The sequence below is a fragment of the Leiobunum rupestre genome, chromosome 6 (assembly GCF_980474605.1).
Source record: "Leiobunum rupestre chromosome 6, qqLeiRupe1.1.hap1, whole genome shotgun sequence".
Classification (NCBI taxonomy): domain Eukaryota; kingdom Metazoa; phylum Arthropoda; class Arachnida; order Opiliones; family Sclerosomatidae; genus Leiobunum; species Leiobunum rupestre.
The window spans coordinates 34626741-34697346 of record NC_143389.1 but is presented as its reverse complement, the minus strand read 5'-3'; the positions used below and the strand labels follow the sequence as shown (position 1 = coordinate 34697346).

Below are 70606 nucleotides of genomic sequence, written 5' to 3'. Positions count from 1 at the left end.
ACTTGTAAATAGTGTATATTTTTAAAGGGCAACGCAAGCTGTGGAAAAATAAAGAAAAAGTAAGGTGCTTTTTAACCCCCTACACCCCCCCCCCCCCCCACCTCAGTACTGGCGAGACCACGCAGAGTTTACCGTAAATTTCGCACTTTGCATACATATTCACACAGTTGCCAGCTCACTTGCGTGGCCTTTTAAGAGAGTCCCTGGACCCGGACCCCTCCACCGATCTATTTTTTCGACGAGTCCAGGACTCTTCCCTCTTTCTTCGCCCCCCCCTCGTTTAAATTTATATGTTCTTCTCTCTTTATTCCTCCATATTATATTTGAAAATAAATAAATAAAGAGACAGTCAGTAATCGAACTACAGCATCAAAGTTTACATATTTTCATATATAATCGTGATCGGGTATATTAAAATGCTCGTAAATATTATCACAATTGATTTAACCATTAAAGTCTTCATTCCAAACCCATAGAGCTTAATTTTCTTTCTACCTTTATTCATTTTAATAAAGCAAAATTTTGGTCTTCAATGGCACTGTTACAATTACTGTGCCTAATGGAATACAGAGCAAGACTATTAATTATGGACAAATAATTTTTTCATTGGTCATTGTCAATTTCTATAGGACTCACAGATAAGTAGATAGGAGAGCTAATATTTGGAGAGCTGAAATAGTGGCGGTCAGTATACACTATACAAATGCCTCAAAGAGAAAAATAATTCGACTTTTTATTTATTTATCGAAATTTTCCCTCTTTTTACACAGCTAACGATATAATTTGAGGGAGTCCCGACTGTCCCGTGGACTCTTTGCCCCCTTCTAAAGACATTTTTTTACGAGTCCTGTGATTTTTTCAGGGGTTTTTGACGCGTGGACTGCCGCTATTTACAAGTCTGTTCAAAAGTCGCTTGATGACTTATGCCTAAGGTGGTGCCTTGGGTATTACCCTAGCTGATTGTTATAAAAACTAACTCAACTATTTTTTGGAAGTCGAAAAATACTCACGGCGCAGCAGGCAGGGCGCGCAGCGCGCTTCGAGACCGAGAGATAATTTAGAAATAGATTAGTGAAAACTGTGAAAGCTCCAAAATCATGCAGCTGCGGACTGCCAGTCATTTAGCAGACGACTATAAAAAATAGCAACATACCTTAGGACCTACGTTCTCATTATTTGTATGGTTTTTTATAATAAGTAAATGCTTTAAATACTACCTCCATCGAATTTCCCTAAATTTTGCCAATTTTCAATTTTCAGTCTAATTTCCCTTTTCCCTTTTCACCGCTTTTGGGAGACTAAATTTCCCTAGATGTGTGAAATTTCCTTCAAGTTGGCATCACTGAGCAGCGTTGCCACATGTAAAAAAGGAATTTAAGGAAATTATTGAGTTTTTGGCAAAATTATTTATAATAATAAAGTTTATTAAACAGGAAAATAAAGCTTACACTTATTGCACCCTGCTTTAGTAGGGAATTGAGGTCGAGTTTTTAAAAGTTAATTTTAAAGATCAAAACACGAAAAATTTCCATGGTTGATGTGACAGTCGTCGCTTGAAAGCAAAAACCACGTAACATTTTGGCGAGCATTTTGAGAAATATCGATTTCAATATTTGAAATGGTAGGGGATAATTAAGGTACGTGAAGTTGGAAAAAAAATATATCGTCGCAAATAAATATGATTACAGTTTTCACTACTGGTATCAGAAATCATTGTACAATTTAAATTATTATTTAAAGCAAAAACAACGTAAGTCGAGTTTTGTGGGTTTTGCTTTCAAGGGACGTAATAACCTTTTTCGGCTGAACATGAGTTCAAAAAGTTGGCCTTTTTAGTTTACCTAGAGCCATCTAGTGTCCAACGCCAGAAGCCTATAAACTGATGGATTTTCATCTGCTAAGCAGGCGATAAAGGGATAAGTGTCTGCTTAGCAGACGAAAATGCAACAGTTTAACAGTTCCTGGCGTTGGACGCTAGATGGCTCTTGGTAATCTGAAAATGATAATAGGCGCTTCAATAAAACATCTTCAAGAATATTTCCAAGAAGTAATGTTTCCGAGAGCCCGGACCTGCAAGATACTGTTTATTTGGTGCTTGTTGAAATAATGGAAACTTTTCACCTGTAAATAGAACGTCGTGTTTTGGCTAAGACTTAATATGTAAAAAAAATCTACTTGTTGGTTAAAAGAAAACACTTGTTGTATACCGTACAGGTGAAACGTTTGCATTATTTCAACAAAGCACTATATAAACAGTATCTCGCAGGTCCTGGCTCTCGGAAACATTACTTCGATCATGACAATTTCCTTGAAAATGTTTTATTGAAGGGCCTATTATCGAAAATATGGTACGGTCTGTTCAATGAGGTAGAATAAATAGAGCTTGGAGAAGAGAAGTATTCTGGAGTGGAAAAGTCGGGCGCCACCTGCGGCTTTGTAAAATTCCCTTCATGCACTTTTTGGTCGGACATCATCAAGCCAGAATGATGGCAGATAAAGCTCACGTCCGACCAAAAACCGGGGTAGTCTGGGTAATTCTAACAGCAATAGGCGGGAAAGGACGTTCTTATTACCGCTATGGGATTTTCCACTCCAGAATACTTCCCTCCTCCAAAAATAGAGATCCAAATCCTCATTCCAGGACCTACCGTTTCGCGGGACAGTATTTGTTGAGTTGGAGCTAAGTAAATTAACTTAATCAAATCGTGTTGGCGCAATCTATCGTGTTATTTTAAAACTAAACCTTCACATATTTTGCCAAAGTGACTGCTTATAGAAACAGATGGCGCCAACACGATTGGATAAAGTTGAAACTTAAGCCGAATCCTCTGACTCAAATAAAACGTGTCCCACGAATCCCATATTTGTTTGGATCTCTATTAATTCTACCTCATTGGGTCCGTTAAAATTATTGCAAAAAGGCGTACCGTATGGCATACTTCTGAAATTATAGTACGTTCCAAGGGGTAAGACAGTCTCAGATAATCTGTACACCGAGTTCGTGCATTTAGCACTGTTAAAGCTACATATTTTCAAGAGTTCGCGAGTTCCATTTAGCACTATCAAAGGTACGGCAGTGTACACCGAGTTCGCAGAGTGTCTTACCCCTCGGTTTTACGTCTGGTAACGTTGCTTGAAAGGGTCCCCTCACAACGCCGAATTCTCCTTTCTCCGAATTCCCATATCACCGTATTCTCTTTTCTCCGAATTGATATAATTCCGAATTGCTTTTACTCCGAAAGTTCATATCTCCGAAGTCCCATTTCTCCGAAATGTATTTAGTGACCTCACATCTCCGAATTCTCGTTTCTCCGAATTCCCATTTCTCCGAATTCCCATATCACCGTATTCCCCTTTCTCCGAATTCCCATATCACCGAATTCCCTTTTCACCGAATTGACATATTCTTGCTTTTACTCCGAAAGCTCATATCACCGAAGTCCCATTTCTCCGAAATGTATTTAGTTACACTATGCAGAGTTAAACCTCCTACGTGTCACGCCCGCTTGTGGCTAAAGCAAGATTATTGAAATTAAATACTCTTGACTAAAGCTTTCCCTTTATTTTAATTTTTGGTCGTAATTAAATTAATTATTACAGTATAAGAAAATTGTTTGGTAGCATATTTTATTGTTACAATACAAATTCTATAATGTAGATGGCATTGTGTTTTCCGTCCTCTGTCAGAAGGGGACAGAAGAATGAATTTTTAATATAAAAACACATATTAAGCTTTCAATATCCATGTCAGCTACAGTACACAATTAAATAAAAGCAGGAGCCACGGAATTTGGGGCGCAGGTAGGGCCAAATGCACCCCCATTTTGCATGGTAATGTAGGGTTATTTATGCTTTAGTCGTAGGAGCCTAGGAGGAGCTAGTCATGGAGTACTTCCGCGGTTACTGAATAAAACAGCTTTCAAAAAAAAAAATCTTACAAAAAATGTCAACGTTTTGTAAGTAGAATATGTTACTTAAGACAATATAAATTGCGGTAGATAAATAATTTTAAATAAAAAACACCAATATCAAGACCCTAAAAACTACGACTTTTTAAAATCGCGCGGGCAGACTGCCGTGGCTCCTGACAATCGTACCTTTATAGTACAGGCAAACCGGAAGGTGGGAAACATGCATTGAAACAGGGTCAATAGATAAATTTCTTGAAATCCAAAATTCCACATACTATAATTAAATAATTTGTTAAAATTTCACTGTTTAAATAGTATGAAGTGCTCTTCTACGAATTATTGTCTATCACACGTTTAAAGAAAAGAAAAAAATCGCCATTTTGGTAAATGGCGACCTAAGTTATGAAAAAGTCGAGCGAAAAAAGCTACATTTTAACATAACGAGTAATACTTTAGAACGTATAGTATAGTTATCTACCATATTATTATTGAGAATTATATTAGCCTTAAAAAAACGTAACCTAATTTTAGTTTATAATTATAATTGCAATTTTATATTAATACATAATAACTATAAGTATGACACGTCCTATTCTCCCAATGCTACGTTAGTTAATGATAGTCTGTCTCGGCAATTACCATTCATCCTATGGACGAACAGATTTTTGCAAATTAAATCGGGACAAATTTTAAACATTACCCTGGTGTTTGAAGGAAGTGCTTTGGCTGGTACATAATACGTAGGTGTCATTTTTTCGACGAATTTGCAGTTTCTAATCCACCGATTACGCAATCACCCCGCGACAGATCATCATTAATATCATTAACCGACGTCGTTCAGTGATACTTATGATTATTATGTTAATTATGATATTATATTAAATCATATATTTTTTTCAGTTGAGTGGTAATCAGCTTATTTTAATAACAAGTTTTTAACAATAAAAATATTTTGGTACAAGCTAGAGCAGTACAAGTAGAATAATTACGTGGCGAATTGAACTAGCGACGAAATAGAACTTAATCGGCGATGATTAGGTTCCATGTCGCCACTAGTTCTTTCCCCACCTAAGTAATTATCCCAATATAAGAGTCTCTAATAAGGGTACAAACTGCACACTTACAAGGAGAATCCCCGATGTGTTAATTGCCGATTTTGTTCAAAGTCGGGCGTATATAATCAAAGATAATTTAAACTCGTACCCTAGATTCGAAATCACTCTCTCGCGCGTGTACGATAGCGTTTACCCACTTCCCGCTGGAACTCAGAAAAAATTCGCTCCATGGTTTGCGCCTTACCGCAACCGATGGAGCCCGATTTTTCTGAAGTCACGTGCCGGAAAAGGGTAAACGCTTCGTAACAAAACCGTCAATGGGAAAGCTCTTAGTATTCGAATCTAGGGTACGAGTGAAGAATTTCGGTTTATTTCTTCTCGTAACAATTTTAATTTTAGGAGAGCGTTTGATTTTAGCAATCGGACTGAAACAATCCACTAAACTATCGTTTGATCGAATTGGTGAAATAACTAGTGAAACAAAGTATATTTAAAACCGAGAAAAATAGCTTTATTTTTGAGGACTTTTATTTTTTACAAGGTGAACGCTTTGGCGTCCGAAAAGCCAAAGATACCCTTTAAACCCCGCTCGTCTGCTTTCCGCTCCCCACAAGAGATAACACTTAACACGTGTCTTGGGCCTTCTAGAAAAGGAGCATCCGCGAACAATGCGGGGGTCCCGGGTCTCATCTGGCAGCCATTACAAGGGCTTGTCGAACTTGAAAACGTGTACGAATACATCATTAACGACAGAAAGACAAGTTTAAAAATACAAAATACTTTTTAAGAAAACCTTTAATTTTTATCTTTTTGACATTTAGTTTTGAAACTTTTAATTCTTATTTTTACCATTCTACATAGTTTTAACAGTTTCTTAACAATGAGTTTAAATTATCTTTGATATAATGTAGACCTATCTGAGATATGAAATTTCCCAAAAGGAGACGTTGCACTTCCCTTTCGATTTGCTATGGAAGCTGAAAATGTTTTGACCACTTTAAACAAAAAATCTCCATTTTAAAAAGCATGGCATGTTTTCGGTTTTACCTACGAAAATTTAAAAAAAAAATTAGCTAAATTGGAACATTTTTGGGTAAATTTTAACATTATTGGGTTGTAAATATTTTTGGGTAAAATAAGGAAAAAATCTCATTTCTGTTTTAAGTGGTCAAAAACATTTTCGGTTGCCATGGCAAAACCAATGGATAGTGCCCCGTTTCATTTTGGTAAATTTCAATTTTCATATTGGTCTACATTAAGCCCGACTTTGAACAAAATCAGAAAAAACACCTCGGGTACTCTCCTTGTTAGTATCCGTACCATGGTTTATGAAAATTAAATCTGGGGATCTAAATGGCGGAACTAACTTTCGTAAGTTATTATATTGTTTTCAAGAAATTGCAGTCCATTTTCACTTGAAAGGGGGCGTTAGTAGTTTAGATTATTTATTACTGTGTTAAAGTATTTCAAGCAGAAATACAGAAAATGGGAAATAGAGTAGTATCAGTGTGACGTCTCCCATACTTTTCACACGTTCCTAAAATTCTATAACATTCTGAGATTATGTACGTTAGGTTAGGTAGAATCCGACTCCTTGAAAATAAGAGCTGGCCTGTAGTCGTTTATTCACTTCATTGCATCGAGTTTTAATTTTTTTAAACATTTCTGCTCATTTTGTTCTTTGAAATCGAATTTGGAATTTTTTGGATACAATTTAGCTTTACCGAAGCACGTCAACAAAAAATAAAAGCAGACGAGGAATCGGAACTTTTTGCAGGTAAGCTAGACGGCGAAATGAAATGCGCCCAACGGGGCCAAACCCGAGGCCAAACCGAAGGGCAGTTCACTCCTTCTTAGAGTGCAGAAGTAATCAAGGTTAAAAATTTAATTGGATTTAATTTAATACAGCCAAAGCTACATACATAAAATTTAATCGGATTAAATTCAATACAGCCAAAGCTACAGACATCAAATTTAATCAGATTTAATCAACCAAGAGTGCAGATTTAATCATGGGAGTGAAGTGCCCCTCGGGCCAAACCTAAAAACTACGAATTTTCAACGGAGCCTTTTTTCTAAATTATGACAAATTTTGGGGCTTTCCTAATCGAAGAGCGATGCTATTCATTTTACAGAAAGAGAACAATTTTAAAATACGCTAAAATCCCCTGATACTACATAAACACTCTTTGCTTTAAGGGCGTACCAAAATATTTTTATTATTAAAAATAAAATATACCATTTAATATATAATATCATAACTAACATAATAACCATTATTATGAAACTGAAAGACGTCGGTTAATGATATTAATGATGGTCTGTCGTGGGAGGATTCCTAACCGGAAATTCGTCTAAAGATTATTTTTACGGCTGTATATACGAGCCAAAGCACGTTTGGGCAAGGTTTGGGTCTCAAATTCGAACAAAACTACCTTCAGAAACAAAAATAAAGTTTAAAATGTGTTCCGATTTAACTCGCGGAGAGTTGTCAGTCCTTAGGATGTAAGTGACCTTCTTGGTTTCTTACACGAGACTCTTCCACCGCACGATGTTTTCTTCTTAATGCGAGATTTTAACGTACATGTTGACTGGTCGAATCCGTCCCTTTGTACAGCCCAGGAGCAAATTTTTTGCGATACTGTGTTTGGCCTTGGACTTCAACAGACGGTATAACAAATCCCACACGCGGAAATAACTTCCTTGACTTGGTTTTCATAAATGACGAACGTTTCCTCACTGAGATTCACACTAGAGACAGCCTACCAGGTTGTGATCACTTTGCGGTTGCTGGAAGCCTGAACTTACCTCGGTATTTTGTTCAGAGAATTCATCGAACTATTCTCAATTACAAAGATCGGTCTAAAAATGATCTTGCAGGCACTTTGTACTACGCTCCTTGGGACATTGTTTTTTCTTCAAGTGATATTGATCTTTAATTGTAATATGTGTAAACAATATCGATTTACCCGGTTTCAATGCATGTTTGACAGCTTCCGGTTTGCTGTATTACGCAAAGGGGCGGACTTAGAGTTCCTGGATCAGGGGGCCCCGAAAGATCCCACGTCAATACGCTAGTTCGAAAAAACATTAAGCTTATTTAAATTGAATAACAGTTTTACCCCATGCTTTTTCAAAATGAAAACAACCAATAATTTTGAAACTATATTGATTCTATTTTTCATATTTATAGTATAAACGAAATATGAAATACTCTTTCGACAAACACTAAAAAACGAATTCGAGTAAGTCGAAATACGGTACCGCGTAGCCTCTATTTCGTTTTACGGTGATCTATTGAGGTAAAACCGTACCAAAACGACTACCTTGTAACCTTACATAACCAATCTCTTATCCACTCTGTGACTACGTGTCAGGCGCTCAGCAGAGTGATAGTAGCCCCACCCTTTTCCCAGCATTAAACAAATTTGAATAGTCGAACTATAATTTGGATAATCATGGTCCAGTTGTTTCTTCCTTTAAGTGGGTGCTATGGCATTTCTTTTTTTGGTTTTAGTTACGTTGTGACTTGTCACGTATGGAAATCAGGAACGTATGTAATGAAGTGCTTCGTCTTAGACGAGGGGTAAGACACTCTGTGAACTCGGTGTACACTGCCGTACCTTTGACAGTGCTAAATGGAACTCGCGAACTCTTGAAAATATGTACCTTTAACAGTGCTAAATGCACGAACTCGGTGTACCGATTATATGAGACTGTCTTACCCCTCGGTCTTAGAGGGGTAGGGGGGAAAGTTAGGTTTTTGCCTAGTCAAATAGAAAAAGGTTCGATTTTGGGTTCAAACAGAGTTCAAATAGAGAGGAGCATGCAGTGGTATAGCCAGATGGGTGGGCCAAGGGGCAAGTCCACCTCCCCCGAAACGTATGGCTTTTTTTGATTCCCATTGTGTGCTCCCTCCGAAATCAAATCCTGGTTACGGTGCTGGGCTGGAATCAGGGAGAATGTCACTCAGAATTCAATTCCGCTATTTCGTTCTTGCGTATCGGAATTCTTTTTTGGCATTTGGCTTCCGCAAAATTCTTAATTTCTTATGTTAAATTTAATTTTTTTTTAATTTGGTTTTATCTATTTAAACCTTTCTTGTAGAGCTTTCAAATCTTTAATCTAATTTTTAATGGGATCTAACCACCACGTATATGCCTCTGTGGTTGCCCGCAGAGTTTTATTTTGCGAAATATTATTATTATTAAATCAACAAACCTTTCTAGCTTGAATATTTTTTAGATATAGACGCGTCATCAGTCATGATATTTTAAAACTACTGTGCAATAACACTTTAATTGGTATAAACTAGATAGTAACAAATTTGCAAATAGCATTTTTTTGAATGAAGGTCTATTAATTAATTAAGCAAAAACATATTAAATGGGTTTTACCTCTCCGAGGGTACTTTGTACCCTGGAGTTGTATTACAATCACCGTGTCTGTCTGTGGGTCTGTGGGTCTGTCCGGGCTTATTTATTTAATAATAATAATAATAATAATAATCAGCTAGGCTAATACCCAAGACACCACCTTAGTGGTCATCAAGCAACTTTTATAGTCATTAAATAGCATTTAACAATTGGATATTCGTTATTAAAAGCTTCAAAACCCGTCGCTCTTTTTATTTTCGCTCCCCACGGCTGATACGTACCCTGTACAACTCCCTTGTCTTGCCCTATATCAACTTTGGATCCGAAGTGTGGAGCCCGCCCCTTCAAGGGGACCGGGACAACCTTACAAAAGCCCACAACCGTTTTACTAAACTCACTAAGGGCCTTGAGTGCCTTCCTCCGGTTGCGCGGAATGAGGCCCTCAAGCTGGACTCCCCGCTTCTCAGACACACGATTAATGACCTGGTGTGTATCTGGAGCATGTGGTCGGGTCAGTCTGCTCTCCAGTTGTCCACCTTCTTCAAATTAGACACTCTTCGCAAGACCAGGGGTCATGCAGCGAAAATATTCAAACCACGGGCCCGGACCAAACAACGTCAATGGCACCTTGCTTTCCGTGCTATCCAAACTTGGAACTCCCTCCCCGCAGATGTACTTTCTGCTCAATCTCGTTGGACTTTCCGCAGCCGCACTCGGGAGTTTCTCCATTCTACCGTTTAATTTTTTTTTCTTGCTTTTCCACTTGTGGGTTATATACAAGCTATTCTAGCTTTGTAACTTGTATTTTTCTTAATAATAAATAAATAAATAAATGTTTTCGTGAAATGAAATTTAAGCAGATGAATTTTATATATAAGCAAGATTACTCCCTCTAGACCTCCTTTCGAGGAGCAGTAAAAAGTGTAACGTTTGAGCTCTGGAACAAGCGAACAAATTTCGGAACAGGGTAAATCTTACCCCGAGAACAGGCGAATAAAACATTTTAGGGTAAAAAGTTTACACTTTTTGTCCTGGGACAGGCGAAAAAACAACCACCTATTAAGTAAACCCCAGTTAGTTATTTCTGAACAGCCTCTATCTAAATTTAAAGTACACTTTTTTCGAATAAATATGCCTTCTAAGAATTTTCCCAAATATGCTTCGCAATACCATTTGTCAAATCACAGTTCTTTCTACAAATTTTATGTTCTTTAATTCTATCGGTAATTGAACGTTTGGTTTCTCCAATGTATACATTAGAACACGAGCAGGGAATTTCATAAATTACACCTCGTAAATTTTCTTCGGAAATTTTTGGTTTTAATTTTGAAAGTTGTTTTCCTAATGTGATAGTGGTTTTCGAAACTAGATTAATACCAAATGGTTTTAAAATACGTTTTAATTTTTCCGTCGTGTTCTTCATGTATGGGAGAACCAATGTTTTTAATTTTTCAGAATCAACTGGTTTTAAATTTTGAACTATATTTTGGTTAAGAATAGAAGTCACCAAACTTTTAGGATAGTCCGAGCTTGTTCATTGATTAGTTATAATTTGTTTATCTAAAATGGGATTATCAGATATTTTCACAATGTGGCTTTTTAGACCCTTTATCACTGATGTTTTCACCTGGTGAGGATGATTGGAATTGAAATTTAGAAACGTTTTTGGATGAGTTGGTTTTTGGTACATCGTGAAACATAAGCCATTTTGTTTTTTCTCAATATTAATATCTAAAAACGATAATCAACCAGAGTTTTCTAATTCTAAAGTAAATTTAATTTTCTAATGAATATTATTAATAGATTGGTGAAAAGCGTCGAAATTTTGTCTATTGCCTGACCACACAAAGAAAATATCGTCCATAAAACGTCTTCCAAATTATCAACAAATAAATTGGCAATGATCGGGGTTGATTATCGGGGTGATTATTAGATTGAGTTGATATGGGACACAGGGCCGTGCAGACAAGGGGAAAGTGGGGGGGGGGGCAAAATCCGCATTGTCCCGTTGAAAAGGGCCCATGAGGGACTGTTAGGGGGCCCGCAAGCTGAAGGTGCCCACGGGAAAAGTTCAAGGGGGGGGAGTGCAAATCGAAGCCCCACGAAAACTCGGCACGGCCCTGATGTGACAAGATTTAATCTTAAATTACAAATAATCATTAATTATAATTTTCAAGTATAGGTAATTTATCAGTTGAACTCGGGTGATGTTATTTCACCAGTACATATTTACATAAGTTTATAATATTTTACATAAGTCTGTCACTTACTTTTACTGAGAGCTAGATACGAGAGACTTTATAATGGACTTCGGTGACGTTTTGCGTCTGCTCCTTATCGTGTCTAGCCGGGCGATTTTCGTACCATGATGACGTCACTCTGTGATTAGCTCTTACGAGACGTTAGTAAAATATTTTCCAAAGTGATATACTTATTGAATAATATTATAGACGTATGATATTTATAATACCTGAGTTTCAAAAATATAACTAGATATAGCCATAGGTGCCATAACTACAATAAGTAGGACACTTTCTATTGCTTTAATTCTAATTTCCTTACAGAACCTTTTTGCGACAAAGATACTCTCTTGAAGTTACCGTCCTTGGTGAATAATTTTCTTTAAGAATATAAAAAAAAAAACGGAGAGCCCGTTCTGGAGTCGTGAGGAACTTTGCCTTTGTTTTGAAGCCCGCGTGCGAATCACGCGTGCCAAAAAACATATTTCATTTGGGCTCGTGCCGCCGAATTTTATTTTTTATTTTATCAATTAAGTGTAATATTCCGCCGATCTATCGGAAACCAGATATTTTGGCTTAGGCGGAAGTCTCGCGTGTTTTAGACACTAGGGGGCTCTGTGCTGATAAAACATCTGGATTGCGCAATAGCTATGAAGATCAGTTCCGTTGTAAATCTTGTTAATTGTCATACTTACTGTTATTATGTTACTTATGATATGGCCTATTGAATCTTTCCATTATTTCCGTTAATTATAGTCCTTTTTTCATCATTTATTTGAAATCAACACGCTTTCTCCTATTCACTTCCGCTGCTCCGCAAGAGAGCTTTACAACGAAAACAAACTTCACCATTGAGTTGAGAATAATAATTAGCATTTCCGTACCCAAAAAACTACTATTCGAAGTTATGGGATTTCGAAGTTATGGGAATTCGATGTTATGGGAATTCGATGTTATGGGAATTCTAAGTTATGGGAATTCAAAGTTATGGGAATTCGAAGTTATGGGAATTCAAAGTTATGGGAATTCAAAGTTATGGGAATTCAAAGTTATGGGAATTCGAAGTTATGGAAATTCGAAGTTATGGGAATGCGAAGTTATGGGAATGCGAAGTTATGGGAATGCGAAGTTATGGGAATTTTGTATTCGGGGTTTTGGTTCGAAGATATGAGAATTCTACGTAATGGGAATTCGGAGAAATGGGAATTCGGCGATATGGGAATATTAGAAATTTTGTATTCGGAGTTGTGATTTTCGAAATTATGAGTCGTTCCCCCTTGAACGTAACGCAGGCTCTTACTGAGTTCCCGGCGGAAGTCGGAAAAAATGGCCTCCATGGAGCTGGCAGGGCTACCGACACAGACTTGGAATTAGCGGGAGTCTTGGGGCCAATGGCTCTTAATAAAAATCAGTGGGCTCTTAAAAAAAAATCATTCGAGCGGGGGTTGCGGGCCACCGGGGCTCTCAATTTAATTAAAAAATATTTATTAAACATTTTACGTAAATTTCTGGAACATGATTTGTACGCCGTTTTTGAAACTCTGTTTTCCTACCCTATACGAGAGCGGGATCTAGCGTTACAAATCTGGATCCACTTTTGGTTTTTAAACGTCAAGATCTTGGGTTATCTCTTGAAATTCCTTATTTCCCACCCTGCTATGGAGCCCGATTTTTCCGAACTTCCGGCGCGAACTCAGTAAGAGCCTCAACAGAAAACGCGCTATCGAGAAACGCCGTGATTTCGAATCTAGGGTACGTAGTTATATATTATCTTTGGTCACGGCCACTGAGGTCGCTCGTGACGATAGGAGGAGTGACCAATGAATTTACGAAAATTAATTAGTGAGCGAAATTCGAATGTTAGAAAACAGTAACAACTCTTTTCGCCATAACCCTATTTTCAAAATTATGGACCAGTCAAAATCGGACGATACTATTAGGATTTTGTACGTATTTTCTTAGATAAATTTGTAATGGCTATTGAAATAACTGTATAATAATATAATATAGCGTTTTTCGGCCATATATTCCCATATTTTTGAGAAAAGAAAATATTTCCAATTATGATAATTTGCTGTCTGAATTATCAAATCAGTGTGGGACAGAAATCCAAAGGTGTTTTGTTCGCAGAAAGAATTATATAATTTTTTTATATTAATCAATATTTTTTAATTTTCAACAATATTTGAACCTCTAAGCCTTCATCACATGAAGGGAACGGAAGTATCTTCTTCAGAAGAATTAAAAAAGGACAAAGTGTACATTGTAGTTGAGAAAAATAAGTTAGTATATTGGCCACTTCCTATTACTAACAAGAAAAAAGTCTCACTTGGCAAAATGTTTCTAGTTCCCAGTTAAATGATCCAGGAACAGATTTTGCTCAAACCACTTCAGAATTAAGTACCACCACTGACTCGTAAAACTATTCTATTACATTGACTAACATTTAAATGCTTTGTTTATAATTAACAACTATTTTTCATTCAGTGACACAACTATTCATTCAGATAGCTTGACGCGAAACTATCACCGAAACCACTTAGTGAGTTTTCTATTAGCATAGAAGATTTATAAATTCTAATCCCAAAAATAAAAATTTTAGAGAAAAAGTTCTAAAAGTAAATCATTGGAAGGCGTTCTATATATCTAGTAAGATTAATTGCCACAATTTCATAATTTACATTGGGCTATACAGCATACATGACAATAGCCATTTCAGTGTTCATAACTTGTATACCTACAAAAACTCTCTACTTCCCTATGGATGCACATTAATGTATCGCGACCTCGAATCAATGGACACTCTGCTACAAACATTGGGTAAATCACTCAACACCCCTGGATCTTACATTACGAAGTATAAAAATTTAATATTGTAAAAAAATATTTTTTAAATATAAAATCACCCCCCTCTATTCAGTTTATATGATATTAACAAGAATGAAATCAAAAGCACAAGGCAACTAAAGAATGAGCACAAGTACATCGCAATGCCTCATATTATAAGCAATGAAGGATTTAATTTCTTGAGGAATTTAACACCTGCAAGTATTAAGCAAGTATTAAATACTTTAAAGCAGCTGTTCCCAAAAGGTCTTCCGCGGAACCCTGAGGTTCCATGGAATGTTTACAGGGGTTCCGAGAATTTGCAGCGCGGCCATCTTCGTTTGTGTCAAGAGTCTTTTAAGATAAGTAAAAAAATGAGTTGAGGTTCCGCCAGAATTAGGTGGATAATTTAGGGTTCCATAGCCAAAACAAATTAGGAACCGCTGCTTTAAAGTCACCCAATTTGGCCCAACTACACCAAATAACAAAGTATAGCATTGTTTTAGAAAATACAAGAAATCATCTGATAATTTCAGTTTGACCAAAATGGTAAGGCTGCAATGAAAATTTCACATTCATCTTTCACAAAAATTCCAATTAATGTAATATTACACGCAGCGGAAAAAATCAGAAGTATTTCAGACTTTGTCACCAAGTACCACTAGTAACAAGAATTTGCAAAAAACTAGTCACGGAAAATCAAATGAAGTTTCAGACACCGATTCCAAAAATAATCTTCTGGTTAATGAGGTTGTAGTCTTAGCATTTATTTTTTCAAATTGTATATTGTCAATTTAATTTCAGCTCCTGATGACAGATTATGAGACAGCATCAGATTCTAAACCCAGTTCTTCAAAAGACAGAGATTCTGAAAATACAGATAAACTAGAAACTCTTACCTCTATTAATGATGAGCGCATTTCAATAAAAAATTCTGACAAAGAACACGAACATGATGTCATCTCCTATTATACAGTTCACTGCAACAACAATATGAGACATATTGGTGTGGGCCATATATGCGAGTGTATAAATTCATACAAGTCCAACGGGGACAAAGGCGCTATATTCCCATGTAACAAGTAATGGTTATAACACAAAATTAATTTTAAAAACTAAAATTGATGGCTTAATCTAATTTCAGAACTAAAGCATCAACAGAGGACTGTCAAAGCTGTACAGTAAGGTTAAAAAATATTTACATTTTAAAAACAAGCAATTTTCTAAAATTTTTTTAGGAAGAAAATGCAACTCCACAGAAAATTAATGGTGATGATCTGACTTTCAGCATGGAGGAAATTAGGCCTAATTCTACAATAACTAAAATAGCTGAAGTATTAATGAATAGCAGGGAAGTTTCTGAACAGATGACTCTGAAGAAGACCAGCCATCACAGAAACCTACATGTATTAGGACACCCTCATTTTAACAGGCAAAGCTACGAAGAATTATCAGCCAAGTAAGCTCAAATATTTAACCGGAAACCGCAGGCTCTAAAAAAAATTTGCTTTACTTGCTTTACAAGTGAAATGCTTAATACCATTGGAAAAAAATTATCATTCCACTTGCCCATTTCAAAGAATTATTCTATAAAATAATTTTTTGTTTTGTTTACCTAATTAGTTTGTTGCAATCTTTGTTGTTGGAGTTCGAACGAAAGAAAATTTCCTTGGAAAAAGAGACACCAAACGAACCAATTGTAGAGCCAATGTTATTGACTTTCTGCGATTTGATGGCAAATATTTTTCAAACTATCTCGAAGTCACTGCATGAGAAAACAAATGAATAAATATGCCAATATTCTCATTTTTCAAACTATTTTAAAAATGAACTCTAAAAAAATTGTTCCGTCATTTTAATAAATAAAATCTGAACTGCGAGATAAACCAGCCAATAATTTTATTTACAATTTAGCTGATCAGCTTCATGTACAAATACATTGATAGAAAACAAGATCTGTACCAACAATATTGCTTCGAACAGGTTGTATTTAAAGGGGGAATTTAATAAATTAATCAAAAACTAAGACTTTAAACTACTGTTAGAGGTAGTAGGCCATTTCTCTTAAGTCAGCAAAAAAACTATTTATAAAGTTTCTAATGAAAAAAATGGCATTGTTGGTTTTGTGCTGGACTAAAATTACCTCAGAATTGGTTAAAACTAAAACTTAATTTAAGTACTAATAAGCCCTGATTGCGGGTGGCACCATTTTACATTCTTCCTGATCTAAAGTTTCGTCAATTACAGGTCGGTATTCCAAAGTGGTCTAAAAAATATGGAAATTTATCAATACTCTAATTTAAAATTAAGACAAATAATGAAAATATATACCTTTCCTGTTTGTACGTCTGTGTAGGCTAAAGTGTGTTTTCTCCAATGTTCATTCGTAGGTTTTTTCTTTTGACCTTCAATTGGTTTTGAATAATCAAATTCATCCATTCGGTCCTGATTTGCATACAATACCATTCAGCAAAAACAGGTCTTTAGAAGAATAATTGAGTTTGATCACCAACCTTAAAATCTTCCCTGGCATGAGCACCACGACTTTCTTTACGAGCCTCAGCGCCATTAATTGTTTGAACAGCATTTATGAGCAAATTCTGAAGTTCTAACGTTTCTACAAGATCAGTATTCCAGACCATTCCTCTATCAAATAATTTCAGATCCGTTAATCCTTGATAAACCTTCTCCATTTTGTTACAGCCTTCTTTTAAACTTTCCCCAGTTCTGAAGACAGCAGCATGCGTTTGCATAGTCTAAATTGCAAAACAAATTGCTTTTTCAATGTTATTTTTAATTTTGAGTAATCATACTTTCTGCATTTGCAGCCTTAAATCAGCAGTAGATGTTGACCCATCAGAGTGTCTTAATTTATCGAGATTAGCTACGGATGCTTCACCAGCATTCTAATCAATGAAACATTGATATAGGTTCTAGAAGTTCAACTCACACTTTTTTAATACCTGCTTTAGTTCTCCAATAGCTTCTCCGGGTTTGTGGAATTTAGCAATGGAATGAGCGCAAGCCCTTCCAAACACAACCAAATCTAACAAAGAATTTGCCCCTAAACGGTTAGCTCCATGAACGGAAGCGCAGGCCGATTCTCCACAGGCGTAGAGCCCAGGGACAATGACATCTTTTCCATTTTTATGAGTTAACACTTGTCCCTGATAGTTAGTTGGAACACCACCCATATTGTAGTGGACAGTGGGTAAAACTGGAATTGGTTCTTGAGTTACGTCAACACCAGCAAAAATCATAGCTGTTTCTGAGATTCCTGGCAATCTAGTGGCCAGTTGTTCCGGAGGCAAGTGATGCAACTGGAGATATACGTGGTCCTTTTCTGGACCAACACCTCTAAAACATTTCCCATTTTGTAATGATATTTTTTTAGAGATAAAAGTTTGAGACTTTACCGTCCTTCCCTTATTTCAATAGTCATGGCCCTGGAAACAACATCCCTAGATGCTAAATCTTTCGCAACAGGTGCGTAACGTTCCATAAACCTCTCACCTTCGCTGTTTATTAAAAAGCCTCCCTCCCCACGGCATCCTAAGACAAAATAATGTTAGACCATAATTGAAATTATTCAAAATATTATTATGATTTCTACCTTCGGTAATAAGGCATCCTGCACCATAAATTCCAGTTGGGTGAAACTGAACAAATTCTAAATCTTGGTTCGGAAGCCCTGCCCTAGCAACCATTGCAGTGCCATCCCCAGTGCAAGTGTGGGCTGATGTACATGAGAAAAAGGTTCGACCATACCCTCTAGATTTTGATGGTATTTTTTAAATAAGCCCTAAAATTTTTCAAGCCTATAACAAACTATTACCCAGTAGCCAAAACTGTATTTTTAGCTCTTATACGATGGAGAGAGCCATCCTCAAGGCACAATGCAATTACACCACAACATTCCCCTCCTTCCATTAGCAGATCCAAGGCAAAATATTCAATGAAGAAATTACAGTCGTATCTTAATGACTTGGGATTGCAAAGTATTGAATGTCAATTAAAGCCCATTTAATTTACCCAATTTAGGAAATCACACCTGTCCATATAGAGTGTGTAACAAAGAATGTCCAGTTCGGTCTGCTACGCAACAACATCTATGAGCTTGCCCTCCTTTACCAAAATTATATGATTGACCACCAAAGGCTCTTTGGTAAATTCTACCTTCAGGCGTTCTACTAAATGGCATTCCATAATTTTCAAGCTGAAAAGAGTTTGTGTTGATAGCCCGGTTTTATTAAATTGTGTAAAATATGTTTTCATACTTCAATTACTGCCTTCGGTGCCTCTTTAGTCATATAATGAATAGCATCTTGATCCCCTAGCCAATCAGATCCTTTTACTGTGTCATACCTTATAAAGCGTAAATTTTTAATGTAAAGTATGCTTTCAAATTAAACATAGGTTTTAGACAAAAAACTTGAGATATCACTAATAATAATAATAATAATCAGCTAGGCTAATTCCCAAGACACGACCTTAGGTCTAAGTCATCCGAGTTACTTTTAAAGCCAGGTTACAATGCGTAGGAGGGTGGTGGCATCTTTTATGCAGCGCGAGCCAACAGCTTCCTACACTAGTTATAACCATTAACTACGACAAGTTCTTAGGGTAAGGGGAAAACCCATTTAACCAGTGGGGAGAAAACTTGCAAACTCAACACAGAAGGAGTGGTTACAAGTTTTTACCCAGTGCAACAAGTGGAGCCAGCTCCTCTTGCTGCGAGGCAAAAGTGCTAACCACTTCGCCACCCCACCTACAAATCATAAAATTAATATTTTATCAGCTAGTTAAATTTGAAAAATTAAAAATCTCCCAAAAATTGTGCACCAATAAATTTAATATGCAAAATAATTGACAGATTTTTTTTAACTTTAGACATCTGATATTTCAAAATTAAGAAAACTCAAGTCTTTGTTATTGATATTGCTTACAAAAAACCCTTAAGAATGGTTATACATACATGTGCCACCTCCAATCGTCAGGTTCCATATTACCAAGGGCTGCATTTATCCCACCCTTTAATAAATATTATATGTTACAACCATAACATTGGCAAAGAGCAAATATCAAAACAACATGCTGATAAAACATTATGAAAGGCTTTGAAAGCCAAGGTATAAAATGCACAAATCATTAAATCATCATAAAAGTGGATAAGAAATCCAATAACTCATCACAGAGTAACACGTCATTGTACTTCAAATGAGCCAACAGTTAAGAATCATCCCAAATATTAAAAATAAAATTTTTGGAGCTCTTTAGTGCATTGATAAATATTGTAAGTTGGTTTTAACCAATGGCTCATTTACATCACTCTCATATAAAACAAAATCAGTGGCCAATAGCTTATCACTAAAGTAATAAATTTTCTACCTGGGCGGCGACAGTGTGCGATCTTGTAGGGAATAATTTAGAGATACAGGCAGTTTTAAAACCTTCCTGAACTAAACCAAAGGCTGCTCGGAGACCAGCTCCACCCGCACCCACTACAACAGCATCGTAAGTGTGGTCAATGACGGGGTAATCGGTTGATACTTGACCCGATGATACTTTTGAGTTTGTCTGACGGCCTTCAATAGTGAAATGGAAATCTCTGAAGGATGTCAGAGGAGCAAAAAGTTTATTTGTCTATAAAAAATTTATAAAGTACATTTTAACACACTTCTACAATCTTTGATACACAACACTTGTTTAAATTTAAAAAAATAAGATACTATTTTCGTCCCAAAAAACAGCTAGTAATAACTTAAAATTGTGAAGATACTAAGCAAAACTAACCAACTCAAGTGTGGCATAAACACACAATGGCTGATAAGATAGAGTGGTTGATCAATAGGTAGATTCAGCCATCGCTACAAAACTTACATGAGAAACGTGTAGAAGTAGCTTTATTGTGTACAAACTCTTTTAACCTAAACTTTTTCTAGCTCAGGAGAACACTATAGAGTAATATTGGCATGACGTATGTCGACGTCACCCGTGCTTTTTCCCATAAATAAAAAACTTCCCTCAAAGTGGCGGCCATAGCTTAAAGCTACAGAGCGATACTACTCTATAGTCTATCATAGACTTCAAAGTCATGAAGTTTTTGAAATTGCACAATGCCCTAGCTGTAGCTTAATTAAGAGCGCAATTGACAGGGAGTTTTGTTTTCTCAATGTTCAAATAACATTGGTGATACCATCCTACATTCCACCTTTTACAGCATAGAATGTTCATATTATTAGCAAAAATAAACATTAGGGTACATTCCACAATGATAATAATAATGCATAGAAGTTGGAATAGGTAAAAACTTATGCTGTGATATTATACTTAAAATTACAAAAAAAAAACACAAAAAATTACTTTAATACAGACCATGCCTGGATGATAAACTATTAACCCCTAAATTTCTATGTTCAATGTCAATGTTATTATTGCTGATAAAGAGGATAGGAAAAGTAGAATATCTAACATATGCGACCTCTTTAAGACATAAATATATCACAATCTATCGACTATTCAAGTAAGCTCTTAAAAATTACATTTAATAAGGGAAATTTGGCCAATTATTTTACCATAGAGGTCAACCGTCAGCTCACGGGCTCACGCGTGATGGAACTTGGGAGACCCCTAAGACTTGTATGGATTACGTAACTACTAACTGACGGCAATTCATTTAAATTTCCAATTTATATTTACCTGTAAGTTTAAGCCTCCCAACGCACTTTTGACTAGAAAATTGGATGCTCTAAATAATGACGACATTCTCTAACAATTAATTTGACCTCGCAAATTATCGGTACACAATTTCTTTACAATAATCATGCAATAATCGACTTTGAAGGAGACGTAAGAGCCAAAGCGGCCCACGGGAAATGATTTATTGGTAAAACCATACAGAGCACGGCCAACTTCGACGGTTCGACAACGCGTACCGCGCTTTAGCGGCCCCGTCAATCGCCTCGCATCTAATGTTAATTTGCGTGTATGAATAATCTCGATAGGGGCGCTACATACGACCAAAAACCTACTATCACCAAAGGCCGGGAATACAAGCGAAATCGCGGAAAAATGTTTTTTCTTCGGTTTTCCACTTTCCTATTTAGAAAAAACAAGGTATAGTAAGTTAAACTATCTTTTCGCAATATATTTATGTATAATTCATAATTTAAAAAAATATTACTTTAAAAATATTAAATGAAGAAAAAGAGACTCGTTTTTTACGCGAAGGCGCCATATTAGAATAGATAGTTTTGAAGGCTGTAGAGGTGTTTAGAGCGTTTTGACGCGTAAATAATGTCTCTCTTAAAATTTATAAATCTTTAATAATAACAAATCTTTATTAATAGTGTATATATATATATATATATATATATATAGCAAATTCACGAGTTTATAACCGTTCTTAGGTAGTATTTTCTGTAAATCTAATTAGATTTAAGAGTAAGAACCCTAAAACTAATATATATGAAGATAAAATATGCTTAGGTACATCCATTGAGTTGGGAATATTAATCTAGAGGTCCAATCAAAACGTCGGATTTCAGTATTGCGCGAAACAAGTTTTAAAAAAAAGAATACTGCCGTCTGCTCCCAAATGACGAGAAAACTTTATCATTCTACCCGTGGCGCCGTCTATCTCTCAATGGTTCGTTCAAATAAGACGCGTTTTCCGGCAAAAATAATTTTTTTCTCAAAAATAATGGATGGCGCCACGGGTCATATGATAACGTTTTCTCGTCATTTTAGAGGAGACGGCACATTCGTAATTTTCAAAAACTTGTTTCGCGGGGAGCAGATTTGATTGGATCTCTAGATTAATATTCCCAACTCAATGGGTACATCTTTGGAACTAAATAGGTAAAAGCATGGAAGAAAGATGGTAAAAGATAGATGGTCTTCAGCCTGCATTTCAAGGAGGATGATTTCTGTTCAGGTGTGTACTTTTATTATGGAAAAAAATTTCAGTCAGATAAAATTACAAACCAGCCCTTACTAAATATACAATATTATTCTAGGTTTAAAAAGACGAAAGCTTAAAAGTTGTTGAAACCTAAAATTATAATTTATTGTGCTTATAATATATTTTAACTTAATATTATTTAATAAAGAATTTTAAAATAAAATATTTACCCAGAAGTTACAGTGAATCTTCTTTTCACTTTTGTTTTATTTATTTATTTACATGTGTTTCACTTTCAAGTATTAAACAATAATACTATGTTGCTGGAAGCATCTAGAGGATGTTCTTGGTTTCTGTTTAACTCTTTTATAATTTATAAACACCGTTAAAAAATTAGAATAATTAAAAAAAATATTATACTATTAGTTAAATATTAACCTACATTCGGTTTAATTCAATGTTTTTTTTTAATTTATTTAAAAATAATTGTTTTTTGTGGATTTTTCCTATCTGACTAACGTTAAATTTTGGTCGTAGCGAAACCCTGGTGGGAAAATATATACACGGTAAATTCAGGCAATTTCCGGGACCGCTAAAGCGCGGTACGCGTGATCGAAGTTGGCCGTGCCCAGAGTGTCTAATAAAAATGCGTTTACTAGTGCCCTCTAGTGAAAAAAAGGTTTAACGAACAAAAATTAATATAAATATTTTAATAAAACTAATCTTTTTGTCTGTAACCTCAATAAAAAACTACATTTGAAAATAATCCTCATTTTGCAGTCTTTTATGCGCTAATATTCTCTCATTCAACTCCTGTTAAAAGACAAAGTATTTTACAAAAACGTAAAGCATGATCGTAATTTCGTAAAACTGCAACCAAAGAAAATAGAAACGAATAGAAATTATTTATCGTTAAATGTTAGGGCCACTCACTTCCGCTTATATTATGATATCAAAGATAATATAGCACTCGTACCCTAGTCAATAGCGTTATGCCCAGCAACTCCGAAAAACATAGCTCGATGGACCATAGTTACCATTTCTTTTTTCTTTTTTGCTTCGCGTTTTGTAGAGCTAGTATAGGACATTATAGACATTAGGCTCCCCGTCTCATTCGAAGAAAAACAGTGTGGAAACTAATCATCGATCAGGAAAGCGCAATACAGCAAACCAAAGAATATAAAGCCCCAGGAATGGAAGGTGTAGCTCCATCTAGTGGAGCTTTTGCGCCTCTCGTTATTAAAGATAGACCGGGTTGCGTTAACCGTTTCCGGTTACTCTGATTTGCTCTGCCAGAAGTTTTTATCGCAACCAAAACACGCGGCCAATAATTTCAATCCTTCCATTCCTGGGGCCATGGAGAAAAGACAATGCAGCCCAATTTTTCGGAGGTCTCGCGCCGGAAGTGGGTTATCGCTTTGTGACAAAACGGTTAATCGAAAAGCTCACGGTTTTGAAATCTATGATTTGAGGTGTATATCTTTGATGACATTAAGCCAAAAGAAGGGCGTAAACTTCGAATGTTGGTAAGAGACGTAGACGTTCATGTTTAATTACTTTATGAAGCCTGAAAGATATAGTTTCTATTCCTCTTTTATATTTTCTTTGCTGTTTCTTCGAAAATGAAACTGCAACCATTCAATGACTAAATGGAACCCCTCATTTTTTCAGAACATTATTTACTTTATCTTTTTGTGCTTTCATATAGTCAATATCCTTCTCTTCAAAATTTTGATCACTTCCTGGATCCTCAATTCTACTTTCTTTTGAAATCTGTTTAGACCAAATACAAATTAATACATTTTATAAAAAAAACGTATAAATAATACTTTTTGAGGAAAAAGAGCCGTGTAATGATCTTTCCACATATCAATACACCTAAAATTAATATCATAAAAATTAATCAAGAGTGTCTAACGATTTAATCCATGGTCTAACAAATATTGAAAATATAATATACCTGGACAACGTTTTATTTACATAATCATTACTGGAATTAATTCCTCCTTAAATTATTTAAATGTATATGTTTTTACATAAAATGCGCTAAAACTCAATATTATTAAGAGAAAACCTAAGAATTTACCTATTAAATCCAAACTATCTGCTCCAAAAGGTACCACTATAGGTTTAGTATATTCAATTATACAAGATTTAGTTACATTTGTTCCAAAACAAAGATGACTCAAACTCATTCTTATTTTTCCTATTAAGCTTTCAGATTTATTACTAGTAAATTGTAACATGGCCCCATGTGAGTGAGCTAAAAATCTTAATGCTCGACAAATAGTTTTACGAATTTCAGGATCAAATTCCTATAAAATAAATTGTTTACACCTTATTCTTGCTATATAATTTAAAGAAATATTTATGGAAAAACACCTCGAAAAGATCATATTTTGTTCCAATTATTAATAAAGGAACGGGGAATACATCCACAAAATCTTTGTCCTGTAAATAAAAACACATCAGTGTCTATTTTCATAAAACAGAATAAAAAATATACTGGATGATTAAGTCCAAATCTTTCAGTAGCTGTTTCTTTGAGCTTTTCTAAAGTAATATTGCTGACATTGTCAAGCTTCAAAGTTCTTTCGATCTCATCGAAAGTTTCCCGAAGAAGTGTTTCAAATGTGAACCAAAGTTCTTCTGGCTTTGAAAGATCCAACGCAAATATCACACCCAGCGACCTGAAAGTTTTTTTTTAAGAAAAGCACAAACCCATACCAAAAAAACAAAGTACATGGGAATTTAATACGAACGTTAGAATTTCTGCCTTTATAGGAATAGGTAGCAATTCGGTAAACAAAGTCCCTCCACCAAATTCCCAAATATGACAAATATCTTTGCCCTACATATTTAAATATTTGATATTATGTAGTAAAGCTTTAAAGCAATTATAAAATGAATAATTTAGAACCTACAGTTCCAGAATTTTTGCTTTGTCTGGCATATAAATATTCTAACGCTAAAGTTTGTTTCGGTGTTTCTTGTTTCTCAACAAAACGAAATGTAAGGGTTGTTTTACCCTGTTAAATATAATAAAGGTTTAAAAACAATAAATACTGAAATTCGGTATTTGTAAACACAACTGATTTCTTATTCCCAAGGATTATCACGGTGCGTTCACTTCCATTATTATTCTCTGCATACAATAACAAAATATTTAGAAAACAAAATTTACATGACAAATTTTAATAGAATTACCCTGATTTTTTACTTTAGCCTGAGAGATTGCAGATTCCCAGATATTATTCCTAAATTTATAATTCAAAATATTTACTTTTAAGTTATTTTTATATATTTGTAAGAACAAACCTGAATGACATGATTTTATTACAAAATGTAAACAACCAGTTGCTATGGTAACAAGGGAGATATTTCTAGTTATTTTTGGACAGCTGATGGTTGTAAAGACAAAAATTGTCTGCCTCAAATATCTTTTTATTACAAGAAAAAAGCAGTTATTTTATCAAAACTATTACAACTGCAATAATCATTACCCACACATTGATTTGATTCGATTAATTTTTAATTAAACTTATTAAGCTCTAAATCATTTTAAATATCCTAAAATTAAAAACTCTCCCCTTTCTTCAAAGCATCAACAAAATCTAAAAAATATTATTGGGAATGGATATTGTTTAACCAAAATAATTTCATTTTGGACAAAAAGTTAAAATGTCTTTGTTTTTTAATGCAATCTAATTGACAATATGACGAACATTCACTAATTACATACTGTACAAGTGTTTTTCATTTTAAAAGCGGCAAAAGCCTGTTAATATAATTATTAGCGTCTACAAAGTGTTATGATAAAACGCCAAATAGTCTTAAATTTAACGATAAATGGCAATTTTTTTTTAAGCTGCGATGAAAAGAGGCAGATTTTTTGTTAAAAGCTACTAGTTAAAAATTGAAGAGCAAAAACCCATGAACGCCCTAAAGTTAAAAATGTACACATTGGTTTAAAAGAAGCAGTCTCTATGGATATTGTAATAGAATGCGAAGCTCTATTTTGTTTCAGAATGGCTGAAGAAAATCGTGCCTCTATATATTTACAGTATTATTCACACCAACTTTTTTACTGACTAATGGCTAAACAAATCTTCTTCAACCAAGTTAGCGATTCGTGAGTTTAACGATTTTAAATTAATCGTTTTGTAACTTAGGATACTTAATATCTACAGATTGTCTTTTCATTTTGAAGAAATTCAAACAGTTACGTCCAATAATAATCTAAGATCTCATTCAAGAGTTGCGCAAAGATAAGCCCTATGCTTTTAAACTTTACGTTGATTATATAGTGGCTTGTTTATTGTTGAGGAAAGCGTTACTCAACTGCTTCCCAAAAACTTGTTTGTTTACACCTATTACAAAAAACGTTTAAGCGACAAACAACCTCTAGCTTTCAGGTAGAGGTATTGTCACCATTTTATACTTTTAGTTTCACGATTCACAATTAAGCCAATGTTCCCTAAGAAAATGGATAGAATTTTCCGTTACTCTCCATAGTTTATGTCCTATCTTTCAATATTTTTCTTTACACCTTCTATAAAAACATAGCAAAAATAATTTACCAAATTGTTTAAAAAAACCATTAACGCGTGTATTAAGGCCATTTTTTATTGAAATATGTTCACGTTCCAATCGGAAAATTCTACCCAATACTCGTTAAACTCTCCTATCGTTTTTAGTAGATATAACATTATATAGCGACGCAAGTTTCAGTTTTACATTTGAACTTCAAAAGTCTTAACTGAATGGGGAACAAAAGGGTTGGTGCTGGCTCGAGACGTCGCTCCCGCCACAGGGGCGGCCCATTCTGCGTCAAAGGGGTCGGAAAATGGTCCAGCATTGACTTGATTTTGATGTGTTTGCGCTTGTTGATGTTGCTGTTGAAGAGACTGGTTGTAGGTGCCTCCGTTTGTCCACCCCGTATTACCCTGTCCAATCTGGTAACTGTGTTGTTGCGAGGACCAATCGTACGTGTTTCTAGGTGCAGGCGGAAGTGGGGGAGGAGCCTGTTGAAGTTGGGAGTTCACAGCTCCTGTAACTGGTTTGTTGGCGGCAGTTAGGTAAAAGGCTTCGGCTGAGCCAACAGACTGACTCCGAAGATGAGAGAAGTTAGGACTGCTCCTTCGTGGAGGAGCGATGGGTTGCTGATGAGAAACGGGTAGACTCGATAAAGGAACAGCAGGGGGTGAAACTACCGGAGGTTTAGTTAGGGTGATATCACTGGGGTTCGAACTACTTTTGGATAAAGGGGCAGCTTGATAATCAGTACCAGGAGAGACCCAATTCTCCACTCTAGTTGTAGACCAAGGATTTCCAACTGAAAAAATAAAGCAAGTAAAAGTTTATTAATTTTAAAACTTAGTCGTATACAGCCTGTTTTTTATAGTCTTACTAGTCGATTGTCTAAAAGTTTCAGTTTGAGTTTGTAATTTGTTACTAGCGATAAAAGCGTCATCATCATCGTCTCCACTCAAAAGAGAAAGGCCTTGAGACACTTGTTGGCAGACGGCACTTAAGGAGTCTTTCTCAACAATGGGAGATGATTCCGGAATGGGGGTCACTGAAAACAAACAAGTTATTTAAATCTGCGCTACATAAAAAATAAGAACCAAACCAAAAACGCAGTTATTTTTGTTAGTCTAAAAGTTTTATCATTTATATTTCCCACCAAAACCATACACCATGGTTAGTAGTACGAGGGTGAAACTAAGATCGATTACTTTGAAACACGCCGATGGCTTTCTCACCAGAAAGTCCATTCTGGCACGAGAAGATATCAGAGGATTCCAAAGACATGGCTCTTTGCCTATCCAATGTGGAAGGCAATTCGTTGATCCTCAAAGACAATTGTCTCTTAAAAGGAGACGTTTGGTTTAAAGCGCCAAATCCTCTGAATGACCCTTGCCTCTGCAACAACATAGGAGTAGCATGTGGTCTCTCAATTGCGTAAGGATTATGCACAGCCTTGATGGGTGGTGGCGGTGGAGGTTCCGGAATTCCCTTATCATTAACTAAAACAGAATAAAACCATCAACTAAACTAAAATAAATATATTTATGAAAAAAAAATTATTACAAGAAAAACCTTTATTTTCCGAACTATCTTCACCCACGGATACTACTAAAAGTAAAATAAATTAACAATATACGAAAATGCTGAAAATTTAAAGTGCGTACCTTTTTCAACAGTTTTAATATCACCACCATCTTGAATTCTTTCTGTCATAGTGGATTGGCGGAAAGATCCTGTGCGTGTGAATGTGGAAGTTTTGGGGTCAAAGTTCATCATTACAGATTCCTTGTCTCGTTTTTGCTTTTTCTCCAAGCATACAGCGAAAGCGCAGCCAACTGCGTGACTTAGCCTTTCACCCTGGAAAAATGAGAACCAAACCATTTCCATAATACGGATTGATTACACTCAACAATATAATTAAACCTTACAGAATCTTTAATTGCTAAGAAACCATGACACATCCATCTCCTCGTCGTTCCATCACGGCATATATAGGAAAAACCCTTTTCATGGTTACGATCAGGGGCACAGAACGATACCTTTTCTATTGTTTGATCTACAATCAATCCCTATAAGAACCATTTAACATCAGTTAGTTATTGCTGTAGGAAAATATTTTATAAATATTCAATCATACTTTAGTTTCATCATCAACGACTCTTAAGCCATCTCCTGTAACATAAAGAGTACCCCGAATAGGTCGTCTCCTAGAGTTCTACAATATGAATATAAATTTAATTCTAATGGTTTGACAAAAACATAACCAAAAACAGGAATATACCCGTAAAACTTTAAGAGCCTCTTCACATACTTGCATACCCCTAGATTCAAATACCTCAACACAACCGAGATACTAGAACAGGAGGAAAACCCCAATAAGTAATTGTAAAAATAACCTTCTCCATACCGATGTAGTAGATAAAAATATATCTAACTTTAACTTGAAAACTGCATGTGCCCGCACGAACTGCTGATTCATCCGCTTGCCATTGATGAGGTTTGCTACATTCAGGAGTATGATCTTTTCTACGACGAAAACTTTCACGTAGGCTTTTTCTTAATCGATCCATAACTTGAAAGAATTGAAAATATGACATTGACTTTACAATTAAAAAATTATTTTTTTTTTCTATAAATAATTCATAATGATTCATTTATAGACAGGAAATTCAAACCAGAAAACCAGAGCAGGACTGGGGGGGGGGGGGGGGATAAGGGTGAGACAAACTACCCTACAGTTCCCCTCCCAAGTTTTTTACCCTAAAAGTCATACCACCAGTGACCACCTGCTTCAGAGGTACAGCCTGGATAATAAAAATTAATAAATCTGCTTTCATTTCTACCATAAGAAAAATAGTGTTAACTACTCCCATTCGACTTTTCAAGTTTACTACAACTATTAAAAGCAAAAGCCCTAAAATTAGAATACCTCCCAACATCTATATAATTTTTTTTACCACTTCAGTGGATAATTTAGGAATATCTTTAAACCAAACAACAAAGACTAGACCTGGGGGCCCTTGGGTTTCCAAACAAAACGTCTTTGAAGTTACTAAAGTAAAATGTTTATATTTGCTTTAGGTACTGGAAGAATATACTTCCATATAAATTATTAACCCCCTCAAAGATAAATATTATAAACTTCTAACTTTACTTACTTTTGTTCATAGCTTTACAAATATTTAGAAATTAAAAAAGAAGGTTAATTTATATTGAAGCTACAGATTTCCTCTAAATACAACTTAACTAATAAAACGAATTAAAGGCCTTTAAACATCACCTTCCTTGCAAAATGAAGAAGATGGAAAAATACCACTTTCTCTTTCTACATTATATCCCCCCCCCCCCAACCCCAAAAAAGAAAACCCCAGGTTTCATGTTAAACTTTCACTGGCTTGGCACCCCCTTAGGGAGAGAGCCTGTTCCCTCCAAACAGTCACTGGGGAGCCTGTAACTTAAGGTAAATAGTGTACGGCGGGTATTACCAGAAAACGTCAACTTGATTTTGAATAGACACAATCCCCAGAAAATTAAAAAAAAACCCAGGGGGTTTGAACTCCCAACCCCAAGTTAGACGTCACATTTTTTATATGAAATAAAATTCATCCAGAGGCGATGGTAAATGGTGAATAGGTAATGGTTGGTGGCAGAACAGAGGCCCAGAAACCAGCTTTTATGGCCATGTATATAAAACTGTATATTGAACAAGTCTTACATCATGTGGGAAGCGAAATCAAATGAACATCATTCTACAAGAGCATATCATATGTTTTCGGACACTGATACGACCACAACTGACATAACATCATAATTTTAAAAATGAGATAACGATAAGGGAAACTTTAAAAAACTTCTCTCTGACCGTATTTTGATAGTCTATTTAAATCAAATACATTTTTGTGCAACGTTAAACCATAGACTAAGAAAGGTTTCTTAGTCTATGGTTAAACTACTTAAAAGGAACGAAAACCTTAGGAGCGAAAAATAGGAGCAACGTAAAAAACTCCTGAGAACCAAACCCAAAAACTCACCAACTTTATTTCTTCCTAAACGTTCTTTATAATCCGTGCTACTTTGATGGTTCCCCATGGTTACTTAATTTAGAATTACACCAATATTTTTTTCTGATAAATTCGTTCAAAACGACGTTTTTGCGGAGAAAACTTTAAATGGGAAACTTGGAAGAAAACTAATCAAAATAATTGACGAAACGGTCGCGTTTGTAATGATTGTCTCATCGCGGAAAAATTGCGATTTTCAGTATTTTTTTTTTCGCTCAACTGTCTTTTTTAGGGGGCGGGAGGCTTTAAAAATCACTTTTTCGGAATAGGGCTTCGTCAAGCGTAGACCGACCTATCGTTGAAAATTGATTACGATTAAAGGAGAGCGCGAATTCTTCGAACCTTCGAAAGGACAAAACGACACCTCATCTCGAAAGGAGAGGTGGGGAATCGAAAATTCAGCATTCCAAACATCGAGATTGGGGCGAGAAGGGGAACATCTACATTGGGGGATCAGGTGGGGAAGCCATTTCATTCAACCCCCTTCCAGCGCCCCAAGGGCTTTCGCGAGAATCGTCAGCGTTGTTGGTGGTTTGGTGGAGGTAGATAAACCAACCCCCCCCCCAAACAATCCCCCTCCGCTCGCCCGTAAAATTCATTTTCATAATCCGAAAACACCCACCTATGGGCCTTCAAGAGCGCCAGTTTTTAGCCCTTTTGGAGAAACCTTGTTTTAGGAAAGGAGGTTGCTTCGGGACGGACAAGTTACTTACGAATAGCTTGAGGGGGGAGGAAAACTAAACGGGGCTTGCCGAACCAGTTATAAGGTAGCACCCCCCTCCGGCTTAAATGATGAGCGGCCTTCCAACTAGCTACTTTCATCTGGGACGTTTCACGGTTTCAGTACGCCAGCTTCCCCCCCAAAAAACAGCCTTTCAGTTTTCTCCCCCCACTAAAAGAAATAAGCGTAGGTTCATATCTACATATGGCTCGCGTTTTCTATGGATGGATTTGGTAGCCAATAAAAAGCAACAGATTTTTTGTTTTCAAATTAATTTGGCGCGTAAGGATCCCATGGGGAATTTGTGAAAACAGACTGGCCTAAGTTATTAACAGGAAAATCATATGATATTGTACAGACAAGTTAGATCCAACTGAGGCAATAAAAGCTACCCCATAAAACTACAATGGGAGTTACTTCTTTATTTAAATGAAATTTGTATTATGAATGTGAAGATGCCAATTAAATTACGTGTCAGAAGGGCTGATAATTTGTTTAGGTTAAACAATTTTATATCATGTAAAAGGGAAAGTATGTTATTATTAATGCATATTAATTTAAATGACACAGCTTCCTTATGGGATGAGCTAAAATTATGTATACATCGAGGTACCAAGATCTCCATTATCAAATTTGATAAATGTTTATCTAAAAGACTAAATCTTTTACGATAACAATCTATACTTTGAAGTGACAATCAAACTTTTATAACATGGTTTCAGTAGCGTCAATTTTATCAAAGCGTGAAAAATCAACATAATTAAAGGGGTTGATAATAGGACCAGTTTTCATTAGACACAGTAGAATGAACTGAATAATTATTTGCCATTAAATTTCGCCAGAGGTTTTGCTAACCTATCCCAATGAAGCTAACCCATTTATTTCACTAGAAGTAAGAATTATGAAATCTACATTTCTTTCGACTTTGTAAGAACCCAGCTTCATACAATTAATTATAAGGGAAAACTTATTGATAGGGTACTTGGAATAAAAATATTTAAAATTAAGACCCATCATAAAACTAAACGAAAAAAGAATAAGAGGAAAAACTAATTAATATTATTAGTAACATGGAACAAGGCCTATAAACTCCGAGGCTTAGAAACTAACTTTCACAAAAAAAATTACAAAAGTAGCCTTACCTTTCCTAAATCGAAACCCTACTGATTATTTCAAATATCGTCAAAATGAATAACAATCACATAAATCCAAGAAGTTGCTGTTACTTAACATATTAAATTAAAAAAGTTCATTAAAAAATATTCACAACCGCACCGCTGCCGCGACTTTCCAGTTATCTTTTACAAAAAAATGGATGACGCAAATTTTTTTACGGAACTCAGCGAAAATTATGGACACCCTGCTGACATCTGTTGCCTAAAAATCATATATATTTTTTAATTGGATTTTAGTTAAGTTACCGGCATCTATACTGTTTTAAATAAACTACTTTGTTTTTATAAGCAGTGCTTTGAATATTAAAACGTGGTAAAAAGCCTTAGCATTTTAATCGATTAAATTTATTTCCCTCAGCCGTATTCTGCGTGACCCCCTAGGCAAGAAGGGTACCGCCCTCTTGCTTAAGAAGCTCCGGTTGGCTGAAATACACAGGAAACAGTTCTCCCTCCCCCCATTCAAGCCTTCTTGCTTTGGCCCTTCTATTGGCTTATCACACGTCATTACTATGACGCAAAGATGATATAGATAGTTCAGTTCAGCTTTAAGCAGTTCACTCATAGACTATTTAATATGGCCTGGACTAAGCAATACTTAATAGTCTGTTTATTTTCAGTTCCCAGCTTAGTGGCCTGCCATCTATTTGTGACCCTCACAAATTATCTACATTCAGTTCGCCATCTATTTGTAACCCTTAAAATAAATATAATTTTATTCGCCATCTATTTGTGACCCTCACAAATTATCTACATTCAGTTCGCCATCTATTTGTAACCCTTAAAAATAAATATAATTGTATTCGCCATCTATTTGTTATTGTTAAAAATAATTAAAAAGTTAAATAAATATTTTTGTTAGAATTATTTATAACATAAATTAAACATTCAAGTCTTTTTTATTACCTACAAATTATTTAAACAAATTTTGTTCATAAAACATAACCTCTTGACGTTTAAGTATTACCTAACCTCTTTTAATAATATAGAATTAACATGCAATAATGGTGCTGTTATTTTCAATTTGCATTTATTCAATCCAATTTAATCGTTGTAATACAATAATAAACAAACAAAAATAAAAACCATCACAAAATCAATCTGTAGTATGTTGTAACAATTAATGGTATAATTTTGTTTATATGTTAAAATAAAAATATCCTCTTTTGTTGGTTTTGATTATTTGTATAACAAGCTAAAAAAAATTGGATCTTGAGAACATTTACCCTTGGTAATGGCACCATGTTAAAGGCAGAGCCTTTTCTTATAAAGAAACCAATATCCTCCTATCAAAGATGGATTAACGAAACTTTTCAGAACTTCGACAACATAAAGGTGTATTACATATCTTAATTAAGAAAGCTCTGGTTAATAAAAGCATGATGGGAGAAATTTAGAAATTTCTCGCGTTAGCTCTATAAAAATTATTTTATACATTTTATAAAGGTGCTCTGAATACCCAGCAGCACAAATACTGGATCGAAATAACCGACGCAGTCAACAGCCTTGGCTCTCAATATCGAAATCCCTCTGACAACCGCAAGAAGTGGAATACTTTAAAATCTAGTCTCCGGGCTAAAGCCGCATCAATCAATGCGAAAATCAAACAAACTGTCGGAGGATCGGCATTTGATTTACCAGAACTTACTGCATTGGAAGAGAGGGTAAAAGCTTTATTTTCAGAGGTGTCATATGCCGGAACACCAGGTGGTATCGACACTGCATATGATGCAGCAGCTTCTGGAAGTACAGAGTAAACATTCATATTTCTAACTGACTTTCTCAAAAATAACACCGCGTATTACATTCCAAATATTAAAGCCACTATAGTTAAATTTAAATACAATGGTAAAAGCTTAATAAAATGGTTAACTGAATAATTGAAAATAAGGAAAAGATTAAAAACCATAGCACAACATACAAATTAAATACAGCCCAAACATTAACATGCAAAAATAAGCAAAGCCAAAATATTTACATACAGGCACAACATGCTAATATGTGTAAAGCACTAATAATTACAAATTTAATGGTTTTTTAAGGAATGCTACAGAGACCTTCCAGTTTGTGGATGAAATAGCCCTGTAATTGATAAATAATTACCAATAAATTGGATTATTCGTATTAACCTTAGCTAGAGATGGCCAATCAACTAAAGAAAATGGCGACGATAGCAATCCTTTTCAAAGGATATTTAATGCTGTGGCACGACATCACAAGTGGAATTTCCATTTCCAGTAAGATTGCTATCAATTTTTACTTGTTGTTCATAGTAATTCAAATGTTGTTATAGGTTTCGATGAAGGTCAATAGGGTGAAAGTGTTCAAAGCTCTACACATAGCTTCCAAGAGCACAACGAAGCCAGTACCACCCCAATTGTAGCTGTTCCGAGTGCTTCGCCAGAAGTGGTATCAAAAACATCTGCAGATAAAATTTATAACATTAGTATGAATAATATTTGCAAAAAAAAGGGCAATACCTTTCGGGGAGATGGTTTTATAATATCCACTACGAGACTGATTTGAGAACGCTTTCCTCAAATCAGTTTCTGGCTGCTTGGCCATCATCAGTTGTAGGCAGGGAAACTTCCACTTGAAGCTCAACCCTATTCTTCTTATAGTTCTCTCCTGTTTAAGGAGAGAACTGGTGATGCTCTGGACGGTTTTGCATCTGAGGAAAAAAAGCTCGCAGTTTAAATTGTCGAGTTAAAGGAACTCAGCAAGAAATAAGGGTCACTTTGATCCGAGTAGCTGATACCTCAGAGAGGAATACTTCAGCTCTTGAAGTAGTGGCCGACAGTTGTAGAAGGTTCGCTGATGCGCTTGAAAGACTGGTGGCTTGTGAAGAGCGAAAGACGGAAGCAATAAGCCAGCTATTGCTAGCAGTCACTTTTGGTCAATTGCAGCCACCTGTTATGGTAGATTAGGCGTTAAATTATTTTTTTCTGGTTATGATGCAAGAAGATTTAGACCTGAACCCAATTTCAGTTATTTTAAACGAATGTGGGGATGGAATACCTCGTAAAAAAACACCATTATTTCTACCTTCAGGGTGGTGTGGAAATGAAATGATTTTTTATTCATAAAAATGTTAAATAAAATTTGACGATACCTTTACAAGCTGTTGTCTCTTCTATAAATTGCATTTTCTTCTAAGCCTAACGCAGCTATTGCGGCGACAGCAGCAACAGCTCCGGGAAGCGCCATAGTGAAAAATGATACCAAAATGGCGGAACAAGCGCCGGAAGTCAAAATGTTACGTAACACTCATGACGTAACCACAGCCAATAGAAAAGCAAAGGCAAGAGAATTCCCGCCAAACATTTCAGCCAACCGGAGGTTCTTAAGCAAGAGGGCGGTTCCCTTCTTGCCTAGGGGGTCACGCAGAATACGGCTGCCTAATTTGAACCAAAGAACTTTTATTTGTTGAATGTACAATTATATTTCAATTCAGTTATGATAAAAGGAGAAAATGAATGTGTAAGTTTTTTAAAATGTAAAAACATAAGTATGCTATTTTTAACCACCACCTACAATAGTTATCACTGTTAGATGTTTTACATTGGCATTCTAATGCAAAGTTATATTGCATGTTGCAAAAATTAAGTAATAACTAAAATAAGGAGACTACTTTATTTGCACAGTGAAAACTATTTTTATAATAAAAATTACTTAATAATAAAAATAGTTTTTACTGAGCAAATAAAGTAGTCTCCTTATTTTATTTTAGTTATTAATCATACACAGGTGTCTGCAAACTTATTTTATTATATTACTTTAAATATCATATTAGTTAGGTAATTCTATTTGATTATCATTTATATTGACATTCCAAGGGAACACCATCAGAGGAGGAAACACTGATATCAAAATAAATGTACATAGATTAGTTTAAAAATATTAATAATAATGGGAGATCTGTGTGTGACACCAGGAGTTATGGCAATTATTCTTCATTAAAGCAGTTTAGTACAATGTTGAACTCAGTTCTTGTTGAATACGACAAGGAATTAGATCAACCATTTCCTTAAAGACATCCAACTCTGAAGAAATGCAGCTTTCATGTTCTTCATTTTTAGTAACATAATCCTTCACAATAATGTAATTTTTTTCAATTTCCTGTAAATTTGCAAGCTTTTTGGCTGGGTCTCCAATGACTATATATTTGGAATAAAGTTGTCCAATGTAAAATCTGGCTAACAACGCGGGCCTTACAATCTCATCCGGGTATCTCTCAGGGTGCTCTCCACTTGGTGAATTCATAGAAGCCAATAGTTTTTGGAATGTAGATATACCTTTATCAATCAAGCTGTTAATTTTTTTAACTGAATGAGGGTTTGGATTTTTTGGATCATACTGAGCTAACTTAAGTTGCACCATTGTAGTGTAAATTTCTCCAAGTTCAAACATGAATTGTTGGCAAATTGCCAAGTAGTATTTTTGATTCAAGACTTGCAAAGTTTCTTCCAACATATCGACTCTCCTCTTGTGCATTTTACATTTCCTTTCTTCCGAGCATTCAAAAAAGGCGATATGATCATACAAGGTACTGTTATTTTGTACAATTTGAGCATAATCAGAAGCCCTCTCTGAAAGTTTGTAGTATATTTTGCTTTCTTTGATCCATTTTTGACCCAGAAGAAAAACGTTGCGAGCCTCATCAAATGTTTCAATGTGTCCAAAAGTGATTTCATTTTCTAAGCTATCAACTTGTTCTTGGTTGATAAGGACATAGTCGTCTTTGTTATAATCCGTGGTTAAATTTTCAAACATTTTCTCTATATTCCTTTCGATACTTTCTTTTTTGGATGACAGCTTCTCTCTAGAGCTGCTCAATAACGCTAAGCAATAATTAACCCAGCAACGTGCAATATCAGATTTTGTGTGGTTAATTAGCTCTTTCTCCTCTAATTTTTCAGGCTCCGAAGTCGTTTCAGTAGTAAAGACATAGCTAGCACAGCTCAACAAGTATCTAGCAATTTCAAATCTTTCCCTTCCAACAAAGAATTGGGATAAAGTGGCGCAGTTAAGAGACCACTCCAAAGGATTATAGTTCTTGTTTATAATTTGCCATTTGAGAGTTTTGTGGCAATAAGATGCGGCAAGCTTAGCTTCTCCTATTTTCTCATAAACTTGAGCTAGGTAATAGAGAGAATGAACATGGGCTTTGCCAAATCCAAAATCCAAGTCTTCTTTTTCTCTGCGATCCACAATCGGATAAACAAAAAGTTCAGTGAAACTTAAAGGCGGTTCCTTCAGAATTTCTTTGCTGACAATATAAATCTGCTCGGCTTCATATAGATAGTTACGAGCTTTTTCTAATTCTCCTCTTTCACTCCAAATTATTCCCAAATTGTTCTTTACATTGATACTTAACAAGCAGGTTTCTGTTAAATTGTTATTTTTCTCTAAGTAATGAAGGGCTTTGTTGAAATGGTCTTCTCCAGCTGATGGCTCATCGGTATCACAACAGATGACACCCAGAAAGTAATTGAACAATGCTTGTAAACTTTTGAATCGTTTCTCCAATTTATCATTTCTGATTTCTACGTTTTCAGCATTGGTTAGTAACTCAGTCAACTTATCCTGTAGCTCTTGAAACGTGTCTCTAGCTTTGTATTTATAATAATAAGGTTGAAATGGTTGATTTATATCACCTACACGTAAAAGCTCGGGTTCTTTTTGCAGATATTCATGAGCTTCTTCAAATTTGTCTTTAGCCATCGTCAACCAAACAGCGTTACTCTCATTGATATCTATAGTGACAGCTACAGATGCCATTTCGCTAATCCGAGGCGTAAAAATTTAAATTCCCACAGTCAAATATTGGCAAAACTAACACATGAAATTATAATTTTCAACTAATAATATAACAAATTTAAATTTATAGCCTTTTGTTTTAATTACAATACTAATAAATATCAAATCTTAATTTAACACCTTCAACCATGGAAGCTCAACTTCGCTCAATAAAATAAGAAAATAATTTCTTAAAAATATCATAGGTGGCACCATAGAGGGTAGAAGGGGTTAGGTGGCACCAGGGATATCAAAGTTAGCGACTTAGCGCCAGAGCGCGCGCTGCAGAAAAAGTAAGGGCGGTGTTCTGCCCTACATTTCAGAAACACATTATCGACCAATTTTGAGTTTCACTACCTTTTATAGAGTAATGGAACTCCGCAGCTTTGTCCATGGTCGCCATTTTGGTCGCGATTTTTTACCTATAGGAGAAAGCATGGGTGACGTGCCATGACGTCACACTGCCATTACTCTATACTAATTTTAAGTCGCTGATTCCTAATTTCTAATCCATTTATTTTTATATCTCCTAGATTTCAAGATATTGTAATTGACAAAACGCATTTTTAAGCCAAATTTTCAAAATTACCGCGCAGAAACGCATTATCGTGCAGGAAATAAGCAGCAGACAGTTCACTAAAGGCTTCAACCATAGAAATCTCATAGGTACCTAGAATGCTCGGCTGTCAAAAGGTAAAACCTTATAACTCGATTTCGATGAATTTGAGAAAAACGCTATTTTATAATTTCGTTTGTATTAGGCGCATTTTAATTCTGACGCTATTTATCTTTATTTAATTCTTCTATAAGACATCCGAAATGAGTAAAAAAAATTCAGTTATGTTTCATACATGTTAAATTTCAATAGAAATTATTTAAATTTGTTTAACCTTGGAAATTTCAATTAAACTAAGTCTAATATCAAAGGTAAAACCTTTTATATCTGAGATATAAGGTTTTACCAAGTTTATCACCATTCATAGCATAATATAAAAAAGGTAAAGCCTTATATCCAGGGCCGTTTTAACCTTTCCGTAGGCCTTAGGCAAAAACCTCTCATTTACCAGAGGTGGGCAAAAATAGTGAGCACTCGTTTTTGAAAATCCTGCAGTAATGAGCGAGCGCTTCAAATTCGAATTCCAGCTGCTCTTGTTCAGCGAGAGGGCTAAATTGAGCAGCCTCTGGGCGAGCGCCGAATAGTTCGCTCCGGCGTTGATGGCTGACGGCGCGCTGAGGGAGATTCCCCCCTCGACGGGTTAGTTCCCTCACTTTTAAGCGCTCACCGCGCGCTGAGCGAGATCTCCCGATCGTCGGAATAGCCCCCTCACTTTTAAGCGACGCGTTAGTACCCTCAGTAGAAAGCGCTGACGCAGCGTTGAGGGAAAATTACCGAGAGAAGGAATAGTTCGCTCAGATTTGAGCGCTAGCTACGAGCGGATTTTGATCACGGTGAGCGACGGTAAAGTTCGTTTACGCAAATCGCTCACAGCGCGGCGAGAAAAAATTTCAAAAATCAAAAATTAAACTATTACTCGGCTATGGGTTTATTATTTACTTTTTTTATTAATAAAATGAAGGGTACTCTAAACGTCGGGAGTTAATGATATCTCCGATTGAATAAAATTCAAAGGTTCTTCCGAATTTATCCAACGATAAACTAGACTGCAAATATTCCGTTTAGTGTTAAAAGAGCTTTATTAAATATTAAAAGCCACAAATTATAACAATAAGCGCTAGTATACATTCTTTTGGTCTTGACAAACTTGGCAGGTGAAATGGGCTACGCGGTACGCGTTTCTTCATTTTTAGGGGATTGTGGCTCGCGCTACTTTAAAGGAAAATATTAGCGCGCTCTCAACTTAAATTAATGATCGGTACCATAAAAACAAGTGGACATTTACTAACCCCTAATCCAACTCATTTGTAAATCTCCAGAATTTAATAGACAGTTTTAGCAACTACCTACAGGGGCGGTGCCAGAAGATTCTTAGGTGTAGGCTAATAATGTTTATCATTTGTGGGCCCCCTGTTCCTCAATATTGGACTTAAAATTAAATTTTGCAAATTCAGGTAATTTATTTATTATTTGATATTAGTGCGGTTTTTAAAATTTTACAGTATTAACTATCATCACATATTTTATTTGAATTTAAAAATCGACTTGATGTGGCCCCGTCAGATCGATTTGTGGGCCCCTATTTGAACACAAAAGTAGGCTATAGCTCGGGTTGCCTACCCCTAACGCCGCTCCTGACTACCTACACCGGGATTTTATTCACAGTGAACGACGACAGAGTTCGTTTACGGTAAATCGCGAAGAGCAAACATTTCAAAAATTAAACTTCACATTTGACGGTATGAACAAGTTAATAATAAGATTATTTTTAATGTATATGTAAAATATAATACAATATCTTTGCATATAACCATCTTCGATTTTGTCCATTGTTTATGACATCGACAAAAATAACCATATCATCAAATGATCAAGCTAATTGCGAAGATTCACGGTTTTTAAATAATAATTTTTTTCAGAAAAAAAGGGAGGGGTTGGAATTAATATAATGGCCAGCCTGTGCCAATATTAAAACTGTTTTAGTTCCAAATTGAGGTAACTCGATTTACGCGAATTTTCTTTTTTGCCGTTTTTCAAACTTCCTTTACACTAAAAATATAAATATTACAAATAGCGGCCAATGTATAGTTACAAAGTTATCGATTATTTTCCATTTTTAAAAAGCATTACGTTATAATTTTTTTTTCCAATTTAAATAATATTTTTTAGATACCTGGTTTTGAAACTAATAGCGTTCTTTTCGTTTTTATTTCACACCGAATTTTAGAAATAATAAAAATGTTTGAATAATTCTAATGTCTAGTTTGTGCGGGTAACAAAAATCAACAGTGAAGAAGCTGTCAACGATCACCGTCAAGCTCAGCATGTGGGGAGTGGGGACCCGCTGGCTGCCGGTGAGTATGAACAAGGAATAAGGGGGGTGGCATTACCAAGGTAACCTATTTAAAGTTACAATAGACAGTAGGCTATAATCACTATGCTGTAAACATCTGTGTCGCGCGAAAGCGATCCAAATGTAACGACTGACGATTACGATAAAAATTACATCATTCTTCCGAACTTCAAAAGGGCGTTATTTTATTTCTGGGGGGGGGGGATTTCTATTTGAACTTGTAATAACTTACACACAAATATTTTCTTTACATTTTTCTGTTTTTATTGCTTACGATGTTACACTTTATATACAATATTGGAAGTATTTCAATAATTATTTAAATCTTCGCTCTTGCTTGATACCTACAAAGATTCTCAAAAAAAATTGTGTGGATCGTGTCATTTTCGCCTAATTTGGTATGCATATGTTTCTTAACAATGAAACGAAACCAAAATTAGTTACAGACATACGCCAAACGAGGAGGCAATGAACACCGCTAATGCCCCACAATGGAACATTTTGAAAAAAAAAGGATCCACCGTGGAACTTCGTATGTCATTAGAAAGTGTTCATCTTGTAAAATACGGAAGCGAACTTAAAGCCTGAAACTGAATAAAAAAACTCAAGCCACAGTCGAAGTACTATAACTCCAAAACTATGGACTCGAAAAAATTAAACTTCGAAGGCGAGAAAAATTATGAACAGCTAAAGCAAAAAACACGAAAAAATTAAACTAAGGAAGGACCGAAATACGAATCGAAAGACGCAGACTTGAGAAAAGTCGACAAGAAACTGTAACGAAATGAGAAAGGAACCTACTATTTATACTATTATTGTAGAAAGGATTACGAAGCGAGGTATAAGTATAGGAAACTTCGAAATTGCCCTAGCATTGGCTAAGACCCAAGGGAGGGGCGACTCATTGGCGTCAGTTCGGAATTCTGGCGTTGACCCCCCGTCATATGACGTTAAGAAGTACACGCTATTGTTGAAATTGAAAACTGCGAGAATGAAGAAAATGGGTTCGATGCTAAATAGAAAAAACCCTCCATCGACTGTCCCCCTATTTTAATATTTTTGTCAGGTGCAGTAACGAGTAAGTGGCGCCCTTGCTGTCTGGAATGGGCAGTGTTGAAAAAAAAAAGCCCAAAGTGGGAAAAAAGGTTTGCAGAGCCAAATAGGATTTTATGAATCGGGCCAAGCCGCCAATTCAATGCTTTTGAATTAACTAATATTATTCTAATGTCTGAATATGTCGGCTATAGATTCCAAGGTTCAATAATATCTAATCGGCCCGATTAGTCGCAACTTAGTAAATAGTAACACAGAATAAATAAATATTGTAAATAAATGTAGTAAAAATAGCTAATAATACCATTAGTTAATAATATTGTTACATAAGTATGACACGTCTTATTCTTTATATGCAAAACGTTTACTGATAACTAGCCACAAGAGACACTCTATACAGGGTCTTTTTTTTGCTCGGAAAAGTGTTTTTTTTCAAAAACTATTTATAGTACCGATTTCAAATTTGGAAGGTCAATTCTCTATACCGGGGGACATCAGTTTGAGAAATTTGAGCGTTTTCGGTAATGTTTTTCACCAATTTTGAAAAATTATTTTTCGACCACTAGGTGCGAGATAAAAAATTTCTATTATAAAGTTGTAGGCCGTCATCGAAAACCCTTAAAAATTGTTCACTCGACGAAAAACAATTTATTTATCAGTGAAAATTCGAGCTTGAAAAATTTACAAGTTGGTGAAGCCAAATTACGATTGTTTGAAACGATAATTGAAACCGAATTACCTAATCCAGTTGAAACTTTGGTTAAAAAAACGACCGGATTTAAAAAACACGAGACTATAGGTCAATCCTAAACATGCATTGGGTATTTAAAGGAAAACTTTGGGAGATTATTATCAGTGTTTGATAATATTCCGAACTATGCCTCGTTATTCAGTAGCTGAGCGTACCGAGATAGTTGCCATTTACTATGGAGAAGCAGCGCAAAACCTTAGAAGAGTGACTGAAATCTTCGCAGAAAGACATCCAAATGGAGCACCATCTGTAAATACAGTAAGACGAGCAATTCACGATTTCAATCAATTTGGTAACTTGCAACCTAGGTTTCGCGGATTGGGTCAACCGGATTTAGACTTCGAGAACAATGTACTCGCGTACTTTGTGGCATATCCTCGTCACAGTTGCGCTAAAGCCGCTGCTGATTTGGGTTGTTCTGCAAATCGTGTGTGGAAAATTCTTCATAAGAATCGCTATCACCCATACAGAGCTACGCTCCACCAAGGACTAATTGACGGAGACCATCAAAGACGTTATGAATTTAGCAACTGGTTACTAAATGCTGTCCAAGAAGATAGACAATTTTTGCGCCATGTTTTGTTCTCCGACGAAGCGTCATTTTCTAGAGATGGGCCCTTTAATCATCAAAACAGCCATCTTTGGTCTGACATCAACCCACATTGGGGTTTTGAATATCATCACCAGGTTCAATTTGAACGGGTCAATGTTTGGGTTGGACTTGTTGGAAACCGTTTGTTTGGTCCCTTTTTCCTGCCGACGAACCTCAACGGCCAAAGGTATTTACATTTTCTACAGAACGAACTGAGTGACGCAATCGACGACCTTCCATTGGCTGAAAGACGTCAGTTGTGGTTTCAGCAAGATGGCGCCCCTCCGCATTTTTCCCGGCAAGTAACTGAGCACCTCAACAACGAGTTTCCTGAAAGGTGGATAGGGAGAAATGGTCCAGTGCATTGGCCAGCAAGGTCACCTGACCTAACACCGCTGGATTATTTTCTCTGGGGATTCGTTAAAGCAAAGGTATACGCCATGCCCATTGAAACTAGGGAGGAACTCATTAGACGAATAATCAGTGCTTGCCGAGACGTCACACCAGAAATGGTAGAGAAAGCGTTTGAGAACTTAATTGTCCGCGCACAAACCTGTGTTGCAGCCAATGGTGATATTATTGAAAATGTTTTGTAAAAATTTATGTGAATAAAATATCTGCATTTAAAAACCAAACGTGTACATTTTTTCAAGTGTGAAAACTCTACTACGTTTGTATTAGACTTGTTCCCTTTTCAATTATCGTTTCAAACAATCGTAATTTGGCTTCACCAACTTGTAAATTTTTCAAGCTCGAAGTTTCACTGATAAATAAGTTGTTTTTCGTCGAGTGAACAATTTTTAAGGGTTTTCGATGACGGCCTACAACTTTATAATAGAAATTTTTTATCTCGCACCTAGTGGTCGAAAAATAATTTTTCAAAATTGGTGAAAAACATTACCGAAAACGCTCAAATTTCTCAAACTGATGTCCCCCGGTATAGAGAATTGACCTTCCAAATTTGAAATCGGTACTATAAATAGTTTTTGAAAAAAAAACACTTTTCCGAGCAAAAAAAAAGACCCTGTATAGAGGGCTTCTCGTGTATGACGTGCCGTTTATCAGCATCTCGCTAGGGGCGATTTTTTACCGTGATGACGTCACTCTGTAAATAGCTTTTAGTGAATTATTTCCATTAAATTATGGATTTATGATATTACGTAGTATTTTTATTTTTATTGATTAACGTTTTCATGTTAGTCTATCCGTAGTCCAGAAAAATATACTTTGGAGCTAACGTTCCGTAGACGCGGCCCGAATATACATGGTTTTCTCCGTTTTCCTATATACTTATTTCGGTTTCAGAAGGGCTAGTTTTGATCTAGTCTATCTATGAAGCTATACGACTCATTTTTAGGGGGAGTTCAGTTTAGCGAAAAGTATATTTATATATGTATATTATAAGTCAAGCCTAAATTAGCGAGTGAATGCCTATTTCGGGGAAATATTTGGTTAGTCATGTCCCGCTGCGACTAAGAGACGTTTCCTATGAGTGGTCAACCTTTGCCTTTTCGTTAAGATGCCGAAAGAGACGCCTTCGTGTCTGGACTCCACCTGCGGGTCCCAAAATTGAAACGATTGGGATAGTTTGGAAAGGGGTTGAGGTTCCACCCCCCCCCCTCTTTTCAAGCTTCAAGTTGAAAGCCGATCGCTAAAACGTAAATACAGCAACTTAGTTTTACATATAGTTATTATTATTGTTACTAATTATTGATAATTTTTGTTTTTTTATTTCTTAGGACGATTTACAGAAAAATATTTTGATATTTTCTGTAACGAACAAGAACTCGCCCAAAGGCCAGACGAGCTGATGAATGCCAAGTTAAAGAACGGGGCAATGGAATTTGAACTCCAGTTGTATAAGGAGCAGTTGGACAATGCCAACAAAGCCCCCTAAGTGGCTGTAGCTGGTTGTTCTTGCGTAAAGGTCTCAAAAATTCAAAAACCAGAAGAAGCCAAATAATTGGCTAAAACCAAAACGGTCCTTTTCAGGACCACCTTCGTTTGGTCTAAAGACCATTAGACTGTGTGATTCTAAAATGCTGAACTATTGAAACTAAAATATATTCGCTGTTTTAATTGTTCCGTATTTTACAAGATGAACACTTTCTAATGACATACGAAGTTCCACGGTGGATCCTTTTTTTTTCAAAATGTTCCATTGTGGGGCATTAGCGGTGTTCATTGCCTCCTCGTTTGGCGTATGTCTGTAACTAATTTTGGTTTCGTTTCATTGTTAAGAAACATGTGCAAACCAAATTAGGCGAAAATGACACGATCCACACAATTTTTTTTGAGAATCTTTGTAGGTATCAAGCAAGAGCGAAGATTTAAATAATTATTGAAATACTTCCAATATTGTATATAAAAACAGAAAAATGTAAAGAAAATATTTGTGTGTAAGTTATTACAAGTTCAAATAGAAATCCCCCCCCCCCCCAGAAATAAAATAACGCCCTTTTGAAGTTCGGAAGAATGATGTAATTTTTATCGTAATCGTCAGTCGTTACATTTGGATCGCTTTCGCGCGACACAGATGTTTACAGCATAGTGATTATAGCCTACTGTCTATTGTAACTTTAAATAGGTTACCTTGGTAATGCCACCCCCCTTATTCCTTGTTCATACTCACCGGCAGCCAGCGGGTCCCCACTCCCCACATGCTGAGATTGACGGTGATCGTTGACAGCTTCTTCACTGTTGATTTTTGTTACCCGCACAAACTAGACATTAGAATTATTCAAACATTTTTATTATTTCTAAAATTCGGTGTGAAATAAAAACGAAAGGAACGCTATTAGTTTCAAAACCAGGTATCTAAAAAATATTATTTAAATTGGAAAAAAAATTATAACGTAATGCTTTTTAAAAATGGAAAATAATCGATAACTTTGTAACTATACATTGGCCGCTATTTGTAATATTTATATTTTTAGTGTAAAGGAAGTTTGAAAAACGGCAAAAAAGAAAATTCGCGTAAATCGAGTTACCTCAATTTGGAACTAAAACAGTTTTAATATTGGCACAGGCTGGCCATTATATTAATTCCAACCCCTCCCTTTTTTTCTGAAAAAAATTATTATTTAAAAACCGTGAATCTTCGCAATTAGCTTGATCATTTGATGATATGGTTATTTTTGTCGATGTCATAAACAATGGACAAAATCGAAGATGGTTATATGCAAAGATATTGTATTATATTTTACATATACATTAAAAATAATCTTATTATTAACTTGTTCATACCGTCAAATGTGAAGTTTAATTTTTGAAATGTTTGCTCTTCGCGATTTACCGTAAACGAACTCTGTCGTCGTTCACTGTGAATAAAATCCCGGTGTAGGTAGTCAGGAGCGGCGTTAGGGGTAGGCAACCCGAGCTATAGCCTACTTTTGTGTTCAAATAGGGGCCCACAAATCGATCTGACGGGGCCACATCAAGTCGATTTTTAAATTCAAATAAAATATGTGATGATAGTTAATACTGTAAAATTTTAAAAACCGCACTAATATCAAATAATAAATAAATTACCTGAATTTGCAAAATTTAATTTTAAGTCCAATATTGAGGAACAGGGGGCCCACAAATGATAAACATTATTAGCCTACACCTAAGAATCTTCTGGCACCGCCCCTGTAGGTAGTTGCTAAAACTGTCTATTAAATTCTGGAGATTTACAAATGAGTTGGATTAGGGGTTAGTAAATGTCCACTTGTTTTTATGGTACCGATCATTAATTTAAGTTGAGAGCGCGCTAATATTTTCCTTTAAAGTAGCGCGAGCCACAATCCCCTAAAAATGAAGAAACGCGTACCGCGTAGCCCATTTCACCTGCCAAGTTTGTCAAGACCAAAAGAATGTATACTAGCGCTTATTGTTATAATTTGTGGCTTTTAATATTTAATAAAGCTCTTTTAACACTAAACGGAATATTTGCAGTCTAGTTTATCGTTGGATAAATTCGGAAGAACCTTTGAATTTTATTCAATCGGAGATATCATTAACTCCCGACGTTTAGAGTACCCTTCATTTTATTAATAAAAAAAGTAAATAATAAACCCATAGCCGAGTAATAGTTTAATGTTTGATTTTTGAAATTTTTTCTCGCCGCGCTGTGAGCGATTTGCGTAAACGAACTTTACCGTCGCTCACCGTGATCAAAATCCGCTCGTAGCTAGCGCTCAAATCTGAGCGAACTATATTCCTTCTCTCGGTAATTTTCCCTCAACGCTGCGTCAGCGCTTTCTACTGAGGGTACTAACGCGTCGCTTAAAAGTGAGGGGGCTATTCCGACGATCGGGAGATCTCGCTCAGCGCGCGGTGAGCGCTTAAAAGTGAGGGAACTAACCCGTCGAGGGGGGAATCTCCCTCAGCGCGCCGTCAGCCATCAACGCCGGAGCGAACTATTCGGCGCTCGCCCAGAGGCTTCTCAATTAGAGATAGAGAAAATAAACTCGTTTGCCTTGAGTACTCGCTCACTTGAGCAAGCCGTGTTTAAAACTCTATATGCTCATTTTTCCGAACGCTCGCAACTTTTTGCCCACCTCTGTCATTTACCGACTTTTCGGACCTTCGTAGGCTGGATTATATGGAATCGTAGCCTCCGTTATTAATAACGGAGGCTACGATGGAATGGTAGGCCCTTATATCTCCTAAAATTTTCGTAGGCAGCATAGCCAGAAGCAGACGATCCAAAACCTTATAACTTTATGCAGTGGCTGCGTACGAAAAGGTAAAACCTTATAAGTTTATATAGTTATAAGGTTTTAAATAAATACATAACGCGTGTCCCCTCGCCCCATCATTTTTCGGTAAAATCTTAGTTTATATTCTTTTTTGGCCGTTTTTTTTGTCATTTCGGCTGTCGGAAGCCTTCGGCTTTCTTTTAGTGTATACTTTTCATCTCTCGGTTTCGTTCAATTGTTAATCTAATTGTCGTTGTTTATCGCCTTATGGTTAGGCCTTGGCCATTTTTCGTGTATTTTTAAAAATATGGTATACCCGGACACGCGAGTCAAAAGTTCTTCCGTATCGTCCGTTTAGACGAAACTAACTCTTCGCGTATTTCCCCCTCGGTGATTTTGGCCCGCACTGTTAGCTATTATCTGGGTTATCCACCATGCCAGGACAAGATGTGCAAACCCCTCCCCTCCTGTCGCCGGCGCCACTGCCCTTGCCGCAACGAAGCCGCCAAATCTTCACTGCAAAATTGATTGCTCCTTGGGGAGGGCGGATGAAAAAGTCGGTAAGATGGTGGCCTGCGCCTTCTGCTCTTACTTCTTCCACCTTACCTGCTTCGACATTAATGCCAAAACCAAGCTGCATTGCGTTTGGGCTTGCGACCGCTGTGTCGCTAAGATGTCACCGCTGTTCGGGCGCATCTCCACCCTTGAGAAGTCATGTGCTAATCTTGCTGCTAGACTGACGGCCCTCGAGGCGGTCAGGGCGCCGTCTCCTCCTGCTTCAACGGCTGAACCTCATCCTAGTGGCCTGCCGGTTGCTCTCAATAAGGCTATATCCGATGTTCTCCCAGCTCCTGGCGCTAACTCTAAGACTCTTGCCTCTAACTCAGCCAGTCAGTCCTATGCGACCACTGCTGACGCCTCTAAGAATATCGCCCTACCCACTGCAACCAAAACTGGGGTGCGAACCAAAGTCCGACCCGACAGCCGACGGCAACCAAAGAGGACCTCCCAGCGGACCCACAAGCATGCTTCGTCGGGTGCCCGATCTCTCCCGCACCAAATCGTGGGTACCGCCATTACGCCATCCCAGTCCGGTCTCCTGGCCGCTGATCCTCGTGTTACAATCCACCTATCCCGTCTGAATCCAGTCATCACTTCCCAGGAACTGTTGGACTACTTATCCGGTCTAGGAGTTCAGCCTCATTCCATCCGCACTCTCCCACACAAAAAACAACCTTACAACATTGGTTTTTTTGACGTTGCTCACACTCATCTACCAGTGGTGCTTGAGAGCTCCGTATGGCCTCCGGGAGTCTACTTTGACGTCGCCAAAAGGTCAGCGCCCACCTACGGTTTCTCTGGGGCCAGAGGCAGCTGTGACGGAGCAAACGCTGCGGCCATGCGTCTAGCAGCAGATGATACGCAACTCATCTCGATCTCACATGCCCATGCGGCGGCCACGACCGCCCAGGTACAACTTCACTTGGAGGCCCTCGGTATCACGGTTTCCAGCGTGACGAAGACCCAGACGACGGCTCCTTCGTCCGGTTACTCCGCCTTCCAAGCTACTATCCAGTCTTCAGGCACTGAAGTCGCCCTCAACCCCGACAACTGGGATACCGGGATAGAAATCCGTCTCTGCCGTTTGGGTGCTACTGTGGCGCCTCCCACGGCTGGCACCTCAACGGCTTGACGTTCTTCGCCGCCCATAGCCTTCCTGTATACCAATGCCGAATCGCTAGGGAACAAAATTCCCGACCTGAAGGGTGTGCTGACGGCGCTGCAGCCCACCGTTGTCGCGGTGACGGAAACTCATCTCGACCCCACTATCTTATCTTCCGAAATCTTCGGCTCGCATTACACCGTGTACCGCCGTGACCGTGACCGTCGCGGTGGCGGCGTGTTGATAGCAGTCTCCAATCTGGTGAAATCCTACCCAGTCAATATAGCAGTCAACATTGAAGCGGTTGTAACTCGTCTAGCTATCGGTTCTCGCTGTCTTCGAATAGCGTGCATCTACCGCCCCCCCCCCCCTCGGCCACAAAGCCGTACTCTGACCGAGTCAACGCCTTTATTGACCAGCTCTCCAAGGGCTCCTCAGAAGTCCTTGTGGTAGGTGATTTCAACTACAAATCTATCGACTGGAACTCGCTTCACTCCCCCAACGCAGTCGCCTCCACATTTCTCCACACAATTCTCTCGTGTAACCTCACGCAACACGTCTTCAGTGCCACCCGTCCTACGGTCAAGTGCCAAAGTGTCCTGGACCTAGTTCTTTCCTCCCACGCAGGTTTGGTCGGAGCCGTGACGCACCGCCCAGGCCTTGGGGATCACGACTTCCTGCAATTTTCCATCCCGAGTCTCCCCTCGCCTCCGCGACCTTCTCCTCGTACATGTCTTGCTATAGGGAAGGCAGACATAGACGCTATAACTGTTGACATAAGTTTGCTGACCCTATCGGCTCACTGCAGTATGGCCGACATGAGGGACGCGTTTCGGACCAGACTATCTTCGGCTGTCTCTCGCCACACGCCAACCCGAACCATCTCATCTCGTTTCGGCGTCCCTTGGGTCACCCCTGCTATAAAACGGCTGATCCGAAGAACTATCGGCGCAATAAACTTTACCCAAACGCGGCTAATGCCGCTGAGTTCCGGTGCCATCGAGCTGCCGTTAAATTTGCCCTCCGCTCCGGACGCACGAGCTACCTCGAATCCGCTGCTGCCAATTTCGAGGACAACAAGCGCTCGTTTTACCGAGCGATCAGCAGCAAGTCCAAACAATCTCAAGTTCCCGACCTCCGTCTGGGGACGCGCGTATTCTCCTCCCCTGGGGACAAGGCTCAGCTGGTAGCGGATACTTTCCGTCGTGCGTACACAGACCCTGTCCTCTGTGATGTCCCTCTACTCCCACTGGTCTGCCCTCCTATGGCTGACATTGTCGTCAACGCCCAAGGAATACATACTCTTCTAAAGCACATCAACCCACATAAAGCACCTGGGCCAGACGGTATTCACCCGGCTATCCTCAAGCGATGCGCTTCTGTATTGGCTGTACCTGTCGCGGTGCTTATTGAGTGCTCCCTGACTACGGCTACTCTTCCGCAGGACTGGAAGCGCGCTAATGTGACGCCAGTCCCAAAAGGTGGCCGGCCTGACGACCCGGAGGAATATCGCCAAATCTCGCTGCTGGCGCAGCTCCTAAAGGTGACCGAGCACGTAGTTGCCTCCAATGTCACGGCGCACCTTGAGAGGCACCATGCTCTCACTCCCGCGCAGCACGGTTTCCGTTGCGGCTATAGCACGGAAACTCAACTCCTCGCAAGTGTCGACGCATGGTCCGCTGGCTTGGACTCCGCTCCCCAAGTAGACGTAATATTTCTCGACTTCAGGAAAGCTTTCGATACCGTTCCTCACCAGCTCCTCCTCGCCAAACTCCGCAGCTACGGAGTTCGCGGAGCAACTCTGTCGTGGGTTGCTGCCTATTTGGAGGATCGTGAATTTCGCGTTGTCTTGCCTGGAGCTGAATCCGATTGGTATCCTGTTACCTCTGGTGTCCCGCAGGGTTCGTTCCTCGGCCCGCTGCTGTTTACGGTCTACGTCAACGACATCGGGCACGGAGTTGTCTCACGGCTCTCAATCTATGCCGACGACGTCGCGCTATCCCGGGTCATCCTCTCCCCAAATGACCACAACACTCTCCAGGCGGACCTAACTCAAATCACTAGTTGGGGCTCCCGGTGGAAACTCCAGCTAAACGCCAAAAAATGCAAGGTTCTTAGCCTGCACCGGCCAGGCATTACGCCAACTTGTCACGCCTACCAGGTCGACGGTGTTGGCCTCGACCACGTCTCAAACTTCAAATACCTGGGCGTCACTGTCTCTTCCACGCTCTCCTGGGACGCCCATGTCTCGAACATCGTCTCCCAGGCCCATCGCGCGCTCGGCTTCCTTCGACGCCACCTCTATGGGTGCTCTTTCCCCACCAAGTCCTCTGCCGTCAAATCCTATGTACTGCCAATACTAGAATACTGCTCCTCAGTGTGGTCTCCGTCCACGGCCGCCGGTTCGCACAAACTGGAAATGGTCCAAAGAAAGGCCGTTCGGTTCGCGACCTCTGTGGGCTACTCCTGGGACGTTAGTATAACCCAGAATGTCCGCTGGCCAACTCTAACGTCGCGTCGGATGGTCAAGCGTCTCACGGCAATAAACTCGGTGATCCATAAGTCGGGTGGGGCGTACTCCGAGCTCAGCGCTTCGGTCTCGCCTTGGAAGCGTCCCCCGCGAGGATCTCGTTCTGGTGGCTCTTATGTCCTCCCTTTCATGAGGACGTCAGTCCGGAGAAACTCATTTGTGCCATCTTCAGTAAAGGACTGGAACTCGCTACCAGATCACTTAAAGTGTATCCCGCTTCGGCCAAAATTATCCAAAGAACTAAAACTGTATTTAGGCTTAGATTACTAAACCTATTGCTGTTACTATTATCCTGTATTTTCTTTCTGTAAATACTCTACTTCTGGCGTGATGGGCTTCGCCTTTTGCCAGCTCAATAAACTTTAGAACTTTAGAACCTTTGGTTTTTTCAAAACCAAAGGTAAAACCTTAAATAAAGACAGATATAAGGTTTTACCTTTGTTTTTTCTTGTTATTTCTAATTTTTCAGTAACTTATAAGGTTCGATTTTGTTTTCAGGATTATTTTGAAAAGTCAAAATAGCAGTTTGATACACCAAATATTTATCTGCTATTTTTTGTGTTTAACTCATCTTTTGAAAAAATCGAGTTATAAGGTTTTACCATTTGACAGCCGCGCTGCCGTCTATTGTGGGGCAAGGATCCTAAATTTAGGCCAATGAGAGGCGATAGAGTCATCTCTCGGCCGATAAATATGAAAGCTGCAGACGATGCTTTCGATAGCCAAGCTCGGGAAATTCCCATACGATTATGCTGGGTTTTTTCGATTTTGAGATCTTAATCATTTGGAAAAAAAATGCAATTATAACGGTAAATATACCAAGTTTATTTTTTTTTAAATATGTATAAATAATGAACATTAGGAGCCATTTTGAATACTATATCTCCGTTTCAATGGTTTCTTTCGTTGGTGCGCTTCGAAAACATTAAGCCTAGGTCAATCTGCCTGGCAAAGCCAAAAAGTGGCGAGCCGAGGCTCTTAAAAACTTCCTATGATGAGGCTGTTAGGGTCAGTCCCCCTATTATCGGACGCTCCTATTATCGGACAGAATTCTTTTTAATATTATACAAAACAAGTTGGCAAGCCAAAATATACCTCTCCTCGGAAGAATGGTCCCTAGTGGTATTAATTTCTCGACACGACCCCCAAAGATATCTCCGCAATTCAGAGTTATTTACGAAAAACGTATTCTCGGTTCAAACCCTGCCCTGTATAAAATTTTAATTTTAATTTAAATAATTGAGACGAAACAATCGAGTTTATTTATTCAGAATATTATAAATTAAGTAGTTACAACAGCGAGTTAGACTTACTAAAACAATGCACAATTGAAATTAACACTTTTTACAGTACATGTTTATCAGTTGAATATAATACTAAGCAAATTTTGAAAGAAATATCTACAGATGGTATTTGTATTTTTCTCGCTTACGAAATACTTGCCGCATCTTTAACGCTCATTTTATTTCAACGCTCGTAGACTTCCAGTTGACGTTGTGACACATAACGCATGAAAAAGACCAATGCCGTCCAATTTCCCAGGAAATCATGAAATTTATGAAATCTATTCCAGTTGGGTTCACTGACAAGTGAGTCAAGACATAGTCTTCTCTCCAACGCAACAAACTCACAACGATTATAAGGATAATTTTCTTTCAGCAATACCAGCATTTCGCATATATTTTGTAATTAAATTAAAAAAAAATCATTCTGCGTCACTTAAATTTAACTCCGTATAAATAGCCCGCTGCTTTGATAACCCTTGAAATAAAGTTATAAACAAACATTTCAAATCACCCGCCGTTTCCAACCCTAGGGTTATACCACCTGTGCAAGGAAACATTCGCGCCCGATTATTAGACACCCAGGAGCCATAACAATAAAAGTTAAAATTATTACTAAATATATCTATTGTACAATAAAAAAACTTTTTATTACAACAGTGGTTTTTATGTTTTAAGTTAAAAGTATTAAATAAATAGTTTTTTTTCTCGCCTCGTTGATCACCCGCCATATTTAAAAACATCGATAGTAAAATTAAAAATAAAAGAGATATCGGCCAATCAATTGCTGGTTCTATAGTGACGTAATGTATAAAGTAATTTATTACTATTAAGAACTCAAGCTAGATGTCACACTTTACCGGTGGTAGTCGCTCTTTGAGTCCTGATTGGTTGTTATTGGTCGATTGTCTGCCACGGCTGTTTGGCTATTTCTCAGTTACGCGGCAGCATTCTAGGTACCTATTATATTTCTATGGCTTCAACCCGATACTTCTGACATGGCCGCGCTTCTGATTGCTTATTATTATATTGTTGAGTGACAGAACGTTCAAAATCCATATAAATTTAATCTACAGACAATTCCGCTTAATTGGGACTAATCTGGACCAGGCCATTTTGGTTCCAATAAAGTCACTGGCCCAGTGGCGGCGTAAGGGGGGGGGGCGAGGGGGTGGTCCACCCCGGGTGCCAGGGTAACTAGAGGTGCCTCTGATAGGGGGATCATCGGAGAAGCTCGATGGGGGGTGCAAATCGAAGGGCCCGCGAGTGCCTCTGCACTGCCCTGTGGGGGTGTCACGAATTATTGCCGCCCCGAGGACCCAACCTTCTTAAGCCGCCACTGGGCTGGCCCAATTATCCGAAGTTATAAGTACCAAAGTGTAAATTAAAAAAAATACATTCATTGACATCTGCCTATTTTAATTTGTTTTCAAATTAACAAAGTGAGTACATATATTTAAGGCTAGAGTTGGGCTTTCGCCGTTGTCTATCTGCATGAAAGTACGCTGTAGACTTGCTATAAATTGTTTTTCCTCCAGATTAGTTTTTATAGCTCGCCAACTCTCAGCGATAAACTGTATTGCTTGCAAAATGTTAATTTTGGCACTTATGTCCCTGGCTGTTGAAGAACTCGTAAATTAATATTGATCGATTAGTTTAAGTACGTAATTAACTAAATGGGGATGTTCCGTACAGTTATCCACAAGCAGTAGCATTTTTCGTTGTGTACGTTGTAGTTTTAGGTCCTAGTTGGTGAGCCAATGTCGGAAAATTTCGGAATTCATCTACGCATTTTTATTGCGTTGTATTCTACTGGTAAACCCTCTCTTCTTAACCCCTTAAAGCATCGTGGGTTAGCACCGAGGTTAGCACTTTTTCCAATAACCAACAATTTATATGGTGGTATTCACGAGAAGATAGCGGCCATTGCTTTAAGGTAGATAGTTATGGGGGAAGGGTGGATGACACTAGCCCAGTGGCGTAAATAGCGCCCCCGCAGACCCCGCGGCGCGGGGTGGCCCCCGAGAACTAGGGGGCCCCCAAAAGTTTATGAATAAAATCGGTGCAATTTAAAAGGGCCCCGGAGTTCCTAGTTACGCTACTGCACTAGCCTTCCACTACAGCGATGATTACGTCACGAGAATGCACCCTATTGGCACAACATAGCACGGTAATGTGACCCATTCGTGAGGTAATTGATTTTCTTGTTGTATGAGGCGAGATGAGTTGGATTTTGGAACACCATTTAGCTCAGCGATATGTCGAATACTACCGTTATAAGTATCTAGGATGGAAATTTTACGAGACAGAGTTAATTCGTTTCTAGTTATCTTAGTAAGGGAGCAGTATTGTCGTATACGCTCAACGGTATAACTGATTAGATAATTTTTGAGCACTGGACCAACGTTATTTAAAAATATGAATGCACGTTCTCAGACTTGTAAATAGCGGCAGTCCACGCGTCAAAAACCCCTGAAAAAAATCACGTGACTCCTAAATAAATGTCTTTAGAAGGGGGTAAAGAGTCCACGGGACTCCCTGAAATTATATAGTTAGCTGTGTAAAAAGAGGAAAAATTTCGAGAATTAAATAAAAAGTATAATTATTTTTCTCTTCGAGATATCTGTATAGTGTATACTGACCGCCACTATTTCAGCTCTCCGAATATTAGTCGGACTCCCCACGGAGCTAGACCCCTATCTGTGAGGCCTATAGTAATTGACAATGATCAATGAAAAATTTTGAAAACTTGGGCCTACCACGGAAAAACCTCTTAACTTAAACAGGTGTGGCCCGTGCCATTGTTTACCAAAATTTAGTTTTATTAAAATTAATAAAGGTAGAAAAAAAATTAAGTCTGATGGGTTTGAAATGAAGATTTTAATAGTTAAATTAGTTGTGAAAATATTTACGAGCATTTTAATTTACCCGATCACGTGCGAATATATATAAAAATATGTAAACTTTGATGTTGACAATATATAACGAAATAATGCTGCCGTTCGATTTCTGGATGGCAAATAGCTCGACCCAATTAATAGGATGTCCGGAGTCCACTAAAGTAACGACACCAACGTTGAAGGCAGCACCCGCGACCCCTGAATCGAGGGAAGCCGAACCGTCAGTGAAGAATACCGTCGCGTCCTTCGCGTGAGGTTCGAGAGTCACGAAAAATAGTTGTCGTAACTGTTCAGAGTTATTGTCATCTTTAGGACTGGTGAGCCAGTGAAAGATGTTGGTCGCCGACGGAGGGGTCCATGGTGGGGTCGCTGCAGTGACGATGGTGACTAACGTGGAAGAGCCAATCAAGATTGCAGGCCTGAGCGAGGCGCCAAGCCCTAAGTAGAAAATGAAGCCTGTTCTTTGGGAATCGATGTTCCAAAATCTCCAATGAAGTAAGGTCCCTGCACAGGAGAGTGCGGTAGAAGTCCGGAGTGTCCGCCACACCGCATGGAGCCAGGGTGATTAGATCCATGTAGTACCTCCTGTTGCTTAAGGGTGGAATGGCCTTTTCGGCCTCCATTAATCTGATAGGAGAAGACTACGGAGTCCCGAGGATGACAACAAGTACCGCATTTTGAACTTTATCCATTTTCTTGAGGATACAAGCTGGTGCCGACGCGTAAAAGGGACTAGAGTAATCCAGTCTGCGTACCAGGTGGGTATACAGAAGCCGCAAAACCTTCTGAGATCACTTGCCGGAAGTGGTAATTGCTTCGTTACAAAATTGTCAATCGGAAATCTCTCTGAATTCGAATTTATTCGAATCTACAATACGGTCCCTTTTCATTGCAATTTCATTCAATAGCTACAGTTTTGGTTCTTTATCATTTCGTAGGCTCGCAACGTTAAAAAAAGGAAACTTTATATGTATGCACTTGAAATGTCTGACGATCCATTTTCACCGTGCAGGAAATCCTACTCGAGAAATGGGTGGAGCTTAGACTAGGTTGCGAGTTTTATCAAAAGCATTAGCTGATCCAGATAGAAGGTCTCTGGCTGACCGCCGTCGCGAGCATACTCTCAGCTTTAACCAACGCGCACTTCTATGAGAATTGTCAGGGTAACTATAGTCTTCCCTAGACATTCCTGTTAAATCAATGGTGAGTATCTTAAACAATTTTTTTGTCTCCCATGGTTGATTACATAAATCACCACACAATGACATAACATGAAAATTCTTAAAATTATGTTCGAAAGGGCAGTGACTCTATTGGGGGCTTGCTCGTAGCTTACATAGAATGGACGCTTCAATAAAAGATACTCGGTTTCTACTCCCCTCTCCAAATTCTTCTGGGAAGGAGCTATTTCCGGTCGGTCGGTTAAACGGTTAGAATGGCTAGCCACAAAGTCATATTTAAGCCAATTGGAGACGCGTTTTTGCCCTCATGAGAATTTTGCGTCAGATAACAAACGCGTCGGCTCACGTGTATAAGGAACATACTAATGTTTATTTTCGATAATATATTTTAAGGTAACATATAAGAAGATAATATTATTATTATTATCATCCTCTTATGGTATAAATAATAAAAATTATATGCAATATTTTTATAATACCAGGCAATTTTAAAGCTTCTCATGGAGGCAGAGTTAATTCATTTCGTATAAAATTATCTTTTGGAAAAAGATGAAAACTCATTCCTTTAGAACTAAACATATTACTTTTGCGGTACGGTATGCAACAAGTGTTTCCTTTTAACCAGGTAACGTTTTTGGCATGTTAAGGCTTAGCAAAAAACTGATGTTACGTTCGAGAAAGTTTCCAGCTTTCTATTCACCAAGCACTATATAAATAATAACTTATGAGTCCTGGCTGTCGGAAATATTACTTCTTGGCAATTTCTGGGAAGATGTTTTATTTAAGCGCCTATTTGGATAGTATTTGGTTGTAGTTAAGCCCCGCACATAGAAATCTCATAGGTAACTAGAATGCTGCCGCCTACGGCCGAGCTTGTCGCCAGTTCGTTTTGAACCTTCAGCCAATGAGTGGCCGTAGAGTGGTTCCGCCAAGGAGGATAACAATCCTCCTTGGTTCCGCTACTATCGCGGGAGATAGGTGACGTCATTCTCTCTGGTGACATTAAATTCTTGGCAGAACCACTCTTTGAGCTCTGATTGGCTGAGATCTGGCTATCGTCTGCCACGGCGTTTGGTCCATTTTCCAGTTACACGGCAGCATTCTAGTTACCTATGAGATTTCTATGGCCCCGCATTGAAACGGCCGCCATGTAATTAATTTAACGTCACAGATCACGATGCAAAACCACACACTATTCTAATCACGTGACTGCCATGGCTGTCTTAATGTCATGGCAACGATTAGGCCACACCCACGAACAAATTATACCCTACGTTTGGTTATAGCCCAGCCAGTCATTTTTAGTTCCACATCGATATTTATATCGAGTGGGACTATTGGTCTGATCGAAATGTGTAGTTGTAGTAGTAGTAGTAGTAGTCTTTAGCTGTGACGGTATTATAGATTGCGCTGGCCCCCGAAAATATAATTTTTTTTAATTAGACTCACCCTAATTACCATAGAAAACGTTAGAACTTCGAGAACATTTTTAGAATGGTTTTTACAGCCTGAGAGATGGAGGTAACGTGTCGCAGAGTGAAGTTTTCTTTATATGTTTTTTCTCTCCTGGTAAACGCCTAGCGTTGTTCGTTCTCAATTCCAGGCTGTTGATTACGTTTCGATTTTACCTATTCCTTGCCTTTGGGGCGCCCGCTTACATTCATATCGAGGACTAAAAACTATATTGAAACAAACAAAGGGTTTATTTATTCATGTTGCAACGTTTTGAGAAGCTGATAGTTTTGAATTAAGTAGAAGAAATACAGATAAATAATTTGAGGGGGATTCTATGCAATATCTGTTTGACCATTTGTAACATAATTACTCATAAGTATGTCTCTGTATAACATTTCCGTATAAAAAATTTCAATGAGACTTTGTTTCACACGGAACATACAATAAGTGGACCCACAAATGCAAAAATTCTTATAATCATTGCGCTATTATTTTTAGTTTTTTTTTTGTCTCACTTTGGTTTTTGTAAACGATGCTGACCCAATAAGCGCTTGCGCTTTTCATGTAACTCAGTTCAATAAATTCTATTCTATTCTATTCTATTGCGCTATTGAAAAGGTTACCATGGCAACAAAATCAAGTGATGGCGTGGCACGAGCTAAATTATGGATTGTTTAAGTTAGAAACGCGCGATAAATACTTCACTAATTTTCATTTCCCAGCACTAAAGCTGATGACGCGTTTTTCGTCACGGAGTCGGAAATGACGTGATTTGCATCATATCCCGTAAAAAAGGTTTCATTAAAGAAAATGCTTTTATGGCATACTTATGAGTGATTATGTTACATCCCCTGTAGCACAGCCGGTCGTATTAGAGTCGGTTTGTAGTCGAAAAGTCGGTTTTAAGTCGAAGACCAAAAGCCGACTTAAAAAGTCATTAACGTTTTAGCGACGTAATAGGTAGCAACGCATTTAGGACTTTTTGGAATCGGTATGCCGACGCAAAGCTGACTTAAAATTATAATTCATTTGCCGACTTTAAAACGACTAAATTTTGAAATCTACTATCGGAGCGCCATCTTTGGTCCCGTTTCGTAACTATTGTTCTCCCGCTTTCGGTTGATTTACACGTGCCGTAACGGTTTCTAAATATTTTATATGAAATATTTAACAATTTTATGTAAAACATTTAAATTATCTGCATACATTATCAAGATAATCTTCTAAGGTAAGCTTTTTCATTGACATTTTATGTTAATTTAAGATAATCTTCTTATAAGTGGAGGATTGGAATCTAATATAAATTAGGACTTGGTTTTCTTTTGTTTACAACGACATATTGACTAGCAGTGAAGCCAGTTTAAACTTTTAAAGCTATAAAATATACCAATAAGGTCCAAGCTTTTGTTTACAATGTAGTGACTAGCTAAATTAAATTGATAAGTGTGAATTCGGTTAAATTAATTTTTAAATTTACCTCTAACTGAAAGATTTTTCTATTAAATGCAGAAGCTGTTCGCCCATTGCCAAAATATCGTAAAGCTATTTGACATTGAAGAAGTTATGAAATCTTAGGTAAAACACACATTAGACAGGAACGGTTTCAGGAAGTTAAGAGTTTGGACAAGAATTGTGATCAAAAACATAACGACGAAGACGAGGGGTGATAACCTTGATTTGAACTACATGTAAAACTTTTAAGAGAACTGACTTTTTTGACGATAGCTTTGATTTGAATAATGGGAACTACATATTTTATTATATTTGGATATACATGATTTCACATGTTTGTGCCTCATATACACATTAAATACACGAATTATTTAATAAATCTCATATTTTCTATTTGAATAAAAAATACAAGTCGAAAGATATGCATTGCGTTTTGTTTACTACTTTATTTCATTTAAACTTTAATGTGATTTTTTTCACAATTTTTTTGATATCAATAGGACTGCATGGACTAGCAGGTATAACGGTGTTTTTTTCTTCTATTTTACGTTGATAGAATGCCAATTTTTGTTTCCTAAAAATCTTTTACCTTAAGCAAATTATTATGGTTTAAATTGGTAGAGAGCAAAACGGCCCAACGTGGTTTTAGAGTCGGTAACATATCAATTTATAGTCGGTTTGCTTGTAATTGGATGGGCAATCAGGCTTTTTTAAAAACGAACCAGAGTCATTTCCTAGTCGGGTCATCCATCTATTTACAGTAGATGTGCTGGTTAATTAGTCGGCAATTCGGGCGTATGTAAAGTCGAGCCAAAGTTGTTTCAGAGTCGGTCATTCATCTATTTAGAGTCGGTTTGCTTCTTAAAGGGTCGGCAATTTGGGCGAATGTAAAGTCGGGCCAACGTTGTTTCGGAGTCGGTTGCGTATCCTGTTACAGTCGGATTACAGGTGTATACTGTAGAACGTTTAGGGTCGGCCGACAGTCAGCCGACTCGTTTACCCCTAGGACATTTATCAATTTGGCCCATGTCAATATCAACCTACCTTTTCCAAGAATTATCGGATTGGCTGACAAATAAGAAAAAAGAAACCCCAAAGAGTACGAAATTTCCGCATTACGGAGATTCTAACCATCTGTCTACTATACTAATTGGGCAGTGGCTAAATAAGGTGCTATCATAAGTATATATTATTTTATATAAGTGTGACACTTCCTATTCTTCACATGCACAGGTTTTACTGAGAGCTATTCACAAGACAGACTGCATTACGGGCTTCGTCGCCGTTTTGCGTCCCCTCGCTAACGCGTCACACCGTAGACGAAGAACGGGTAAACCCTGGACAGGCGACGTACGCCTCTCTTCCCAAAAAAATGTTAGTGCCGTCAGAGGCGCTGCTTGTTTGTTTGCTGGTGCGCTCGCGCTCCACCCTCCTCCTCCTCTCTTGTCAATAGTTCTTTTTATAAAATAACCTTGGCCATCTTGTTGAAATGTTGCCTCCCCGCTTCAGCTGTGGATCCGTTTTCTCTCCCACTAAAGAGCTTATGAACTCATTCTTAGGCATTGGCTGAACTATTCCAGGGCAACATTTCAACAAGTTGGGCAAGCGTAAAGACATTTTATAAAATCAACTATTCCTGGTTTCGAATCACGTGGGTCGTGGAGATCCCACTCGTTTAAGCTAAGGCTTAGCAATTGGACTTGAATAAACGATGAATTCAAACAATAACGATGACACGTAGCCTTTGATAGCGCCTCGCTAGGGGGAGATTTCCTTTTGTGATGACGTCACTCCGTTACTAGCTCTCAGTAAAATTTTCCCCAAAGTGACTAACTTATGGAATAACATTATAGACTTATGTTTCTATTAAGAGAAAAATGCACGGACAAGGCTGCAAGTGTCATACTTAAGAGTAATATTTTATCGTCTATGAAATAATAAGGTTTCTAAAGATTTGTAATTTGTTTCATTTGTGAATAATGGTTAACAAACTACAAATGCTCCTAAAATCCGGATTTTTCTAAAAGGGAATATAACCTCTAACGCGTTCTTTATGGACAACCAACATAACTTTATGATAACCTCCGCAACAAACAATTTATGCAAAAACCATATTAGGAGGGAAAAGACAATATTGCGATTCTTTAAGGGCCGATAGAAATACTACCTATCATTTATTTTTCTTTAAGAGAACTTGTATAGTTTGGACATACATAACTGAAAACAGGAGAAACTCCAAACACAGCATTGCTTTAACCGTTACCCGGAACAGCAATAATCACACTCCATTGAGTAAACAATCATTCGATTTCCGGAAAATTGTATGAAAAATATTCAAACAATAATCCATCCGAATAGTTTTAAGTTCTTTTAACTTTCTCCTCTTTAGATTAAATTTCCATCTTGATAAAGTTGTATCTCGTCGAACATTTTTTTTCCATTATACTCGATTAATCGCAAAATTATAAGATTGCGCTTAGGTGATTTCTGCTTTTCTCGTTGTGACCTAAATTGATACGAAATTACCAGGCATTTCCTCGTAATAAAAAAGTGTGTTTTTTATTATCATTATTTTGAATTGAAAAATACATTGTATAAAACGCACGTTTGAAAAAAAAAATCTGTTTATATTAATACTATTATTTTGTTTCGCGAACTTTCAACTTAACGTAAAAATTCCGTTTCTATAATTGATTTCATTCAAACTTAATCAACGACCTAGTTTCTAATTTTAGGCAAGAATTTATTTATTTATACTTAGTGAGAATAACGATCCTCGGGTAGGATTGGCCGAAATTTCGCCGCCTTTAGAGGGGGAAACGAAAAACGTCACCGGCGTGGGCTTCAACCACGTCGGAAAACAAGTCAGTGTTGGGGAACCACTGAGATGTTTGACTTTTTTCAGGTTGGAAGGCGCTTACTCTTGGAGTCTTGGAGCGTGATCGTTTCAATATATGTCATTCTCGCAAAGTGTAAATTAATACTTTCTTGTTTTAAGTAAAACGTTGATTTTAAAACGATGTAAGTTTCCTTGCCGAAAAGTCTACAAAGTACCTCGCAAGTTTAACCTGAAACCAAGTATAGCCTAATATTAATACTAAAGTACTACGTTAAAAAATCGATACTATAATTATTTTGGCCTCCCTATAATAAACAATTGTCACCCCTCCCCCTCCCTTTTTACTCTAAGTTACGCCTCGCTAACTTTTCAATGAATACAAAACCAATGGCGGTTAATAATGTTGAAGAATTATAATGGTGGGTAGAAAGCGAGTTATTAAGTTATGGTAAAAAATGTCGAACTAGGCAACGGAATACGAGAATAATGGATACTACTAGATAGCGAATGAGGTATATTAGGACACTTTTTTATACTAATTGTAAAATTCTGGGTGGAAATACTTCGCGAGGTCAAGAAAACCCGCTCTGTTTTATCGGAAAACTTCGAGTGACAAAAAAATCTCAAATAAAATTCGTTGTCCTGATATTCTTGCTAGTTCTAGCCGATTTGACTTATTTAAATTAATGTAAATACCCTTCCTAAGTCTCCCGTTCGATATAATTACGCGAGTATTGTATCTAAGGGAATCATAAGTAACATAATACACGTAAGTACGACATTGCACGATTTCGGGTAATGATAGTCCGTCGCGGATGGATTTCGTAATCGGAAGTTTCGGAAGAGGAAACTCGTCATACCCTACTCTTTGTTGGCAAAATTACGGTCACATTAGATTGATGGCGAAAATAAGAGCAAAACCGCTTTTACACCTTTAATTCGAAAATAACTACGTTCAGAATAGTCAATTTTCCTTTCCTATTCAATAATTTGTCATTATTTGTCCAAAGTAAACGTCATTTTTACCGTTGAAAGCGTTTAAATTTTGAAAAAGCCATGGCTGATCGTTCATATCGGCGGTGATTTCTCGGGTACCGTTACCTGGCACTTCCAAAGTCTAAAAACAAGTACCGAGGAGTCCTTAGCTTTGTAATGATAGATATGGTAATTCGTGATACATACTATTAAAAAATTAGAGAATAGGAAGTGTCATACTTATATCTATTACGTTACTCGTGAAAACCAAATTAAATAGTTGGAAATTATCTTCGGTGGGCGTGAAGTGGCGCCAGTTGACATGATTTACACGACACGACTCGACGTGGTCAGTCTTGCGTCCACTTTCCGCCCAATTTCCGATAATTAATCACTAATTTCCATAATTTTTTATAGGAGACGGTATAAAAAAATACTTTTAAGATTATTCCACATAAAACGCGGTGGTGTTTGAAAACGGAATATTAGGAAATTTGACCTCTCGATATATCAAAAAATGAAAGCGCGCGAAACTGTCAAGCGTGAAATCGAGAGAAGATTTAAAGAATCTAGACGTACGAATCTGAATAACACCAGGATATTAAATAAAAAACTACTTTATTTAATCAGTAGTTCGAAGCAATTTCCTATCATTAATTTGACACCGTTCATTTTGATACTAGTTTCAACCTCAATTCTGGTTTTGTAAAGTGTAAACACGTTTCAATTTCTATCAAAAATGTTTTTAACACGGTGGCGAAAAAAATTTCTTTTCCCATTTTGTATTTCGCTATCTCGGAGCGACCTCGATTAGATTTCTAAAATTAATTTCGCGTCTTCCTCGGCCAGAAAAAACGGGGGCTGAGGCATTAGAAAACTAAGCGAGGACGCGTCGTCAAAGAACGGCAGAATTCGGTCTTCGTCAATTCTTCCGCGGAGCGTATCGCGAGAGACGTCAGTTTCCGGTAGCGTTGGCGTCCCTGGCGATTCGCTCGCTCGCGGAGGGTCCGGTCGAAATCGAGTTGTCAACTCAAATACGGAAGACGAAGGACGTGTTCAATCCCTCCAAGAGACCCAAACGCCTCCGTGCAGCAGCGGGTTGGAGTTGAAGTCGTTGGGCGGGAAGGCCGGTGGCAAACTAGTGCGTCCAAAGTCCCGCAATCTTTCTTGCATTACTTCCACAATCTACGAGGATAACGAGATCATTTTTGTAATAGTCGTAAGGGTTTCGGTGCTATTAGGAAAAATGTTTGAAAACTTACGTCGGGGAACTCCCTGGCGATATTGCGGTACTCGCAAGGGTCCTCGCGCAAGTTAAAAAGGCAAGGGCCACGACTCAGATCGCACTCGTATGTACCATCGGTGGGTCGCTCGCCGCAAGGCACCAGAAGCCGTTGCGGCCTGATACTGACCGCTTCTCGGCGCTCGGACCGGAAGCGCTGCAAAACGGGTGAGACGAAATCCAAGCTGTAAGTGTTGGGTGGCGCTGGCACTTCGCGTCCGTTGGGACCCCACCATTGGTCGAAGGGTTGGTTGCTCGAAAGGCCGTTGACCAGCTTGTAGTCGTACATTCGGAGGGCGGACGATCCGTCCAAAGTGTCGTAGTTGTAAAGCATCTCTTTGCGAGGAGATTCGGGTAAGTCCAACGAGATGGCGTCCCACAAGTCCACTCCGTCGATCGCTCCCAGTTCTTCCGGATTTCCACCTAACGAAGGAATATATTTGTTGGAGAAAATGTGTCTTTGACGTATGGATCACGAAGATTAGGCCACTTTAAATTAAGCTAAAGGACCAAGAAAATCTCACCAGCAGCTCGGTAAAGAGTAGGCAACCAATCGCTAATATGCATCAAATGCTTTGAAATTCTTCTGGGCCGTCTCAATAGAGGACTCCAGACGAAGCCCACACCGCGGGTAGATCCTTCCCATAAGGAACCTTTTGATCCCTTCAACGGCCAATTGGAACCTCCCGTACTTCCGTAGTAGGCAATGTCCGCTCCGTTATCGGTGGTAAACACGATGATGGTGTTGTCCATCATGTTCTCGGCGTACAAGGCGTGAACGACTCGGCCAACACCCTCGTCCAGAGCGGCGATGCAACCTAATCATTGCAAATATAAAGAAAAAATAACAATAAAGTCGATTTTATTCAACCAAGAACCAGTTTCGTTTAAAAAGCGAGTTATGGTAGGCATTTCGATAGTTTAACGAGCAGGCGTGGACCACTTAACGGATAATTTTATCGTTAAAGTATATAAATTTCAGAGCGGAAAACTAGCGAAGAAACGAGAAATCTCGGTCACGATATCGTACGGAAATTGTAACTTCCAAGTTGATATACATTCCGGTATTTGGGAACTTAAAACTGAGACGACTTTCTACGGCGTCCACAACCGCAAAGGCACGGCTCTGATTACCCAAAAGGGAAGTGTTATCTATACACGTTTCGCGACCGACTCCGTTATTTGAAAAATGGTTAAAATATTTGGTAATATATTAAGAAATGAAGTCGCAGTTACCGGCGAAATTTCTTCTGGTGGAATTCCGGATGTACCAAAAACGGTCGGCGTATTCTGGAGGGGAACGCACCGGAAGTAGAAGGTTACCCCTGTGAGGAGCGTGATGAGACAGGAACATGAACAGAGGCTAAACAAGAAATTAAATGATATTATAATTTGGAAATGACTGTTAAATGGAAAATAAAATCAAAAACATTATTTTATGCAGTTTTCTTTTGGTATATTTAGACTGTTGTTAAAGAAATACCGCGTGGAAAATGTATAAATAGATCGATTGAAATCCTTACTAAAAATTAGTACAGCTTAACATTACTTCTATGTGGGAAAGCGTTACATTTCTTCTCCTATATAAACTCAAACATCATTTTTAAACTCCCTAGGATGCGCTTTCTTTGAAATAATAACCTAATAATGATTAAATAATTAATAACTATACTACTACCTTAGTTCTTAAGTATAATTCATAAATTACAACCTATTTTCTCCGTGGCGTACCGAGGGTGGGTGGCGCCCGAAGCAGATTTTTGAATGGCACTTCTTTTTGATTAAAAGTCTTTTTAATAGAAATTTACCACAATGGTTTTTCGTCGACAAAAAGTGCGATAAACAGTTTTTCACCCCCCTTACAGTGGCATCCATGACCCAGCCCCCCTTACAGTGTTACCCATGACCCTGACCACCTTACAGTGGCATCCATGCCACAGCCACCCCTTACAATGGTACCCATGACCCTGACCCCCTTACAATGGTACCCATGACCCTGACCCCCTTACAGTGGCATCCATGCCCCTGACTCTCTTACAGTGGCATCCATGCCCCTGACCCCTGCATGCCCATAGCATTATAGCGTCCGTAAATTCTTGACGTTTTAATTAGATTCCAAATAAACGGGTCTATATTCATACGTTTTGTTTATCATGTTTCTCGATGATGTCGAGGGCTTCGTTAGTATATAGATCGGTGATGTAATGTCCCTGTAGTTCCGGTACCAGGTCGTCGTTGCGACGGAAGTCGTATCCGCTGTACACGAACCTACATACAAAAGAGAAAACACGGAAAAAAGGTGTGGTTAATTTGCTGCCGCAACTTCCAATTTACAATCTTCCCATTCTACGTAGAAAAATACGTTTATAACTTTGACGATATTTATTCAACTTCCAAAAAAAGGAGTGTAACTCTTACCGATCGCCTTGAACCTCCCTGGGGATGTTGTCGAAAGTGCTGCGGTTGTAGATTTCGGTACCAGTGTGCGCGAAGAAGTCTGAGTTTCCGCCCCAAAATCCGAAATGCGAGTCGAAGCCCCTTCGTGTCGGGGTGTAGCGCGTTTGGTGGTATCCCAAATGCCACTTAATAAAAAAAAACACAAAAGTTAACAATCATTCGCGGCAGTTCATATTTCTTGTTGTAAACGTCTGGAAAATTGGATCGCCATAAACCGGAATCAAAAAGAAAGAAATAGGCAGACAAACTTCGGGGGGATCTAAAATGTGTTTCAATGTCCCAACCTTGAAATTTAACATTCTTAAATGGTATACGTACAACTTCTACAATCTCCACCTTAAATTGGGAAACAGTTTTTCGCCGAAAATGTTTGAAATAAATATCATTAATTGTTACGGGTATTTTTGGTGACTAACGGGTTATTTACTGTACTTGTTTGAAAAGGTAAAACGTAACGTTACAAATTTAAAAGTTAATTAAACTATCACACCGATAAGTTATTACTGTAAGAAATTCGGTTTAAAGGCGCGCTTCTGTAACGCGAAATCTAAACCTTCTCGAAATGTTTTAAAACACCTTGCTAAGTGGTTAAACAATAGCCGATATAACTTTACTAGATTTACTCGGAGACTGGGGATTCCCGCCAGATACGGTCCATTCGATCAAAAGCCGTATCAAATCAAAAAGGGTAAATTAGTCCCGCAAATTTGAAATTAAATTATCGGAAACGTTGCTAGTTTCTTTTTTTTGGCCCGTCGGCCTAAAAAAAAATCGATACTCAGTCATTCGGAAAAGCCTATAGGATTTTCGACTGTAAATTAATTCCAAGTATATTACGTGACTTATGTAATGTCTTGGAAAGAAGGAGGGCGGCAAATAATCGAACGAGAAAGGGAGGGGGTCAGACCTTCCAAATTTTAAGGACTCGATGCTTAAATTCCTCGACATTGGCCCCCTACGCTCCAAAACCGAATCTAATTAAGAATCTGTTCAAACATTGCGACACGATTCTTTCACGTTACTGGGTTGTCCCGGCTGATTGAAACAAGGTTAGACCTATACTTATACCGTCATTTACGGCGGATAATCGTCAAAAAAGCGTCGATCTAAGAAAGGTAAGGGAGTCTCTGATGGTGTATTAAGGACGGTGTGATACTCACTTTGCCGACCAGCTTGGAGGTGTAACCCAGTTTGTTTAACCATTGCGGCATGATCGTGAAGTTGAGTGGAAGCCCGTACGGACCAGCTCGTTGGATCACGATGTGTTGTAAACCTAGAAGATAAACAATATATACAGATCGTGAGTGACGGATTAATTAGAATATTGGGAAATATACTTTCAATTGTTTCTTAAACGTTAAGCCCGATTTGTAGAGAGTTTTCAATGGCAACCGCTTTCTCCGAAAAGATTCTAAGAGCCACTTTAACCGATTTGAAAAACCGCGTTCTTTGAAGGTTCTAGCTAACGCGCTTTTTACTACAAATTACACTCGTTCGATTTGTGTCGCGTGTGTTTTGAAACGATAATGGAATACTTAAACGTAACGATTTAGGTTTGCTTAGACGGTTTATTTTGTTGGGATTATTTCAATTTTGACTTGTTCTCGGGAAAGTATTCTTACACGTTTCACTCCGATGTCCAAGGAGAAGTGGACATTTATAGCGACCATTCTATAGCTGTCACGAATGAATTAGCAAGAGCGAAAATGAATTTTCGTGGTATGAATAGTGTATTGAAATTTGTTACATTCTGGTGTTCAGATATATAGTTATTTTTGTTATATTCCGATGTTTACGGACCTAATTTTGACCTACTAGCATCTGTAAAAATGTGTTCCACTCGCAAAAAAATCTTCATTTCAAGGTGAAGCCAAGTTAAACCGTACTGACAAATGATGATGTCTTCGCGTATTCGTAAATATAGTTGCGTCAACGAGGTTGGAAA

General features: G+C 37.8%; 6 protein-coding genes across 14 annotated transcripts in view; 1 reads left to right on the top strand and 5 right to left on the bottom strand.

Annotated features, from left to right (window-relative positions):
• Positions 1–13368: 13368 nt before the first annotated feature.
• On the top strand, positions 13369–16284 carry LOC149940711 (uncharacterized). 2 transcript variants are annotated; one of them, XM_090180163.1, is made up of 14 exons: positions 13369–13528; positions 13593–13697; positions 13781–13864; positions 13930–13998; positions 14070–14124; positions 14185–14231; positions 14302–14439; positions 14503–14637; positions 14915–14957; positions 15027–15158; positions 15213–15490; positions 15553–15589; positions 15647–15867; positions 16032–16284. In XM_090180163.1, exons 1-14 carry the CDS (start codon positions 13440–13442, stop codon positions 16195–16197), a joined length of 1599 nt encoding a protein of 532 aa, XP_090036289.1. In that variant the 5' UTR covers positions 13369–13439; the 3' UTR covers positions 16198–16284. The 2 variants fall into 2 exon arrangements, with proteins under 2 accessions (XP_090036289.1, XP_090036287.1); XM_090180161.1 differs by having other exon boundaries at positions 15027–15161.
• Positions 16285–16290: 6 nt separating this feature from the next.
• Positions 16291–21271, bottom strand: SdhA (succinate dehydrogenase, subunit A (flavoprotein)). 2 transcript variants are annotated; one of them, XM_090180159.1, is made up of 13 exons: positions 21108–21271; positions 19797–20051; positions 19384–19439; positions 18686–18773; positions 18460–18624; positions 18244–18392; positions 18022–18179; positions 17825–17960; positions 17372–17765; positions 17222–17314; positions 16922–17164; positions 16740–16853; positions 16291–16674 (listed from the first exon to the last, which is right to left on the bottom strand). In XM_090180159.1, exons 1-13 carry the CDS (start codon positions 21171–21173, stop codon positions 16588–16590), a joined length of 2004 nt encoding a protein of 667 aa, XP_090036285.1. In that variant the 5' UTR covers positions 21174–21271; the 3' UTR covers positions 16291–16587. The 2 variants fall into 2 exon arrangements, with proteins under 2 accessions (XP_090036285.1, XP_090036286.1); XM_090180160.1 differs by lacking the exon at positions 21108–21271 and adding an exon at positions 20984–21031.
• A 1407-nt stretch (positions 21272–22678) lies between these two features.
• Positions 22679–26236, bottom strand: LOC149940709 (cytoplasmic dynein 2 light intermediate chain 1). Its single transcript, XM_090177060.1, has 13 exons — positions 25630–26236; positions 25519–25568; positions 25404–25456; positions 25236–25340; positions 25074–25162; positions 24818–25001; positions 24694–24762; positions 24398–24626; positions 24272–24317; positions 24141–24189; positions 23995–24084; positions 23050–23124; positions 22679–22976 (listed from the first exon to the last, which is right to left on the bottom strand). Exons 1-12 carry the CDS (start codon positions 25638–25640, stop codon positions 23062–23064), a joined length of 1038 nt encoding a protein of 345 aa, XP_090033186.1. The 5' UTR covers positions 25641–26236; the 3' UTR covers positions 22679–22976; positions 23050–23061.
• Positions 26237–26364: 128 nt separating this feature from the next.
• numb (NUMB endocytic adaptor protein) lies at positions 26365–32920 on the bottom strand. Of its 6 annotated transcripts, none has more exons than XM_090177059.1 (10): positions 32766–32920; positions 29277–29413; positions 29123–29194; positions 28979–29056; positions 28770–28910; positions 28506–28698; positions 28405–28449; positions 28050–28340; positions 27722–27889; positions 26365–27646 (listed from the first exon to the last, which is right to left on the bottom strand). In XM_090177059.1, the coding sequence occupies exons 2-10, from the start codon at positions 29409–29411 to the stop codon at positions 27045–27047; spliced, it is 1725 nt and encodes a 574-aa protein (XP_090033185.1). In that variant the 5' UTR covers positions 29412–29413; positions 32766–32920; the 3' UTR covers positions 26365–27044. The 6 variants fall into 6 exon arrangements, with proteins under 6 accessions (XP_090033185.1, XP_090033182.1, XP_090033183.1 ...); XM_090177056.1 differs by lacking the exon at positions 32766–32920 and adding an exon at positions 30873–31295 and having other exon boundaries at positions 28414–28449; XM_090177057.1 differs by lacking the exon at positions 32766–32920 and adding an exon at positions 30873–31295 and having other exon boundaries at positions 28414–28446.
• A 3450-nt stretch (positions 32921–36370) lies between these two features.
• LOC149940707 (KIF-binding protein) lies at positions 36371–38788 on the bottom strand. The gene has a single exon (XM_090178585.1). The coding sequence runs from the start codon at positions 38574–38576 to the stop codon at positions 36762–36764; it is 1815 nt and encodes a 604-aa protein (XP_090034711.1). The 5' UTR covers positions 38577–38788; the 3' UTR covers positions 36371–36761.
• Positions 38789–65535: 26747 nt separating this feature from the next.
• The window catches only part of LOC149940706 (arylsulfatase B-like), a 16438-nt gene continuing 11367 nt past the window's right edge, over positions 65536–70606 (bottom strand). For both annotated transcript variants that reach the window (XM_090178634.1, XM_090178633.1), the window contains exons 4-10: positions 69822–69934; positions 68623–68786; positions 68346–68472; positions 67441–67567; positions 66729–67022; positions 66185–66627; positions 65536–66107 (exon numbers count right to left, since the gene is read on the bottom strand). In XM_090178634.1, the coding sequence (XP_090034760.1) occupies positions 65979–66107; positions 66185–66627; positions 66729–67022; positions 67441–67567; positions 68346–68472; positions 68623–68786; positions 69822–69934 (1397 nt within the window). In that variant the 3' untranslated portion in view covers positions 65536–65978. The remainder of the gene's footprint in view (positions 66108–66184; positions 66628–66728; positions 67023–67440; positions 67568–68345; positions 68473–68622; positions 68787–69821; positions 69935–70606) is intronic.

Coding starts and splice junctions, on each gene's coding strand:
- SdhA (XM_090180159.1), bottom strand. CDS start 21,173: ATGTCGTCATTATTTAGAGCATCCAATTTTCTAGTCAAAAGTGCGTTG. Junction 17,165..17,221: donor TAAGGCTGCAAATGCAGAAA/GTATGATTACTC, acceptor TTTGCAATTTAG/ACTATGCAAACGCATGCTGC. Junction 16,675..16,739: donor CAGACGTACAAACAGGAAAG/GTATATATTTTC, acceptor CATATTTTTTAG/ACCACTTTGGAATACCGACC.
- LOC149940707 (XM_090178585.1), bottom strand. CDS start 38,576: ATGGCATCTGTAGCTGTCACTATAGATATCAATGAGAGTAACGCTGTT.
- numb (XM_090177053.1), bottom strand. CDS start 30,930: ATGGGGAACCATCAAAGTAGCACGGATTATAAAGAACGTTTAGGAAGA. Junction 29,414..30,872: donor TTTAGGAAGAAATAAAGTTG/GTGAGTTTTTGG, acceptor AATTCTTTCAAG/TTATGGATCGATTAAGAAAA. Junction 28,911..28,978: donor TCGTTGATGATGAAACTAAA/GTATGATTGAAT, acceptor TGGTTCTTATAG/GGATTGATTGTAGATCAAAC.
- LOC149940709 (XM_090177060.1), bottom strand. Junction 24,190..24,271: donor GTAAATAAAACGTTGTCCAG/GTATATTATATT, acceptor TATTAATTTTAG/GTGTATTGATATGTGGAAAG. Junction 23,125..23,994: donor TGAAAGCACAAAAAGATAAA/GTAAATAATGTT, acceptor GTCTTTTAACAG/GAGTTGAATGAGAGAATATT.
- LOC149940711 (XM_090180161.1), top strand. CDS start 13,440: ATGTTAGAAAACAGTAACAACTCTTTTCGCCATAACCCTATTTTCAAA. Junction 13,865..13,929: donor ATTGTAGTTGAGAAAAATAA/GTTAGTATATTG, acceptor AAATGTTTCTAG/TTCCCAGTTAAATGATCCAG. Junction 15,162..15,212: donor ATCTTCTGGTTAATGAGGTT/GTAGTCTTAGCA, acceptor ATTTAATTTCAG/CTCCTGATGACAGATTATGA.